Here is a 60948-nt window from a genome sequence, read left to right on the forward strand (position 1 = left end):
GTCAAAAAGTTTTTTCTAATATCTAATCTGTGTCTCCTCCCATTCAGTTTCATCCCATTGCTTCTAGTCTTTCCTTGCGCAAATGAGAATAAAGTTGATCCTTCTACAATGTGACAGCCCTTTAGATATTTGTAGACAGCTATTAAGTCTCCTCTCAGTCTTCTCTTTTGCAAACTAAACAATCCCAAATCCTGCAACCTTTCCTCATAAGACAGGGTTTGCAGACCGGTCACCATTCTGGTTGCTCTTTTCTGAACTTGTTCCAGTTTGTTGATGTCTTTTTTAAAATGTGGTGCCCAAAACTGGACACAATATTCCAGATGAGGTCTGACCAAAGAGGAATAGAGGGAAATAATGACTTCACGTGATCTAGACTGTATACTTCTGTTAATACATCCTAGAATTGCATTTGCCTTTTTTGCTGCTGCATCACACTGTTGACTCATATTCAGTCTGTGATCTGTTAGTATACCCAAGTCTTTTTCACATGTGCTGTTGCTTAGCCCTATTCCTCCCATTCTGTATATGCTTTTTTCATTTTTATTGCCCAGATGTAGTACTTTGCATTTCTCCCTGTTAAAAACCATTCTGTTAGTTGCTGCCCACTTCTCCAGTTTATTTATATCTTTTTGAATCCTCTCTCTCTTCTCGAGTATTAGCTATCCCTCCTAGCTTTGTGTCATCAGCAAATTTAATCAGTTTAGCCTCAATTCCTTCATCTAAATCGCTGATAAAGATGTTGAACAATACCGAGTACCAAGTACCGGTTAAGAGCATAGTCCCGTATACTGTCCTGTGCTCTCTGCTTACATCCAAAGAATCTCATCTTGAGCTCAGCTGCAGGACGGGTGTCAAAGGTGCTTCTTAGCTTAGCCAGGATCTTTTTAACAGTCTCTTTAGCAGTGTCCTGCCAGGCTTTTACTTCCCTCTGTGCTGCACCAGTTAGCTGCCCAATAAGGATGTTCACCTTCTGGCTTTCAGACAGAGGATACACCTCAAACAGACTGCACTCAGGGTATGTGACTCCCCTGAATACTGCGGTAGCCATGTTGCTCCCGGTATGTAGGGCATAGACAGCGGCATCATGGGGACCACTGCAGTGGGCGCTGCTTCTTGCGGTGCCGTGGAGGCAGCGCTGGCTGCTGGATTCAGCGGCGCTATGGGAGCCGCAGCTGCACTGGACCTTGCAGCTTGTGGCACTAGGGGGTCGGAGCGGGTGTCCATCGCCATGTCTGCGCGTGCCTTGGACATTCTCTCCCCCCAGTTAAGGATGGGCCAGGCACTGGGTTGCGCTGGCTTACCGGTTGGATGACTGGGGGATGCCGGGGCTGCAGGCCTCTGTTCCTCCCACTTCTCGCGCGCTGGCCTCTTCCCGCGTGGCACTTCACTTCTTTGTGCTCTTTGGCAGGCTCCACCCACGACGTCCTGCCTCTTTGGTTTCCCGCACGCGCCAAGCAGCAGGATAATGGTGGCAATGGTACAAACAGTCTGATGCACACAACACAGTCTCTGGCACACAGGACCCGGGGACACCGGGTTCCGTAAATCCTGCTCGTGACGCCAAAATGGGTCGCCCTGCCAGGGATGTGGGGTACTCGGTACCGGGCTGGTCCTTCAGAGGGGAATGTCACAGCAGCGGTGACCCGGTCCTTGGCCCTGGGGTACCCATGTAAAAGAGGATTGAGTGATGAAATAAAGTTTATGAGTGATTCGTGATGCCACCGGTGGTGTTCAGCAAGGGAAGTGTTAAGCCGACGCTGCAGACAGATCCTCTGGGACAGATGGGGGGGTGCAGCAGTGATGTTCTAGCCCTCCACAGGCAGGGCTGTAATCCCAGGGCAGAGTAGATGAAGAGGATAGGTGTTGAGGAAGAGGGTGCAGTGTCTGGCACAGAGATGTAGTAGTGCTGAAGAAGTTGCAGGAAATAGGCAAGGACACAGCAAAGTGTAGTTTCTTTACCTTTACTTTTTAAGTGCAGTCCAGGGTCCAGATTACAGATGGCACAGGAGCTGATTAGCCTCGAAGCAACTTAGGAATCTATCAGATGGGTTGTGTAGTCTCTTCTCTAGCGCTTACTTGAGGTACATGCAGTACTGTGTTACACTGACGTTCCTCCTTCTTCTTCCCTTTTGGATCTACCTCATATGGCAGACAACTGTAGCCTGCTATCTCCTTTGGCTCACACGTCGCTGTTGTGCCTCCGAGTCTTAGATGGGAATAGAGCATTTACAGCTTCCTATTCCTCTGGTTTCTGTTGCAGGACCGTCAGTATCCATACAACCTTGGAGACCAGGCTCCAGATCATGCGCTCCAGCTGAGAATGAACCTCAACTCTCTGCTCAATCTCCCAGCTCCTCTCTCCACGTCCACACACTTCGCACTCCTCACAGAACTGACTAATTTCCCCTCCTGGCCCCCATAGAGAAGCTCTTCCCCTAGTTTTGGTTCAGAGCTCCCTCTGCTGGCCTGGACTGGGAACAGTGTTGTGTGTATTGATTATCTGTCAGAGAGACCCTTCTTTGCTTCCAGGCATGACATCACACTTCCTAGGAGGAAGGTAATGCCATTGTGGCGACCATGCTCCTGGGGGGCGCCACACAAACATCCCTCATCCTTTTTTTCTCTCTTATTTTGCATGAAATGATGTTCTCCAATAGCTAAAATGTGCTATGATGTTCTGCAGCAGCTGGAGACATAGCACAGGGTGCTGGGAGATGCTGATGATGCCCCGTGAAGATTACACCAGTGACCAGAACAAAGAAGAGACCCAGCATAGGGGCTCTGCATGGCCAGGTGACACATGGGAGAGTATATAGACTGTATGTTTTTATTTATTTATTTTTAAAGTATGGCTATTATTCTCAAGGTTTGGGATCTGCAGAGATCTCAGAGCACAATAATTTATACTTCATGTCAAATTACAGCATATTTACTCATCACAAGTGATAAGAAGTTATCTGTGTACATATATAAAGTTGAGCGTATGTAGGTGTGTGTATGTATCAAGCCACGCCCACTCCACATAACCTCGCCCAATCGGCATAGCCACACTCACTCCACACGCAAAGCCCCATTCACACGGCCCACGTTGTTAGCGCACACGGGCAGAGACACTTTCACCTCGAAAGCCACCCTGCAAAACTCACCGGCTGCGACGTCCCAGCCTCTGCAAGCTACAATCAGGGTCACCGTCTTCAGAGTATCAGTGCTCGGCAGGCACAGGCCACATCTATCTCCGTCGTGTCTAGAATGGAGTTGCTCCTGTGAGGCATGACGTCAAGGGAAGGGGAGGAGCCTCATGAATTACACCGCTGTGATCTTAACAGGAAGTTGCTGTGCACATGTGAGTGGAAGAGAGGAGTGAGGGGAAAATAGTGAAGAGAGGGGAAAATAGTGGAGTGATTGGAAAATGAGAGGTGCGAGGGGGAAAATGAGAGGTGTGAGAGTGGAAAATGAGAGGTGTGAGGGGGAAAATGAGAGGAGTGAGGGGGGAAATGAGAGGAGTAAGGAGGAAAATGAGAGGAGTGAGGTATGCTGCAGTATGAGGCTGTGTATAGAGAAGAGTGAGGCGCTGCAGGTGGAGGCTGTGTATAAGACCACATTCACCATTCACACGTTCAGTATTTGGTCAGTATTTTACCTCAGTATTTTTAAGCCAAAACCACGAGTGGGAGAAAAATACAGAAGTGGTGATGTGTTTCTAATATACTTTTCCCCTGATTGTTTTACTCCAAGTTTTGGCTTACAAATACTGAGGTTAACGATACTGACCAAATAACGTGTGAACTAGGTCTAAAGTAGAATAGTGTGGTGCTGCAGAAGAAGTAGGCCGTGTATGCGATACGCTTTATTGCAATTTGTTATAACTAACCACAGTTAGTTAGTATGCCCGGGCAACGCTGGGCTCTTCAGCTAGTATATACAGTATATATATTTGTATTCATACACACAAGGAACCCAACAAACAAATAAATGCATTTATTTATAAATATTGTATCTTATGTGCTTTCTATACTTATAGGTGTGTTATACAGTGGGATCTTTGCAGAGGTGATTTTGCGCTGGAGCCACCCTATGATTAATGTGATAATTGTGGGATCGGTTCATCATTACTGAGTAATATCGACCAGTCATATACAGTATATGGCTGGGATGACTGACATGTTTGCGGTGGAGAAAACCGGCTTTAAAATTGTGGCTTAAATACTAAATTAGAAACTGTTTAACAACCTCTTATTGTAGAATAAATCCCTACTCCACCTTGTTTATGGGCGACTTCCCTCCGGAGACTTATAAAAGGACCAGTTCTTCCGATGATCTGCTTCATGCGTTGGATTTATGAAAAGAGGTCACCACAATGAACATCGTCACTGCAGCTCTGGTATCGGTGTCTGCGCTATGGAGCGTCCTGGTAGGTAAGTGTGAATGGAGATGGGACTCTCCGCTCTTGGGTCACGATGGATGTATTTGGTAATTTTAGCAGATAAAATATGCAGAATTATTGGCAATCACGTTACGGATGGCATCTCTATGTACAATGCACCATTCACAGATCAGAACATGGCCATTTTCCGTTTTTTGTTGTTTTTTTTTCCCTCCCCTTCTTCCAAGAGCCATAACTTTTTTATTTTTCCATCAACATTGTTTTTTTTTTTTGGCGGGACGAGTTGTATTTATGAATGACACCATTGATTTTACCATATAGTGTACCCGAAAACAAGAAAAAAAATTCCAAGTGCAGTAAAATTGCAAAAAAAAGTGCAATTCCACAATTGTTTTTTTTTCCCCCAAATCCACTGGTACAAATTGATCAAGTAATATGATTCCCCAGGTCAGTTCGAGTACTCAGATACCACATATGTATATTTTATTTTTTAATTTGTGTTGAGAAAAAAAATCTAAAATTTGCATGAAGAAAAGTTTTTGTGTTTTTCGCCATCTTCTGAGACCCTTAGAGTTTCTGAATGCAGTGATTCCAAATATGTGTATTTTATTTTTGTTATCTGCTTTATTTTCAATTGGGCAAAAAGGGCTGGTTTGAACTTCTGAGATTTTTTATTTTTTTCATATTTTTAAAAACTTTTTTTCACTTTTATACTTTATTTTACAGTCCCTTTAGCAGACTTGATGCTGCCATCGTCCGACCACTCAACTCTGTGTTTGACGGTCCTCTCTCTATGAAACTAAATACATACAGAGGACGCTGTCAATCACTAGGACCGCCCACTGGACTCTTAGTAATAAAAACAAGAGCAGGGATTTAAAGCATTTTTTTATTGTAGCACTGGAGTGATGGTACTAATCTGAGTTCCTGGCCCCAACTCTCCTACTTACCCGCCGCCATCTTTGTCTATTATCAGCCTTCCTGCCGGTCGTTCTTCAGCAGTTTGTGACCTACCGGATCGCTCCAGTGTTTGCTGGATCCAGAGGTCACTTTTCAATGCAAGTCTATGATATTGTCACTCTGTTGCTCATAAACTTGCATTGAGAGCTTGTGACTGCAGCTGTTGACTGACCGGAAGTCAGAGGTAGCGGTCACAAGCTCTCAAAGATGGCGCCGCAGGAGTAGTGCCACAAACAGCTAAAGACACCGGAGGATACATGTAAGACTATGGTGTGGGAACTTAGATTAGTGGCACCACTCCAACACTGAAATAAAAAAAAAAATGCTGATGTGCTACTTTAATGCCGAGCTGCCACCAAATTTCACAATACACACTGCCTACATCTCTAAATATGCCTGTGAGGCCAAGTTCACATGAGAGTAGAAAACCCAGATGATATTTTTCTCACTTTTCATCTGTATACAATCTGTTTTTTCCCAGTAGCCACTATTAACCATTTACTGTACAGTTTCCTAGGTTAAAGAACTGCAATGTTTCCATAAAATAAACCGATGCTATATCGTGGCTCCGTATGGCATCGGCACCGCCCTAATAAATAACATTGGTCCTAGTGCTGTCCATGTGTCATCCATTTTTTCACGGACTGAAAATACATTTGTAAGATCCGACTCTTAGGCTACGTTCCCACAATGAATCTTTGGTGAGATTAAGGCAACTTTTTTTTTACTTAAAGGGGTATTCCCATCTCCAAGATCCTATCCCAATATGTAGTAGGTGACATGGCAGACTATGGCAGTTTCAGTTCCAGTCACCAGGTACCGGTACCTGGACCCATTGAAGCATAGTGTGTACGTGAAATAGCCGTTTTAGGGGTAAAAAAGGGTTGTTTTATAAACTCCTGGTTTTGCTTTAAATCTAGACCTTAAAAATCCACCTCTGACTAATATTTCTACCTTCTCCTATTATAGTGCATTCTCTGCAGTGCTACTCCTGCACCGACATGAAAAACAACACAGAGTGCAACCAGCTCCCGACAGTCACCTGCAACTCCTCCAGCTTCTGCTTCACACAAGTCGAGAAAATATTTGGCAAGTGCAAATTCTTCACATAGCCTGCCTCATTATCTTATTAATTATGGTGTCTACCGTTTTACTGCCAGAGGCAACGCTTGAATCTTCCTCATCGTAATGGAAACCTTGTTATATGGAAAAGGTCATCAATATGAGCTGATACCTAGAACCGCATCGGACAGAACAGCACAGAGCTGTTTTACCTGAGAATGGCCACTACACAGTGTACAGCGCTGTGCTGTTCTGGCTTGTTATACAGGCAGTGTGACGTGACTGATCATTGAGGGTTCCAAGTGTCGGGGCCCTACCGAGCCATTCTGAAGGCTATGTCATTAATTTCATAGTCTTGGACAACTTTCATACACTTGAACATAAGCTTAATTGGATGAACCATCTTTCTAATCTTTCTAATAAAGGTCCCGTACCCCCAAAGGCAGAGGACAAAGGGATCAAATATGCTGGTCTTCAATATGCCAATTCTGTTACAGCGAGAGATAATATGATATCTTATGTGTTTGTCAGTGATTAATTAACCTGTCTCTGTTAAACACATTCAAATAGGCATTTGTTGGTTACGTTTCTTCTTCTGAAGAGTGCCATGTTGGTGTAAGGAGACTCACAGGCCATGCAATTCTCCCCTTGGAATCCCAGTGGAGAATTGCATGGCCTATAAGTCTCCCTACACTTACACAGAACTTTCCCCAATTAAAAAGCATTGATCCTTGTCTGAGGCTTCTCATCCAGCCAAACTAACTTTGGTATGATGAAGAACAAACACCCCAAAACACGTGTCTGCAAATGGAGTTTCTGGTTTGGCTTTTTATACTAAGTCATGAGGCAAGGCTCATTAAAGGGTCGATATTGACTTTAGGTGTTACTACATCCAAAAGTTGGCATTAGGGCTAATACTCACATGCAAAAAACTCGGACGAGTCTCGAACATCAATACCCGGCACTGCCGCAGGTACTCGGATCTGAGCGTTTAGCTGCATGTATTTCTATGCAGCTGAACGCTCCAATCCGAGTGCCAGCAGCAGTGCCAGGTATTGGCGTGCGTGACTCATCCGAATTTCTCGCATGTGAGTATGAGCCCTCAGAGTTAAAGTACTCTTCCTCTCTGAAGAGATCATTTGATTATTCAAATTTCCAAAGAAGCATTCCATGGCCTATAAGTCTCCTTACTTTGGCTTGGTGTTCTCCATAAGAAGAAATGTTTCCACTGAAAGGGAACCTGTCACCAGAAAAAACTCTACTAACCTGCAGCTATGGGGTTAATCTGCAGGTTAATAGCATTACTAACCTGTCCCATGCCTGCACTTAGCTGAAAGTTGTGCGGAGAAAATGAATTTTATTCCCCATGGCAGCATTCCCGTTTCAGTCAAAGGGGGAGGGGTCGAAGCAGGTTCAGTCACCGCTCTGAGAATACAGACTGGCGGCTGTAAACGCACCCCCGATCATGACTGACACTGGCTCTGCATCGGGGCCAGCTATCAATAAGGGCCAGAAGGCGGTTACAACCGCCGCTCTCTATACATAGGTGAAAGTGGGGTCCCCATAACTCAAACAGGAACGCTGCCGGGGGAATACAGTTAATTTTCTCCCCGCAGTGTTCAGCTAAGTGCGGGCACCGGGATGGTTTGTAACACTATTAACCTGCAGGTTAATAGCATATTTTTATGGTGACAGGTTCCCTTTAAACCTGCTGTCAGAGCCTTCCAAGCCAGCTAAATAAAACCTCCTGGTTTACACTGATGAGGGGCAAACACCCCAAAACACATGTCTGCCAATGAAGCATGGACATGTTAAAGGGTCGATATTAACTTTTAGAATTGCAACCCCCAGTATGTGGTACTAGAGTTTCTGTACTCTTCCATGCTAACAAAGCTTTTTGCATAGGTCTTAATGGCATATTTAGGGCATCTTGTGCTGTCCACGAGAAACAAACTTAAATTTTATTCAGATGAAAGCTGAGGTTGATTTTCACTACAATTTACACTGATTTATTGTGTAAATTATGTTAATTTCTTGTGTACATTATTATGTCAATCGATGCTTTGGTGTTACCTTCTGCTACACCTCGCCCACGTTTTAGAAAAGTGTCACGAGCAAAGTAAAATTGGAGAACGTTTGTGCAGAGGAGGTGTGCATCAAACGTAGCTTTTTTTTTTCACTAGAAATCTGACCCAAAGTATATATAAAAAAGTTTATATTGAAGTGAATCAAATGATGGGGCTCGTCTTAATTGTGTATTTTCTTTTTATTCAGTAAATAATCAGAAGATAACGAAGAGATGTGCACAAAGCTCCGAATGCAACTCGGGAAACTACAACGTGTGGGTGGCGTCCAAGCACACGTCCTGTTGTACCGGAAACCTGTGCAATGAATTCGCCAATGGCAAGACCAATTTAACGTGTAACGCGTTCCTAGTGATGGCGGCAGTCCTGGCTCTTATCGTCAAGAACATCTAGTCTGAAAAAATAAGCGATGATGGACTTTTCTAGAAATAATGCAAAAGAGGGTATAAAGGTGGCACCAACTCATAAAATGGTAACTGTATGTTCAGACAACCTGAACCTATTTGATAATGCGATAAAATAGGCAATATAAAAATCATCCAATTTATAAATTATGTTGCCTTACCCCCGAAAAATCCCTCCAAAGTGCCAGCCACTGGGTGTTTCCCTTCTCTGTCACTTCCTGTCTGCTGCCTGTTGTCAAGTGCAATCCACGTCTAGTAGCAGAGATGCGGAGATGAATTACAGGACATGTGGGATGATCTTTGTCTCATAAAAAAGTAGGGCAAGTCTTATATCTCTGCATTAAGTGAGGGTGGGTCTTTGTGTTTGTAAAGGAAAAGGGGTGAGCCTTTATCTCTCTATCTGTGAAATGGTTTGAGTTCTTTCTTTCTGCCTATAAAATTGTATAGGGTTATAACAGACAGGAAGATTTTTAGATCAGGGCAGACAATTCACTGGAGAATGTCAGGACTAATGCATGAAGGGAAGTCAGATAATGGAAGTCCTATCACCTATTGTGCTGGCACTGTTTTGTAGGAGAGCGGTATTGGCGGCACGTTGCCATAAATTGTTATGCATCACCACGTTCCCTTTTTGCTGAGCCCCACCAGTTTCCAAGCCCACATTTATTACCCCCTGAATGTGTTTCAAGACACTAGGGATCTGTTTTATGGCAAAGCCTCATTAAAATGAACCATTCAGCCAGTGCTGCTTTGCGGAAAGTTTGTTTGGCACTCAAAAGAACTGTTCCAGGATTCAAAGATGTCCCCATGTTACCAGCATATATTAGGGGGCAGTTGTGCTGCCTTTATACTTAAGGCTGATCCTGTCCACATGGCAGGGACCTGCCGTGAATTATGTAATATTTAGCCACGTGGCCAAGCCACATTATATCTGATAACATCATTGGGAATGGAGTGCATTCTAAATGGTAAATAATGATAATATAAAACATAGTATGGGATCTAATTCTTAGCATTTACTAAGAAAACACAAAAGTATCTTAACTGCAAAATATAATAATAAATTGATATGTTTCCTATATTTGAATCTAGTCATTCTTTTCTTGGCTCAATGCCTAAAAGTCTCCGGACGTCTCAAGACCCATGACCTGTGACTGAGACCAAGCTTTCTGACACTGGCAGGACATTTCTCTCTAGAATCCTGTAGCCCTCCATACAGGCCCACTCACTAATTCCAAGATTGTAGGCACCTGTGATGTTAATTAGTGGACACACCTTGATTTAACATGTCCCTTTTGTCACATTATTTTCAGGGGTACCATCATTTCTGTCCAGGCCTATTTCATGAATTTTATTTTTTTTTTAAATTCTGTGGAAGCATGGGTGAAAAGCAATGTCTGACTTTCATTTGTTCATTTTCATAGATTTTTTATTTATTATTTTTGTCAGATTCAAATTACTTCAGTGACCATTGTGGATTTTTCTGTCATTAAACGAGTGGTACCAACAATATTGACCACGTGTGTAGATAGATAAGAGATAGATAATAGATAGATGAATGATAGATAATTAGATAGATGTCTGACCACAGATTCTCATTTGGATTAAGATCTGGGCTTTGACTAGGTCACTCCAAAACATTTATACATTTCCCGTTAAACCACTGGAGTGTTGCTTTAGCAGTATGCTTTGGCTCATTGTCTTGTTGGAAGGTGAACCTCTGTCCCAATCTCAAATCACTGACAGACAGAAACAGGTTTAGATCAAGAAATCCCTGTATCGTATTTCACACTATACATCATCCCCTTAACTCGGACCATTTTCATTGTCCCTGCTGCCAAAAAACATACCCATAACGTGATGCTACCACCATCATGTTTTACTGTGGGGATAGTGTTCTTGGGGTGATGAGTTGTGTTGGTTTGGTGCCAGACATAGCGCTTACCTTGGTGGCCAAAACGTTCAATTTTGGTCTCATCTGATCACAGCACCTTCCTCCATACTTTTGAGGAGTCTTCCACATCTTTTGGCAAACTCAAAATGAGCCTTACATTTGCTGTGTGTAAGTAAAGGGGTTTTTTTGCCCACTCTTCCATAAAGGTCACCTCTATGGAGTGTACCGCTATTGTGGTCGTATGGACAGATATTCCAGTCTCTGCTTGGGAACTGTGCAGCTCCTTCAGGATTAGCTTTGGTCAGTGTGTTGCCTCTCTGATTATTGCCATCCTTGCCCGGTCTGAGTTTTGGTGGGCACGCTCTCTTGGCAGGTTTGTTTTGGTACCATGTTCTTTCCATTTGATGATAATGGATTTGATGGTGCTCCACTGTATCGTCAGAGATTGGGATTTTTTTTATAACCCAACCCTGACTTGTTTGGAGATCTCCTTGTACTTCATGGTGTTGTTTGGCTAGTGTTGGCTCCTAATAATGGTGCTGCAGTCTCTGTGGCCTGTCAAAAAAGATATAGTGTATATACTGACAGACCAGCAAAGGCCAAGCAGGCTAAGCAGATCGCTACAGGCTGATATTAATAGGCTGGAAAGGGCTGTGGATATTGGCCCCCTCCTAGACTAATAAAAAAGAAAAAATGCCAGCTTACCCGGTTGGTTCAAAAGATAAGCTGCTATACTGTATAGGCTCTAAGCAACGGATAAATGACAGGAGCTCTTGCCAACGATAATTGCAAAAAGGAGATACATCCAGCGAGCCAAGTTTGAAGTACATAAAAAATCTTTTTCTTTATTTCAAAGGTAGATTAAAAATATTTATCCATAGCAGCATATTATAGATATAGGCAGAAATAGGAAAAATTATTGCTGTAAAGCGCACGGCAAGACGCGTTTCGGCTAGACCTTTATCATTGGCAATGATAAAGGTCTAGCCGAAACGCGTCTTGCCGTGCGCTTTACAGCAGTAATTTTTCCTATTTCTGCCTATATCTATAATATGCTGCTATGGATAAATATTTTTAATCTACCTTTGAAATAAAGAAAAAGATTTTTTATGTACTTCAAACTTGGCTCGCTGGATTTATCTCCTTTTTGCTCCTAGACTAATAAGCCCAGTCCTTAGCCGCCCTAGAAATGGTGCATCCATTAGATGCACTAAGCCCCCGTCACACACAGCGATATCGCTAGCGAGATCGCTGCTGAGTCACAAGTTTTGTGACACAACAGCGATCTCACCAGTGAGATCGCTGTGTGTGACAGCTATCAGCGACTGGCCCCCCTGCCGGGTATCGCTGATCGTTCATGAAAGGTCAGGACTTTTTTTGGGTCGTTGGTCTCCCGCTGGCCAGCACGCATCGCTGCGAGTGGCAGGCGAAAGAGCAATGACCAGCGATCAGGTAGCTGGTAACCAAGGTAAACGTCAGGTTTCTAAGCAGCGCGCGGTGCTTAGAAACCCGATGTGTACCTTAGTTACCAGTGCGCTGATGCAGGAAGCTGGTAACCAAGGTGCACATCGGATTTCTAAGTGCCGCGCACCGGTTAGAAACCAGATGTGTACCTTGGTTACCAGCTCCCTGCACAACGACACGCCCGCTCGGCGTCGCTGGTGCTGATCGCTGGTGAAGCTGCCTGTTTGACAGCTCACCAACGATCATGTAGCGACACACCAGCGATCCTGAAAAGGTCATATCGTTGTCGGGATTGCTAGTGAGTCGCTATGTGTGACGGGGCCCTTAGCCTCCACTCTTCCTGATTGCCCTGGAGTGGTGGTAATCAAGATAATTGTTATGGGGTTGGTCAGCTGTGTAATGTATGCTAATATCAAGCTCAGGGTTCAGTAATGGAGAGGTGTCTGTCAGACACCTCCATTATTAACCCAGTAGTTAAAAGAAATAAAACTCACACACAAAAAAGTCCTTTAATTGCAAAAAGCACTCCCCGACAATTACCCTCTTTTACCCGTTCATTACCAAAAAATCCACACATCCATAATATGAAGGTCGCACGACGATCCCCAGAGAATGCAGCTCCATAGGCTAGAGCAGCAGTCACTGCCAGTTCTCACACTGTGCAGAACGAGAACATGGCTGCAGTGACGTATGTTTACCACAGTTCACCGGCTTTTGCTGCTATATAAGTGAGCGATTGTGCATTGGCAAGCCTCAAGAAAGATGGAGAGAGGTAGCCAGGGATAGAAGCCATTGCACATGTATTGGAGTTAGCTCTTCTGCTTCCCTGGCCAGACTGAGGGAATAAATGGAGATGTGCAAGCGCTGTTAGAGCAGGAGTGCTCACAACCCCTGACAATGAGCTAAAAACCACAAAGTCAGGAGGAATTGGTACATTTAGTGCTGCTCATTCGCGGCTCCTGTTGCTTGATTGCAGTGGTGGCTGTAGCTCCCTAACAAAAAGCTGCAAACAACAAAGCGAGTCAGGAGACATTATGAAGAGAATAGATCACTTTTGGAACACTATTCCAATGGGAGAGTTTGTTATTTTTATTATATGAACTTGCACGCTTCTGACGTGGCTACATAAGGCAGGCACTGAGCATGTCCAGGACCAGCGCTGTAGATCTTAACGAAGAAAGGGATAGCACCCAGCGCATGTGTTGGAATCTGTGTTTTTGGCTTTCGCAAACTCTACAAAGAATAGGTAGCGGTGCGCATGCATGGACAGGGCTGCTGGATTGCACGAAAAAGCTGCGGCGCGGGTCAGGAGATATAAGGAAGACTGCAAGGCACTTTTGGAACAGGATCGCAATGGGTGAGTTTTATTTTTGCACTATATCGCAGTACAAGGAGGGATTTATAAGACCCTGCAGGACCAAATTTTGGATACAGTGTCACAGATTCCGATGCAATCATGAAATTTGTGTGCTGATCTGAAAGAACGTATGACCCCGCTAATCATACATGTGATTAATTTATCATTTGTGTCACAGCATGGTGTGTACTTAGAAAAGTCTCAATGATAACGGGTAAGTTATGAGCGGTCCGAAACAACAAAAATGAAAAGTGAACCATACCGGCCTCCATTGTATTAGCATTGACAAAAGAAAGGCTCAGAACAGATTCCACAATCTTTGTGCAGAAAAAAAACAACTTGGTGTCTTTATATTTAGAGGGCACAGGATCTTAATTTTATATTCTGAGGCTTCATGTTATATTTGGGGACATTTTGTCTTTGAAAACATCAGGTCACAGAATCAAGTCTTATGCAAGAAGCAACCGCGGGTGTCGAAATCAAAAGGGACGTCTCATTTTTTTCAACGTCAAGGTAAAATGTTGACGTGGGCAGCGATTTTTTTTTTTTTACATATTGTGTTTTTAGTCATCTGTAAAAATATTCATTTGTCAGGTGTGACAAGGATTGGGAAACACTGACCGGACGAGATGCCGACTGTCTCTTATCACAAAGGTATTGTGTAAGGAGCTAGGTGACACGTCAATACAGGGTATTAAAGGCATTTGTTACTGACCTCGAGACTACGGAAACCAAGACCAGAAACAGACTGGTGAGATGCTGCATTGAGCTGCAGACAAGGACAACGTTTTGCTTGGGGACCATGAAGACCTTTTTGCATCTAGCAGCGTTTCTCTGCTTAGTTTTATTGGGGCAGATGAAAGGTAAGTGCACTCACTACGGAGCAGTATGACGTACAGTAAGTGAGGTGGAAAAGTGAGACTAATTATACTGGTTCCTTTTTTCTTTGGAAGCAATTGAGCTGGGACGTAGGTTGAGATGTGTTCACTCTTACTTTTGCACAAATTTTGTAGACTAAAATTTCTCATCGACACATACTTCCACAGACACATACAGCAAGAACGGCGCCCCACAGGGTAACAAATGTCATTTCCAAAGTTGGTCATCACCACTTTACATTGTAGGTTGAGCCAAGATGGAAGACGAGCAAGAACACATCTTTACAAATGTGATTTCACAACCACCATTGTTGACTGTACCATACATTGAGATGTGTCCTGTTTTCATTTTCGGCAAATTCGTAGACTCCAATTTCTAATCTAAATGTTCTTCCACAGTTACATATAGCACAAATAGCATACCACAGAGTAACACATTTCCAAAGTTGGTCATCACCACTTTACATTGCAGGTTTAGCCAAGATAGAAGAGCATGGACACATCTGTACAGATGTGATTTCACCACCACCATTGTTGACTGGACCGTACATTAAGATGTGTCCAGTTTTAATTTTCCGCAAATTTCGTAGTCTCCAATTTTACATCAAAACGTTCTTCCACAGTCACATATGGCACAAATAGCACCCCACAGGGTAACACATTTCCAAAGTTGGTCATCACCAATTTACATTGTAGGTTGAGCCAAGATAGAAGAGCAAGGACACCTCTGTACCAGTGTGATTTCACTACTACTACTGTTGGCTGGGACGTAGATTGAGAGGTGTCCACTTTTACTTTTCAGAAAATTTCATAGATATCCAACTTCTCATCGACACGTTCTTCCTTAGTCTCATATGGCACAAATTACGCACCACAGAGTAACAAGTTTAATTTCCAAAGTTGGGCATAAACAATTTATACTTCTTGGTCGAGCCAAGGTAGAAGGTGAGTAAGGACACCTCTGTATCAAAGAGGTCTTTGAGAAAGAAGGAGACCGATACATTAAGATCTTGTACCAATTTCATAAGGTTCATGAGAAGCCACACAGGGATGTAACCTTCATTTTGCAAAAAGGTAAAAGAGTTTATGCAAGTTTGCACTTTGGTAGGTTATATTTTGCTGGGATCCTCATCCATCACAAAAATGAGGCTTGTCTGAATGGAACAGAGATCAAACATGTGCATGTCACTAAACTCTGATGCAAATTGCCTCTTCAGAGAGAAAGAGGACTTGATCTCTATAGCGCCACCTGTTGGAAGTAGCGATCCTACAAGTCACAATCGACCCTTTAACGAGTCTTGTAATATGACTTAGGATTAAAGCCAAATCAGAATCTCAATTTGCAGACACGGTGTTTCAGGCTATTGGCCCTCGTCAGTGCAAAGTATGAGAACTGATTTGGCTAGGTGAGAGGCTCTGGACTGAGCTCTAAGGGGTAAGATTTCTCCTTGTGGAGAGCGACATACCAGCTCTGGCTTGTCAAGGTAAGGAAGGTTTATTCGCCGTGCAATGCTCCTCTGGGAAATTTAATATGCAAATTGCCTCTTCAGAGAGAAATCCAGACACTAAATGATAAAGTATTTAGCTCTGCTCACATCGCAGCCAAATGCGACAAGTACACAATCTGGAAAGGAGTCGTTTTGTCTAGCAGCGCACGTTTAAATCCGAAAATTGTTTCTTCCATATCATTAGGTTCACATTTTGCAAATTTGGCACAAATTTGTGTTTTCTTACCAAAAATAAAAGCTCATACAAGTAAATGCAACTAATATCTGTTGACAACCAAAGATCAGTGCAGACAATCTTTCGTACTTTGTCCAACAAAAAAGTCAGAATTTCCGTCTGTCGCACCGATTCTCTGTATTGTTCCCTGCTTGCCCCATTTATAGTATATGTATGCTTTATTAGCAGGACAGTGCCTTGTCTGCCACTCATGTAACAAGTTCAGCAATGTCACAGAGTGTGACCTGCAGCCGCCAGAAAACTGCACCGCAGAAAAGCCGTTATGTAAGATAACACAGGAGAAAACCGGCATCCCCGGCATGGAGATGTGTGAGTATAGACGCTGCGTGTGAGCGGGTCACTGAATGCTCAAAATATATATATATGTACATATAATGCAAGGAGTGGAGCTGCACGTAGCAACCACTGTATGGAAATGCAATACAAACACAGCTGTAGTAGTGCAGAGGAGTGAGACGGATGCTGCGTGCCTGATGGAGAAATGTGTTTTTTCTGCATCAAGTGACCCCAGACTATGACCGTCTAGTGCAAGATCAGAGAATTCTGCCTTTGAGCAATAAACTGTCCTATGTGAACAGGAGCAATAACATTGCTTCTGACCATTATGACTTGTATTCTGCATGTTCACTAGTTTTCCCCTCTGCAGGCTCTATGTGTAATTTACAGTTGTCTATGAGTTAGTGGGGATAGTAGCTATGATGTCTCCCATACACAGCAATGAGGGATTCCTGCTCTACTGTCTTTATGTAACATGTTCAGAAGATGCAACAGCTGCATGGAGGATATTATACAGCAGTACTGAGCAGTGTAGCCATGAATCCAGCACTGGGATTGACAAAAAAAAAACACTACAAAAAAGCAGCATGGAGAACATTATACAGCCGTACTGAGCAGTGTAGATGTGAATCCAACACTGGGGTTCTAGCACTTGCTAGAAAAAAAGCAGCATGGGTGATATATAGAAGTACTGAGCAATGTGTGAATCAGTGTATGAGATAAAACTTACTAGAAAGAAGCAGCTAGGATTATATTATGCATTAGTACTGAGCAGTGCAATTGTGAATCAGGCATTGTAAAAGACAAAACACTTAAAGCAGAAAGAAGCAGCATGGCGGACAGTATACATCAGTACTAAGCAGTGTAGCTGTGAATTCAGCACTGGGGTTAAAAAACACCACTTACTAAAAAGAGCAGTATGGATGAAAATATATAGCTGTACTGAGCAGTGTAAATGTGAATCAATCACTGTATGAGGTAAAACACTTGGCAGAAAGCAGGGGGTTATTTCTGTCTATCACTCTTTTCCTACCCTCTCCATAGACTTCAACAGCTTGAAGCCGCATTGCCTCACAGATTTTGGCAGTTGTTGAGAGTAAAGGAGGCTAGTCAAGCTATGCTTTCTCTGAAATGCCAAAGCTTTTCAGGGCAAAAAACATACCTTCCTGCAATGGTACAGCCAGTTACTGATTTATGTCGCCGGTTGTTTTGGGCAGCATAAATCTAGTCACAGGGTCCATTTAAAATCCCATACACAGAGCTAATAATGTAAAATGATGCCAAAAATCCCAGGGGGATTAACCAGCACCTCTGACTTCCAAACCTGCTGAGGTTTCGGCCATATCTAGTGCAAGTGTCCAATACTAATTATGGGACAGATGCATACCTTTTAGGCATCAGACCTTGCAAGCAGCCTACAGTCACATCAGCAGCAGCACTTCTCACTCTCAACTCCGGAAGTGAGAGGCGCTGGATAGCCCCCGTTAACTGTATGCAGTACTCACGTGTTGCATCTTTTGCAGCAAGCTTTCCAAAATTGTGGCAACATGCAGGGGTTTTGCAGCAATTTTAGTAAAGTGACGTGAATTTGCCCCAACAAGTGCCGACTTTTGCTGCAAACCCTAAGAACATAGAATCCCCACCCTATATTCATGTCTTACATAAACCTACTTGTTCTTCACCGTTTCAGTTTCCAAAGTCACAACCACCAAAGGATGTGCCAGCGCGGCAGAATGCAACGGAGCGGTCAGCGTATGGGAATCGAAAAAGTACATATGGTGCTGCCAAAACGACTTATGCAACATATTTCAGAATATGGGCAAGGCCGGGATGGAATTCTTTACGTCACATGCTCCGAAGAGCGACCCAATACCGTTCCTGTACACCGCTGCCATGGTTCTGTATATTATATATTGTGCTTAGAGACAATAAATTACATTATACATCGCTGTCCTTTATTATGTCAGTACGGGTACAGGGAACGTGGGCACAAAGCAACAAAACCGCTGCAAAATCTGCTGTAAAAATTAATATAAAATCCTGGCCGCCAGTCGACTTTCTCTGCAGCGCACGCAGGAGACGGTGCCATTTCGAGACGATTAGCGGGTGATTAATGCCAGAAGTGAAGTTACAATAACCCGGCATGACTGACGATTATAAAATAAGTTTAGTTCACAGTATTAATGGTGGCAATGATTAGTGTTACACAGGATCAGGCACTTTCCAGGTTTCCTTTTCTCCATATTTTAGGTCCTGTGAGGCACAAAGATGCCATGAAAACCGTATGGGATCTGTATCGGCGCCTCCGCTCGGGCAATTTCTGTAAAATCTTTGGCATCCAAAATTAGGAGGAAGATATTTCTATCCTTAAAAGAAAAAGGAAAGAAAAATTGAAAAAGGGATTTTTTGGTTCTGGAAAACCCTGGCAAAACCAGTGCTTTACCCCCTCCCCAGGTCCAGTGCCGAGCTTCCGACACTGCTCCCAGTGTCTGTTATTGACTGCAGCGCTGACGTTATGTTGACAGCACTGCAGCCAATCACTGAGCCCAGTGGACTGTTCCCAAGTTGACAGCATGATCTGCTGAGCTGTAAATGTGATGTAAGTGCTGCAGACAATAAAGATACAAGGGACGGTGGTGGAGTCTCAGCACTGAACCCGGAGAGGGAGAGTAAAGAACAGTTTGGTTGTCGAAACTAAAAAAAAAACAAAAAAAACTTTATTTCATTTATAATATAAGACTATAAAAACAAAAAAAAACTGTGCACTACATCCAATATATAGTAGATTTACCTGCTGCACCGCTGCCAGTATTTATTTTCCAGGCTGTGGTGGTGACTTCTCATCTCCAACAACATCCAGTCACTGACCTCCGCAGTCTTGTGCCATCTACCTCTGCATCACTTCTAAAACCAGTGACTGGCTGCAGCGGTAACACTTTGGAGATGGGACGTCACCATTGCAGCCCTTTATATAAAGACTTGTGAAGCAGAGGCAGGAGAGAGGCTGCGCTACATCACTGTCCCGTACCTGATGAGGTGTAAGAACTGCAGAAAGAATGACGCCATCATCCTCCTCAACAGAATTTGGATAAGGCACGAATATCGGCTCAGAAGGATAATATCCATCTTCCTTCCACACCTGCAAAATTCAATACATAAAAAAGATGAAAAGGTTTATTATGAAGTGATAGACAGTCATATGTGAATGACAGTAAATGGACAGCAACAACAATGAATGAGTACAACTACAGACAGAACTCAAGATTCCAAGGGTATTTAGTCCACCCTCACCTGGCCTGACTGCTGCAACATGTACTGAGCAGTGTGAGATCTCAGCAGGGAGGAGGAACACTGAGGAGCTGACAGTAAGGCTAGGCGAGTGGAGATTCCTTGGTACACAAGAAGAATGCTGATTATCTGTCAATCAGGTTAGGTGGGCAACAATTAAGTAACAGCTGGAAGTTGGCACACTGAGGAGATGTCAATCAGGTTAGGTGGGAAGTGACTTAGCAGCAGCAGGGAGGAGAGATGCCGAGGAGCTGCGGCAGAGACAAGGGACACCGAGGAGCTGCGGAAGAGACAAGGGACACCAAGGAGCTACAGCAGGGAAGAGGGGCACAGAGAAGCTGCAGCAGGGAGGAGGGACAACGAGGAGGTGCGGTAGGGAGGAGGGACGAGGAGTTGCGCAGGTAGAAGGGACAACAAAGAACTGCAGCAGGGAGGAGGGACAACGAGGAACTGTGGCAGGGAGGAGGGACGAGGAACTGTGGCAGGGAGGAGGGACACCGAGGAGCTGCAGCAAGGAGGGACACCGAGAAGCTGCAGCAGGGAGGAGGGACAACGAGGAGGTGCGGTAGGGAGGAGGGATGAGGAGTTGCGCAGGTAGAAGGGACAACAAGGAACTGCAGCAGGGAGGAGGGACGAGGAACTGTGGCAGGGAGGAGGGACGAGGAACTGTGGCAGGGAGGAGGGACGAGGAACTGCGGCAGGGAGGAGGGACAAAGAGGAGCTACAGCAGGGAGGAGGAACATGGAGATGCGGCAGGGAGGAGGGACACACTGTAAGTACACCAGACTCATGAGGTCTAAGAAATTTATTTAATAATTATGCAGCTTGTACTATGTAAACCTGGAGACAGATCCACTGTCTGGGGCTTCTCCGACAAAAGTTGGGATAAATGTCTGTGACTTTATCCCAATTACTAGAACAGAGTGGCATTCCAGCATGTGCAGAGCCACTCTATGAAAAGTTTGAGTACAGCTCGTACATCAGCCATATTGCCCATGAATGAAGCTTCACCAGGATTGCACAACCGCTGCTCCACCAAGGAGAAACATGGAGGGCTCAGGACCCCCAGAGGTCTGCTCATTTCCACAAGGCAGGTGATAACGGTCTATTAAAGAAACATGGGTCATATATGCCCAGTTCAGGAATGAACCACCCAATACAACTTTGTAGCATCCGAACCATGCCTGGCATATAGATAGGATACACCCTAGATGCACGGACCATTTATTTTGAGAATGGGAGCAAATACTTGTTATCAGGAATGGCGAGGTCTCTGCACATCCGAGGCTTTCTCCATCCACCTCTACGGAAGCTCTCAGGTTATTGGGAGGCGCGGAAGTGCACAGCGTCTCCTCTCCTGACAGCGCATGTCTGGCCCATTCTCAGAATACACGCAAGTCCCAGCGGCATTCAATAATGTCAGGTGGGAGCATCTGCAGAAAAGATTCTGTCATCAAACCCGGGAGAGAGCAGCCATGCAGGAGCCACATCCAACTCATTGTCACCTTTGCTTTCTTCGTCTCCACATCCACTTTAAGCAAGGAATCCCCCACGAGGTGCTGGAAGCCACAGCCGAAGAAGAATCGATATTTCTTTGTGTTGTATTTAGCGTAATTTATCTGTGGGAATTCGATTCCACACGAGTCCAGTGTGTGGTCATGGAGGTTCTCATGGGTGCACCATATCTGCAAATAAAAAATAAATCGGTGTCAATATCTGTGGATTTCCCTGCAACTGTGCCACCAAACGATGAAATTTAAAGATTTTCTTTCCGGCAGATCTCATCCACTGCTACCGTTAGGATTCATCCCCACGGGGAACATCTGCTGCAAAAAACAATGCAGACTTGCAGAAACCCTTGCTGCAATGTGCAGTAAAATCTGCAGCGATGGTTTCCTTTCTGGATTTTCTCCAGGAGAATAAACTAAAGCCATGGTTGTGAACGACTGTCGCTTTCGTCCCCGCATTTGTAGTTGTGTCCTGCGGTGACATTCATCAATCGTGTGACCGCTGCTACCATCATGCGCCATGATAAAAAGGTGCATCCGGCGGATGGTGCAACATCCCCGACGACTCACTCACCTTCCCTTCGCTTTTCTTCGCGGCCGTAGCAGATGAGTAGTTTAAGGGCTTGATGGCCAAATCGTCTTTGACGCAGTTGTCCAGAGGGAGGACAAACCTACGCGGGAAAGGCTTCGCCATCTGTCTTAACAGCTGCAAAGAAAAAATAAACTATAACGATTCTCCTACATAAAATGTAACAATGGCCGCACACACAACACTGGCCTCCGCAGGACCTCCTTCCTTCCAGGAAGGGGAATAACGTCTCATCCATTAGTCAGCTGTCTTTGTAGACAAGTGGTGCCCTCATATTAATGGACGTCGTTAATTCTGGTCCCTGATGAATTTTTAAGGGGTTGGACTATAAAAACAAGTTATCATCTATCCATGGGATCATTCTGACCTCCAAAATCCTGAAAAAGGGGTTCTGGAGTTCTCTGAACGTTCCTCCATTCAAAGAACTGAGCCCTGATCTTGAGATTAGTGAAGGTCTTAGTTCTGGGACCCCCAGTGATGCCTTTATGATCCCATAGCTTTTCTAAGTTTTCATGCTCGAGATACGACATGTTTCCCTCTCGATATTCACTAGATGAGGAATCATCAATCTGCGATACCACAGGTGGTGTACAATCACCACTCCCAGCATGTTGGTTGTCCAGACTGCAGGTTACAAACTACTAATCTGGATGGTATTTTCTGTACATTTCTCCCCAGTGAGAGGGATTTATCTCGGCCTGAGAGATATCATTCCAATATAAAATAATGTCAGCTGCTTCTTCTCCGCAATGTCCCGTATGGTCAGACCGCACCATCCCAGGTGCCCCTCTGCTCCATCTTTACCTTATTAAGATCGTCCCCAGACTTGCGCAGATTTTCCAGCTGGTAGGTGGCCATGGCTGCGCCGTCATCCTGGCAGCAGAGGTCGAGCACAATGCAGCCCTGGTCCTCGTAGGCATTGATTTGATGAAATGTTGCAAAGGCTTTGGTGTGGAAAGTGGCTGAATGTTTCTGAAGAAAAGGTAAAAAGATGGTGGGTCAATGACCGGTGACACAGCCATCAAACGTGAAATAAAGAAATGACTGTGAAATAAAATCAAATTCCTGGAGGAGGAACAATAAACCTTCCCAGGACGACATTATGGAGCTGAACTGCATTGGACGTGGTGTCGTCAAATATCAACTAAAGAGGGGTCTCATCTTGTTAAATGGATAAAACGGCAAAGTTCTGCTAAAAACAAATTTACTGCTCATTGTGTAGGTTACCGGCCAGCTCGGAAGTCTATCGGGAGTCAGATTATGCTCCTGTGGACGGGAGTTGTACCTAATGTAGACAATTGTAGATAGGCGATTAATTTCTGATTGTTTAGAAAGTCTAGACCCCGAGAGTGAAGGTTGAGCATATGCACCCCCCTGATCCCTTCCTTGTCTATGAGGCAGTCAGAGATCTCAGAGAGCAGTGCTCACCTGGTCCCATAGAGAAGACATGGAGCAGAGGTGTGTTGGGTCAGTAGAGCTATATTTTTGGGAATGATGGAAGCCCCCATATTAGGAGCCTCAGTGATCAGTAAATGATCCCTTATCCTATGGGTAGGGCATAAATGCTATACTTGGTAGAGTCGTATATCTCACATAGACCCTCGGACATGGTGTTATCCGAGCATGCTTGTGTGCTAACCGATGGTCTTTAGCATACTCGAATACTATGTTCGAGTCCCTGCGGCTGCATGACTTGTGGCTGTTCGACTGTTGCAACACAAACAGAGATTGCCTGTATTGAGGGGGGACTCGAACATATTATTCGAGCACGCCGAAGTCACCGGGTTAGCACCCGAGCATGCTCAGGTATCATCTTTTCCCAACACGTTTGCTAATAACTAGTGGTGATCCGATGTACACATCCACTTCCCACCACAGATGGTTTCTGCTCTCCTCTGTAGCCATCACTGCTGCCTCATCCAGTGACTTATATACCCGTATATCCACATGGACGAAACCGGAGCGTCCCCAGGCAGGGACCAGATGCTCTCCGATTCCCCATGTTCTGTTCTGGCTGCAACTGCTTTTGGGGACAAGTGACCCATGGGAAACCAGAACCAGGATAGCGAGAAGGCGCCGTCTGCCAGGGATAGGACGTCCTGCTCTGGACTGAGGGCAACGAGCAAAAGACCGTTCTGCTCTACTAGGGACCATCAACCCTTTTGGGAAAAGTGATGTGTAGTAACCAACCAACTCTTCACCCCCAGAAACCTACAGCAATGTAAATATGTATAAAGAAAACTGGAGTCACCCACAGACACGTGTATAGCGGAGGCCATTGTGGGAAACACACGTGATGTGTACAGGGTCTTATCTGTGGAGGGAGCAGTACAATTGTGCGTTACACGTATGGACAGACCACGGATTTCTGTGATGCTTTCCTCCTCCTGTGCTATCGCTTTGGGAAGTCAACTCCTGCAGGTGGAATCCCCAGCACAGAACCACTAATGGTCCAGGATCATTGCAGGAAGGTGTTAGCTCTTCTGTCCAAAAAGGGTAATCCAACATCCCCCGCAAGGTCTTCATTAGTATTGGCATTGATACATGTGAAGCCCCCATGGGTGATGATTTCTTCGCACCTCTCCGCTGTGTTTACTGATCACGTGGAACACAGTGTTTAGCTGCGGCTCCCAGCTCATGCTCTGTGACATGGCCTTCCCTCGTATCTGGCCCATCAATATCTTCATTATGTTCAGTCTCAGGGGCTGCTCCACAAACACCACGTAATTCTCACTCATGCCTGGGGAAAAGAGAAAAATGGGATAAATATCTGTTATATGGCGGTAACACTGTGCAAGATCCAGGCGGCGCAAGGTCCGAGCGGCTGTGAGAAAGTGCACAGGAAAGATGGCGCTGGAAATCCCAGGACTCTTCTCTGGATAATAAACAGAATGAAACTTCGGATTCCACATTGCAGTACCATCCGTGAGGATGATGGGGCGTTTCTTACCGAAGCTGTGGTAGTACGCAGGTTTCATTTTCTCCTCCGGTTCGATAGAGCAAATAATCTGTGCCCCTTCTAGTGTCTCTGCTGCATTCGACTTTTGAGGAGGAACCCGAATAATGTTGTAACGAGTTCCTGCAATAAAAAAATAAAAAAAAACTGTGCAGATTTCATTGTGTAACAGAAGGAGGCAGATACTGGCACATATGTCACACACCCAGGACGATCCCCAGATGTCTGCTCTACACTGCGGCCGTGCAGCGCTGCCGGCATATCCTGCCAAGGGCACCATCTGTACAGAGACTGGATGTTCTTCTGAGTTCGGGTACAATGAAATACGTTTTGTAGCACAAAGGCCCCTTTAAAAAGGAAAATCAGCAAGAGGTCAAAAGTTAGACCCCTCCTCTAATATTCACGGCCTTTCCTCAATTTAAAGAGCTGAACCTCTTTAGGATTCAAAGTAACAGCAGGACTATCCATTCTCCCCACCAGGATGGGCAGCAGACTGCAGACACCATCATGAATGGTCCACTGCACGACCGTCCTCACAACAGAGGCCAAGTCACACAACCATATAACGGCCAAATGCTTATCTGTTCAGGCCCCAATGCTGCGACCCCAAATAATATCATACATGTCTATAATACAGCTGACAGGACAATGAGAAAATAGGGTCAAGATTGATAAATCCTGACTCCAGCAATACAGCGTGGGGACAGGATCAGCACAGAAGGATGAGTGCGTATATATACAATGTATATATGTAATGTGTTGGCACCCTTGAAATTGTCCCAGAAAAATGATTGCATTACACATGTTTATTTCCTTTGTGTTTATTGGACCAACAGAAAAAAACAAGGAAAAAAAGGGCAAATTGGACAAAATTTTCAAACAAAACCCCTAAAATGGGCCGGACAAAATTGTTGGCCCCCTCAACTTAATATTTGGTTGCACACCCTTTGGAATACATAACTGCAATCAATCACTTCCTATAACCATTGACAATCTTCTTACACCTCTCAGCTGGAATTTTGGACCACTCTTCTTTTGCAAACTGCTCCAGGTCTCTCATATGTGAAGGCGCCTTCTCCCAGCAGCAATTTTAAGATCTCTCCACAGGTGATCAATGGGATTTAGATCTGGACTCATTTCTGCCACTTTAGAACTCTCCAGCATTATTTCCATCCATTTATGGGGGATTCTTGAAGTATATTTGGGGTCATTATCGTGCTGGAAGACCCATATCCTTGGACACAAACCCAGCATCTGACACTAGACACTACACTGCGACCCAAAATCCTTTGGTAATCTTCAGATTTCATGATGCCTTGCACACAGTCAAGGCACCCAGTGCCAGAGGCAGTAAGACAACCCCAAAACATCTTTGGACCTCCACCATATTTCACTGTAGGTACTGTGTTCTTTTCTTTGTAGTCCTCATTCTGTTTTCATCAAACATTAGAATGATGTTAATTACCAAAAAAGCTCTATCTTGGTCTCATCTGTCCACAAGATGCTTTCGCAGAAGGATTTTGGCTCACATACATTTTGGCAAACTGCAGTCTAGCTTTTTTATGTCTCTGTGTCAGCAGTAGGGTCCTCTTGGGTCTCCTGCCATAGCATTTCATTTCATTCAAATATCGACGGACAGTTTGCGCTGACACTGACGCCCCCTGAGCCTGCAGGACAGCTTGAATTTCTTTGGGACTTAACTGGGGCTGCTTATCCACCATCCGGCACTATCCTGCATTTCAACTTTTCATCAATTTTTCTCTGCTGTCCACGTCCAGGAAGATTAGCTACAGTGCCATGGGTTGTAACCTTCTTGATTATGTTGGACACCGTGGACAAAGAAACATCAAAATCCCTGGAGATGGACTTGTAACTTTGAGAAAATTGATATTTTTCAACAATTTTGGATCTCAAGTCCTCAGACAGTTCTCTTCTTCTTCTGTTCTCCACGCTTAGTGTGGCACACACAATGCCAGGATTGAGTCAACTTCTCCCCTTTAAATCTAGTTTCAGGTATGATTTTCATATTGCCCACACCTGTTATTTGAAATCAGTTGAGCTTGAAGGAGCATCATAGGCTTGAAACAAAGATGTTTACCCACAATTTTGGAAAGGTGGCAATAATTTTGCCAAGCCCATTTTGGGGGTGTTGTGTGAGAAATTATGTCCAATTTGCCTTTTTTGCCTCTTTTTTTGTGTTGTTTCAATTCACACAAAGGGAATAAACATGTGTAATAACAAAACATGTGTAATTGCATTAATTTTCTTGGAAAAATACCGTATATACTCATGTATAAGCCGACCCACCTAATTTTGCCACAAAAAACTGGGAAAACTTAGTGACTCGCGTATAAGCCTAGGGTGGAAAATGCAGCAGCTACTGGTAAATTAAAAAAAAAATAGCCAATAAAAGTAAAATTAATTGGGACATCAGTAGGTTAAATGTTTTTGAATATCCATATTGAATCAGGAGCCCCATATAATGCTCCATACAGTTCATGCTGGGCCCCATAAGATGCTCCATACAAAATACACCCCATATACAGTCATATGTAAAAGTTTGGGCACCCCTATTAATGTTAACCTTTTTTCTTTATAACAATTTTGTTTTTTGCAACAGCTATTTCAGTTTCTTATATCTAATAACTGATGGACTCAGTTATATTTCTGGATTCAAATGAGGTTTATTGTACTAACAGAAAATGTGCAATCTGCATTTAAGCAAGATTTGACCAGTGCAAAAGTATGGGCACCCTTAACATTTTCTTGATTTGAACACTCCTAACTACTTTACTGACTTCCTGAAGCACTAAACTGGTTTTATAACCTCATTGAGCTTTGAACTTCATAGCCAGGTGTATCAAATCATGAGAAAAGGTATTTAAGGTGGCCACTCCTATGAAGAGTGGCATCATGGGCTCCTCAAAACAACTCTCAAATGATCTGAAAACAAAGATTATTCAACATAGCTTTTCAGGGGAAGGATACAAAAAGTTGTCTCAGAGATTTAACCTGTCAGTTTCCACTGTGAGGAACATAGTAAGGAAATGGAAGAACACAGGTACAGTTCTTGTTAAGCCCAGAAGTGGCAGGCCAAGAAAAATATCAGAAAGGCAGAGAAGAAGAATGGTGAGAACAGTCAAGGACAATCCACAGACCATCTCCAAAGACCTGCAGCATCATCTTGCTGCAGATGGTGTCACTGTGCATCGGTCAACAATACAGCGCACTTTGCACAAGGAGAAGCTGTATGGGAGAGTGATGCGAAAGAAGCCGTTTCTGCAAGCACGCCACAAACAGAGTCGCCTGAGGTATGCAAAAGCACATTTGGACAAGTCAGTTACATTTTGGAAGAAGGTACTGTGGACTGATGAAACAAAGATTGAGTTGTTTGGTCATACAAAAAGGCGTTATGCATGGAGGCTAAAAAACACAGCATTCCAAGAAAACACTTGCTACCCACAGTAAAATTTGGTGGAGGTTCTATCATGCTTTGGGGCTGTGTGGCCAATGACGGCACCGGGAATCTTGTTAAAGTTGAGAGTCGCATGGATTCAACTCAGTATCAGCAGATTCTTGACAATAATGTGCAAGAATCAGTGACGAAGTTGAAGTTACACAGGGGATGGATATTTCAGCAAGACAATGATCCAAAACACCGCTCCAAATCTACTCAGGCATTCCTGCAGAGGAACAATTACAATGTTCTGTAATGGCCATCTCAGTCCCCAGACCTGAATATAATTGAACATCTGTGGGATGATTTGAAGCGGGCTGTCCATGCTCGGCGACCATCAAACTTAACTGAACTGGAATTGTTTTGTAAACAGGAATGGTCACAAATACCTTCATCCAGGATCCAGGAACTCATTAATAGCTACAGGAAGCGACTAGAGGCTGTTATTTTTGCAAAAGGAGGATCTACGAAATATTAATGTCACTTTTATGTTGAGGTGCCCATACTTTTGCACCGGTCAAATTTTATTAAAATGCAGATTGCACATTTTCTGTTAGTACAATAAACCTCATTTGAATCCAGAAATATAACTGAGTCCATCAGTTATTAGATATACGAAACTGAAATTGCTGTTGCAAAAACCAAAATTGTTATAAAGAAAAAAGGTTAACATTAATAGGGGTGCCCAAACTTTTACATATGACTGTAATGCTGCACAAAGGTTAATAATGCCTCCATAAGATGCTCCATAGAATAATATGCCCCATATAGTGCTCCATAAAGGTTATGGCCCCATAAAATGCTCCACAGATTATGCCCCCATAAAATGCTCCATAGATTATGCCCCCATAAGATGCTCCATAGATGATGCCCCCATAAAATGCTCCATAGATTATTCCCCCATAAGATGCTTCATAGATTATGCCCCCATAAGATGCTCCATAGATTATGCCCCCATAAAATGCTCCATAGATTATGCCCCATATGATGTCCATAGATTATGCCCTCATATGCTGCTCCAGAGATTATGCCCCCATATGCTGCCCCATAGAATATGCCCCCATATGCTGCTCCATAGACTATGCCCCCATATGCTGCTCCATAGATTATGCCCTCATATGCTGCTCCATAGATTATGCCCTCATATGCTGCTCCATAGAATATGCCCCCATATGCTGCTCCATAGATTATGCCCCCATATGCTGCCCCATAGAATATGCCCCCATATGCTGCTCCATAGAATATGCCCCCATATGCTGCTCTACAGAATATACCCCCATATGCTGCCCCATAGAATATTCCCCCATATGCTGCCCCATAGAATATGCCTCCATATGCTGCTCCATAGATTATGTCCCCATATGCTGCTCTATAGAATATGCCCCAATATGCTGCCCCATAGAATATGCCCCATATGCTGCTCCATAGACTATGCCCCCATTTGCTGCCCCATAGAATATGCCCCCATATGGTGCTCCATAGAATATGCCCCTCCATAGAATATGCCCCCATATGCTGCTCCATAGAATATACCCCCATATGCTGCTCCATAAAATATGCCCCCATATGCTGCTCCATAGATTATGCCCCCATATGCTGCTCCACAGAATATGCCCCCATATGCTGCCCCATAGAATATGCCCCCATATGCTGCCCCCATATGCTGCTCCATAGAATATGCCTCCACATGATGCTCCATAGAATATACCCCATAAGCTGCTCCATAGAATATGCTCCCATATGCTGCTCCATAGACTATGCCCCCATATGATGCTCCATAGTTTATGCCCCCATATTCTGTCCCATAGAATATGCCCCCATATGCTGCTCCATAGAATATGCCCCCATATGCTGCTCCATAGAATATGCCCTGTTGTGAATTCGCTTTCTGGCCTCCCTCTGGTTATTACTGAAGGTAGTGGAGCTGGTCTGATTGACAGAAGGGTTGCGAGTTCTCTTTCTGGGCTCCCTCTGGTGGTTACTGGAGGTAATGGAGCTGATCTGATTGACAAAGGCTTGCCACCTGATAATGAGGATGACTATTGGAGATCTGGGGTTTCAGATTGGTATTTAAGACAGCCGACTCTCTCTATCCCTGCTGATGATTTTCTTCCAGTGCCTCCTGAGGTCTGATGTCTCCAGCTCTGTCCCTGCATGTTCAGCTAAGTGGTTCATTTGTTATTCTGTTTGCATTTGATCTGGTTTTGTCTATCTCTGCTTGGTGCAGGTCAGCCAGCTCCAGCTGGGGCTGTGCTAAATCACCGCCATAAGTTACTGCTTGTGCCAGTTTGTTTTGTCCCATTAGATTGGTCTCTTTTTGCTCTGCTTTCAGAATATACCAGAGTGCTGATATAGTAGGGGGCGAAGTCGTGTGACTTCAGTGTTTTTTGCAGGGTTTTTTGCGTGATTGCAGACAGTGTCTTTCCTTTCCTGTCCAGTCAGTGTTGGCCCCATCGTTTGCTCAGTCTATTTTCCTGCCTGCGTTTGTGTTTTCATCTTGTCTCACCGGCAATACATGTTTGGGGGCTATCTATTCCTTTGGGGCAGTTTAGATTTCCTCTTTCTTGCTTTAGGCTTAGTTAGCTCTCCGGCTGTGCCGAGGCGTCTAGGATCATCGTAGGTACGCTCCACGGCTACTGATAGTTGTGTGGATAGGATCAGGGGTCTGCAATCCGCTTAGTTACCAACCTCTCTGGTTTTCTGTGGCTTAGCCTGGGCCTGCTCTCCTCCTCGGTGACCTTTTCATAACAATGCCCCCATATGCTGCTCCATAGAATATGCCCCCATATGCTGCCCCCATAAGATGCTCTATATATTATGCTCCCATATGCTGCTGCAAAAAAAGGCCATACTCACCTCTCCTGCTCAGGACCCGGCACCTGAGATGTTCACCTGTCCATGGTCCATCGCTGCTCACCGCTGTCTGCCACGTCGTCTGTCAGTGACGTTCAGGCAGCAGAGGGCACAGCGTGCACTAACCACGCCAGCACGCCCTCTTCTGGCTAAATGTCACTGACACAGGACGCAGCAGACAGCGGTAAGCAGCATGGACCGGGGACAGGTGAATATCGCAATACTTACCCCCTCCTGGCGCGGTTTCTGCTGCCCCGCTTCTCCACGGTCTCCCTTCCTGCCTTCAGCGGTCACGTGGTACCGCTCATTACACTCATTACTATGCGCATATTCATGAGTTTAATGAGCGATACCACGTAACCGCTGAAGGCAGGAAGGGAGACCATGGAGAAGCGGGGGGCTGCAGAGATATACACCGATCAACACTCAAGCTCGCTTTTTTTTCCTTAGCCCCCTTTGCGCCACTTCCGTACACACATCCCGCAGCCGCAAAAGTTGGATAAGTGACACACGTCACTTATCCAAGCTTGTGCCTGCCGTTTTTCATTTTTTTCACCCCCTCATCTTCCTCCTTGGGTCCTGCGGAACCGCCACGCAGACGCTCCAGGACAGAAGATGAGGCAGCGCTCATCATGCCCGCAGCTGACCCAGTGCTCCCCGTATGGACCTCGCCCCCCGAAAATTACGAGCCACTGATTACTGATTTTGTGGCAGAATCAGGAATCAAGTTTGACACCACCGGCCTCACAGAAATTGACTTTTTCAAAGTCTTTTTCTCTGAGGATTTTGTTAACCTCATGGTGGAGCAAACTAATTTGTACGCTCGTCAATTTTTGGAGCAAAACCCGCGTTCAACATTTTCAAACTGGTCTCCTGTAGACGCAGTTGAAATGACGCAGTTTTGGGGCCTGGTCCTCCATATGGGGATACTGAAGCAGCCGGAAATTCGGCAATATTGGAGTGTTGATATTTTATACAACACTCCAGTGTTCCGAATGGTCATGGCCCGGACGCGTTTTGAGGCCATCCACAAGTTTCTGCATTATACTGATAATGCACAGTGTCCTGCACGAGATGACCCCAACTTTGACCATCTTTTCAAAATTCGGCCGGTCATCGAACACTTCAACAAAAAGTTTGCTGAAGTGTACGTGCCCCAAAGGGACATCTGCGTGGATGAGTCCTTGGTTTACTTCAAGGGAAGGCTGCGATTCCGTCAATACCTGCCCAGTAAGAGGGCCAGGTACGGAATCAAACTCTATAAGTTGTGTGAGAGTACCTCAGGGTACACCCACAAGTTTAGAGTTTACGAAGGGAAGGACACCCGGATTGAACCCCCTGAGTGTCCTCCTTTCCTGGCAGTGAGTGGGAAAATTGTGTGGGATTTGGTGCACCCACTGCTGGATAAAGGTTATCACCTCTACACTGATAATTTTTATACCAGCATCCCACTCTACAAATCCTTCTCTGAGTGACGTACCGCAGCCTGCGGTACTGTCCGCAAAAATCAGAGAGGCCTCCCGAAGACGCTACTTGGGCAGATGCTCCGAAAAGGTGAGAGCAGAGCCCAATGTAGCGACCACCTGCTGGTGGTCAAGTACAAGGACAAGAGAGATGTCCATCTCTTGACCACCATACACGGTGATGGCAGTACCCTCTACACTGTACGGGGTACCTCTACACAGGTCCGCAAACCGACATGTGTAGTGGGGTACAACAAAAACATGGGGGGAGTTGATCTCTCCGATCAGCTCCTCCAACCGTACAATGCATAGAGGAAGGCCAAGGCGTGATACAAAAAGCTGGCCGTGCACATCGTCCAAATGGCAATGCTCAACGCATTCCTGCTGTCACAATGTGCATGCCCCAGCGATACGACGTACCTTCAGTTCCAGGAGGTAGTGGTTAAGGCCCTGATGTTTGGCGCTCAGGAAGGAGCGGGCCCCAGTACTTCAGGAACTGAAGGTGTTCGTATTGTCCCAGGTCAGCATTTTCCGGGGGTGGTCCCACCAACCCCAAGAAAAGGTAAGCCGCAAAAAAGGTGTCGAGTGTGTTACAAAAAGGAATATGCAGGGACACCACTTATCAATGCGACACCTGCCCCGAAAAACCTGGCCTGTGCATGAAGGATTGCTTCAAATTGTACCACACCTCCATGCACTACTAATTTATATTAGATTAGTTGGGGGCACATCTAGATTTGTTCTTTGTGGGTCTAGTATCCAAAATGATGTCATATGTGGGTTTTTTTCCTGTTTAGGCACATCAGGGACTCTGCAAATGGAACATGACGCCAGCAGACCATCAAAGTCTGCATTCCAAAGCAACACTACTTCCCTTTCGAGCCCCGACGTGTGCCTAAACAGTTTTTTCCCTCATGTGGGGTACCAGAGTACCCAGGACAAATTGGACAACGACTTTTGGGGTCCAATTTCTCCTGTTACTCTTGGGAAAATTAAAAATTGGGGACTAAATGATCATTTATTGGGAACAAAACAGGATTTTATATTTTCACGCCTGGGCATTATAATCTTTAGTGAAACACTTGGGGGTTCAAAGTGCTCACCACACATCTAGATAAGTTCCTTAGGGGGTCTAGCTTCCAAAATGGGGTCACTTGTGGGGGGTTTCCACTGTTTAGGCACATCAGACGCTCGTCAAACGCGACATGGCGTCCGATCTCAATTCCAGCCAATTTTAGGTTGAAAAAGTCAAACGGGGCGCCTTCCCTTCTGAGCAATGCCATGTGCCCAAACAGTGGTTCCCCCCCACATATTGGGTATCAGCGTACTCAGGACAAATTTGACAACAACCTTTGGGGTCCAATTTCTCCTGTTACCCTTGGGAAAACAAAATATTGGGGACTAAATGATCATGTTTGTGGAAAAAATATGATTTTTTATTTTCACGCCCGGGTGTTATAATCTTCTGTGAAGCCCTTGGGGGTTCAAAGTAGTCACCACGCATCTAGATAAGATCCTTAGGTGGTCTAGTTTCCAAAATGGGGTCACTTGTGGGGGGTTTCCACTGTTTAGACACATCAGACGCTCATCAAACGCGACATGGCGTCCGATCTCAATTCCAGCCAATTTTAGGTTGAAAAAGTCAAACGGGGCTCCTTCCCTTCTGAGCAATGCCATGTGCCCAAACAGTGGTTCCCCCCCACATGTGGGGTATCAGGGTACTCAGGACAAATTTGACAACAACCTTTGGGGTCCAATTTCTCCTGTTACTCTTGGGAAAATTAAAAATTGGGGACTAAATGATCATTTATGTGGGAACAAAACAGGATTTTATATTTTCACGCCCGGGCATTATAATCTTTAGTGAAACACTTGGGGGTTCAAAGTGCTCAACACACATCTAGATAAGTTCCTTAGGGGGTCTAGTTTCCAAAATGGGGTCACTTGTGGGGGTTTCCACTGTTTAGGCACATCAGACGCTCGTCAAACGCGACATGGCGTCCGATCTCAATTCCAGCCAATTTTAGGTTGAAAAAGTCAAACGGGGCTCCTTCCCTTCTGAGCAATGCCATGTGCCCAAACAGTGGTTCCCCCCCACATATTGGGTATCAGCGTACTCAGGACAAATTTGACAACAACCTTTGGGGTCCAATTTCTCCTGTTACCCTTGGGAAAACAAAATATTGGGGACTAAATGATCATGTTTGTGGAAAAAATATGATTTTTTATTTTCACGCCCGGGTGTTATAATCTTCTGTGAAGCCCTTGGGGGTTCAAAGTGGTCACCACACATCTAGATAAGTTCCTTAGGTGGTCTAGTTTCCAAAATGGGGTCACTTGTGGGGGGTTTCCACTGTTTAGGCACATCAGACGCTCGTCAAACGCGACATGGCGTCCGATCTCAATTCCAGCCAATTTTAGGTTGAAAAAGTCAAACGGGGCGCCTTCCCTTCTGAGCAATGCCATGTGCCCAAACAGTGGTTCCCCCCCACATATTGGGTATCAGCATACTCAGGACAAATTTGACAACAACCTTTGGGGTCCAATTTCTCCTGTTACCCTTGGGAAAACAAAATATTGGGGACTAAATGATCATGTTTGTGGAAAAAATATGATTTTTTATTTTCACGCCCGGGTGTTATAATCTTCTGTGAAGCCCTTGGGGGTTCAAAGTAGTCACCACGCATCTAGATAAGATCCTTAGGTGGTCTAGTTTCCAAAATGGGGTCACTTGTGGGGGGTTTCCACTGTTTAGGCACATCAGACGCTCATCAAACGCGACATGGCGTCCGATCTCAATTCCAGCCAATTTTAGGTTGAAAAAGTCAAACGGGGCTCCTTCCCTTCTGAGCAATGCCATGTGCCCAAACAGTGGTTCCCCCCCACATGTGGGGTATCAGGGTACTCAGGACAAATTTGACAACAACCTTTGGGGTCCAATTTCTCCTGTTACTCTTGGGAAAATTAAAAATTGGGGACTAAATGATCATTTATGTGGGAACAAAACAGGATTTTATATTTTCACGCCCGGGCATTATAATCTTTAGTGAAACACTTTGGGGTTCAAAGTGCTCAACACACATCTAGATAAGTTCCTTAGGGGGTCTAGTTTCCAAAATGGGGTCACTTGTGGGGGTTTCCACTGTTTAGGCACATCAGACGCTCGTCAAACGCGACATGGCGTCCGATCTCAATTCCAGCCAATTTTAGGTTGAAAAAGTCAAACGGGGCTCCTTCCCTTCTGAGCAATGCCATGTGCCCAAACAGTGGTTCCCCCCACATATTGGGTATCAGCGTACTCAGGACAAATTTGACAACAACCTTTGGGGTCCAATTTCTCCTGTTACCCTTGGGAAAACAAAATATTGGGGACTAAATGATCATGTTTGTGGAAAAAATATGATTTTTTATTTTCACGCCCGGGTGTTATAATCTTCTGTGAAGCCCTTGGGGGTTCAAAGTAGTCACCACGCATCTAGATAAGATCCTTAGGTGGTCTAGTTTCCAAAATGGGGTCACTTGTGGGGGGTTTCCACTGTTTAGGCACATCAGACGCTCATCAAACGCGACATGGCGTCCGATCTCAATTCCAGCCAATTTTAGGTTGAAAAAGTCAAACGGGGCTCCTTCCCTTCTGAGCAATGCCATGTGCCCAAACAGTGGTTCCCCCCCACATGTGGGGTATCAGGGTACTCAGGACAAATTTGACAACAACCTTTGGGGTCCAATTTCTCCTGTTACTCTTGGGAAAATTAAAAATTGGGGACTAAATGATCATTTATGTGGGAACAAAACAGGATTTTATATTTTCACGCCCGGGCATTATAATCTTTAGTGAAACACTTGGGGGTTCAAAGTGCTCAACACACATCTAGATAAGTTCCTTAGGGGGTCTAGTTTCCAAAATGGGGTCACTTGTGGGGGTTTCCACTGTTTAGGCACATCAGACGCTCGTCAAACGCGACATGGCGTCCGATCTCAATTCCAGCCAATTTTAGGTTGAAAAAGTCAAACGGGGCTCCTTCCCTTCTGAGCAATGCCATGTGCCCAAACAGTAGTTCCCCCCCACATATTGGGTATCAGCGTACTCAGGACAAATTTGACAACAACCTTTGGGGTCCAATTTCTCCTGTTACCCTTGGGAAAACAAAATATTGGGGACTAAATGATCATGTTTGTGGAAAAAATATGATTTTTTATTTTCACGCCCGGGTGTTATAATCTTCTGTGAAGCCCTTGGGGGTTCAAAGTGGTCACCACACATCTAGATAAGTTCCTTAGGTGGTCTAGTTTCCAAAATGGGGTCACTTGTGGGGGGTTTCCACTGTTTAGGCACATCAGACGCTCGTCAAACGCGACATGGCGTCCGATCTCAATTCCAGCCAATTTTAGGTTGAAAAAGTCAAACGGGGCGCCTTCCCTTCTGAGCAATGCCATGTGCCCAAACAGTGGTTCCCCCCCACATATTGGGTATCAGCGTACCTAGGACAAATTTGACAACAACCTTTGGGGTCCAATTTCTCCTGTTACCCTTGGGAAAACAAAATATTGGGGACTAAATGATCATGTTTGTGGAAAAAATATGATTTTTTATTTTCACTCCCGGGTGTTATAAACTTCTGTGAAGCCCTTGGGGGTTCAAAGTGGTCACCACACATCTAGATAAGTTCCTTAGGGGGTCTAGTTTCCAAAATGGGGTCACTTGTGGGGGGTTTCCACTGTTTAGGCACATCAGACACTCGTCAAATGCGACATGGCGTTCGATCTCAATTCCATCCAATTTTAGGTTGAAAAAGTCAAACGGGGCTCCTTCCCTTCTGAGCCCTGCCATGTGCCCAAACAGTGGTTCCCCCCCACATATTGGGTATCAGCGTACTCAGGACAAATTTGACAACAACTTTTGGGGTCCAATTTCTCCTGTTACCCTTGGGAAAATAAAAAAATTGTTGCTAAAATATTATTTTTGTGACTAAAAAGTTAAATTTTAATTTTTTCCTTCCACGTTGCTTCTGCTCCTGTGAAGCACCTGAAGGGTTAATAATCTTCTTGAATGTAGTTTTGAGTAGCTTCAGGGGTGCAGTTTTTAGAATGGTGTCACTTTTGGGTATTTTCTGCCATATAGACCCCTCAAAGTGACTTCAAATGTGAGGTGGTCCCTAAAAAAAATGGTTTTGTAAGTTTTGTTGTAAAAATTAGAAATCGCTGGTCAAATTTTAACCCTTATAACTTCCTAACAAAAAAAATGTTGTTTCCCAAATTGTGCTGATGTAAAGTAGACATTTGGGAAATGTTATTTAGTAACTATTTTGTGTCACATATTTCTCTGTTTTAAGGGCATACAAATTCAAAGTTTGAAAATTGCAAAATTTTCGCCATATTTCAATTTTTTTCATAAATAAATGCAAGTTATAGCGAAAAATTTTTACCACTAAAGTGAAGTACAATATGTCACGAGAAAACAATCTCAGAATTGCCTAGATCCGTTGAAGCGTTCCAGAGTTATAACCTCATAAAGAGACAGTGGTCAGAATTGTAAAAATTGGCTCGGTCATGAACGTGCAAACCACCCTTGGGGGTGAAGGGGTTAAAACAGAAAACCAAATATTAAATGGTCATAAGTATTCAGACCCTTTGCCCAGTATTGAGTAGAAGCACCCTTTTGAGCTAGTACAGCCATGAGTCTTTCACACCTGGATTTGGGGATCCTCTGCCATTCTTCCTTCCAGATCCTTTACAGCTCCGTCAAGTTGGATGGAGAATGTTGGTAGACAGCCATTTTCAGGTCTCTTCAGAGATGCTCAATTGGGTTTAGGTCAGGGCTCTGGCTGGGCCAGTCAAGAATGGTCACAGAGTTGTTCTGAAGCCACTCTGTTATGAATGGGTCACCGAGGAGGATGGCAGGAACAGGCTTAACCACCAGGAAACCAGAGAGGTTGGTATCGAAGCGGATTGCAGACCCCTGATCCTATCAACACAACTAGAAGTAGCCGTGGAGCGTTTCTACGATGCCCTAGACGCTTCGTCACATTAGGAGAACTAACTAAGCCTAAAGCCAGAAAGGTGAAATCTAAACTGCCCTGGAGCAGATCCCCAAAGGAATAGACAGCCCCCAAACATATATTGTCGGTGAGGCAAGATGAAACACAATCACAGGCAGAAAACAGACTGCGCAAACGGTGGGGCCAAAGCTGTCTAGACAAGACAGGACAGAAAAGATACTGTCTGCAATCACGCACAAAACCCTAAAAAAATACAACACTTCTGATATACAAAAAGCCTGAGGCCACAAAACCTCTCTCCCGCTAGACTAGCACTCTGGTATAAACTGGAAGCAAAACAAAAGATACTAACATAACAGGGGACTGAACAAACTGACACAAGCTGTAACATATGGAGCCGGGTCCAGCGCTGCCCCCAGCAGGGAGTACGCTGAACCCTAGCAACAAAGCAGAAAGCAAAAAAAAAGGCACACCCAGATTAGATGCAAAGGATTAGCAAAATAATCACTGAACCATGCAGATCAGGCAGGGGACAAAAGAACTCCAAATGCACATGGAGTAAATCTCCAGCAACCACCAAGAGCAGCCAGCCAGTAATCCCAGGTTCTCAATTATCGTCGTCAGGTGGAGAACTTCCATCAACCTGGCCAGCTCTACTACTCTCAGTAACCACCACAGGGAGCAGAGGGAGTCTTGGCTCAGAAGTTCGAGCAAGGGACTTCACAACACCACTCCTGGGATGATTTAGCGAATCCTGCTTTGAGCAGGGGGTTGGACCAGATGGCCCAGGAGGTCCCTTCCAACTCTACGATTCTATGATTCTATTCCTTTGTAATTTTAGCTGTGTGCTTAGGGTCATTGTCTGGTTGGAAGGTGAATCTTTGGCGAAGTCTGAGGTCCAGATAACTCTGAAAGAGGTTTTTATCCAGGATATCTCTGTATTTGGCCCCATTCATGTTTCCTTCAATTGCAACCAGTCATCCTGTCTCTGCAGCTGTAAAAAACCTATGCTGCCATCACTATGTTTCACTGTTGGGATTGTATTGGGCAGATGATGAGCAGTGCCTGGTTTTCTCCACACATACCACTTGAACATTTTGGTGATAATTCTATCTTCTCATCAGATCAGAGAATATTGTAGTCATAGTCTGAGTCCTTCATGTGTTTTTTTAGCAAACTCTATGCAAACTTTCATATGTCTGGCACCGATGAGAGGCTTCCATCGTATCACTCTGCCATAAAGGCCCAACTGGTGGAGGGCTGCAGTGATTGTTGACTTTGTGGAACTTTCTCCCATCTCCCTACTGCATCTGTGTAGCTCAGTCACAGTGATCTTGGGGTTCTTCTTTACCTCTCTCACCAAGGCTGAACTCCCACGACTGCTCAGTTTGGCTAGATGGCCAAATCCAGGAAGACTTCTGGCGGTCCAAAACTTCTTCTATTTAAGGATTATGGATGCCACTGTGCTCTAAGGAACCGTGAGTACTGCAGAAATTCTTTTGTAACCTTGGCAAAATCTGTGCCTTGAAAACACCTAAGCATATCCCTCATATAAGGCCATAAAGCAAGAGCATATCAGAAAACCAACAAGAAAGCTTCACACAGGGCCATATCATAATAAACAACATGATCTTTATTAACCCCTTAGCGACCGCCGATACGCCTTTTAATGGCGGTATTTAACTGTACTAAGTACTAAGTGAATAGCGCCCCCCCAGTGTCGGATTTTCTCTGGGGTTTCGGCTGCTGGGGGTATCCGAGACCCCAGAGAACATGAATCGGTCGGTTTTTACCGACCCCGTTTTTGCAATCGCCGTTATTAGCCCTATAATGGCGACCGCAAATAAAAAAAAAAGCCGAGATTGTGCATTAAATTTCTCTTTCCTCTGATGTGATCGCACATCAGAGGAGAGAGAAAGAGGGTCCCCGATCCCCCCCCCCGGTACCTCTCCGTGGTCCTCTGTCCCCTCCCGGTGGTCCTGCGTCCCGCCGACGTCCTCCGGTGGGCGCCGCCATCTTGGATCCGGAGAAAATGGTGGGCGCATGCGCAGTGCGCCCGCCGGGGATCTGCAGGCTCCGGCTGGCAGATTCCATTCATTCATTTTGATCACGATGATAAACTATCATCGTGATCAAAATAAACAAAATAGTACATAATCCCCCCGTTTATCACCCCGTTAGCTAGGCCAACATAACGAAATAAAGAAAATATATTTTTTTTCAGTTTTCCATTAGGGTTAGGGCTAGGGTTAGGGTTGGGCTAGGGATAGGGTTGGGCTAGGGTTAGGACTAGGGTTAGGGTTAGAATTAGGGTTAGGGCGAACTAGGATTAGGGTTAGAATTAGGATTAGGGTTGAGATTAAGGTTTGGGTTGGGATTAGAGTTAGGGGTGTGTTGGGGTTAGGGTTGGTGCAAGAATTGAGGGGTTTCCACTATTTACCAACTTTGGGGGTCTAAAAATTGGGTCTAAAAAAAAAATCACTTTTATGGAAATAAAAGACTTTTTATTTTCACGGCTCTGCGTTTATAAACTTCTGTGAAGCGCTTGGGGGTTCAAAGTGCTCACCACACATCTAGATAAGTTCCTTAGGGGGTCTAATTTCCAAAATGGGGTCACTTGTGGGGGGTTTCCACTGTTTAGGCCCATCAGGGGCTCTGCAAACGCAACATGACGCCCGCAGACCATTCCATCAAAGTCTGCATTCCAAAATGGCACTCCTTCCCTTCCGAGCTCTCTCATGCGCCCAAACAGTGGTTCCCCCGACATATGGGGTATCGGCGTACTCAGGACAAATCGCACAACAACTGTGGGGGTATGATTTCACCTGTTACCCTTGGAAAAATAAAAATTTTGGGGCAAAAAGATCATTTTTGTGGAAAAAAAATGGATTTTTTATTTTCACGGTTCTACGTTATAAGCTTCTGTGAAGCACTTGAAGGTTCAAAGTGCTCACCACACATCTAGATAAGTTCCTTAATGGGTCTAGTTTCCAAAATGGTGACACTTGTTGGAGGTTTCCACTGTTTAGGCACATTAAGGGCTCTCCGAACGCAACATGGCATCCGATCTCAATTCCAGCCAATTCTGTGTTGAAAAAGTCAAACGGTGCTCCATCCCTTGTGAGCTCTGCCGTGTACTGAAAAAGTGGTTTACCCCCACATATGGGGTATCGGCGTATTCAGGAGAAATTGTACAACAAATTTTGTGGTTGATTTTCTCTTTTAACACTTGTGAAAATAAAAAAAATTGGTTCTAAAGTAAATTTTTTGCAAAAAAAAGTGAAATGTTAATTTTTTCCTTCCACATTGCTTTAGTTCCTGTGAAGCACTTAAAGGGTTAATAAACTTCTTGAATGTGGTTTTGAGCACCTTTAGGGGTCTAGTTTTTAGAATGGTGCCACTTTTGGGTATTTTCTGTCATGTACACCCCTCAAAATGACTTTAAATATGATGTGGTCCCTAAAAAAAATGTTTTTGTAAATTTTGCTGAAAAATGAGAAATCGCTGGTCAACTTTTAACCCTTAGAACTTCCTAACGAAAAAAATTTTGCTTCCAAAATTGTGGTGATGTAAAGTAGACATGTGGGAAGTGTTATTTATTAAGACATTTTTGTGACACATCTGTCTGATTTTAGGGCATAAAAATTTAAAGTTTTAAAATTGCAAAATTTTCACGATATTTCCGTTTTTTCATAAATAAACACAAGACTTATCGAAGAAATTTTACCACTAACATGAAGTACAATATGTCACGAAAAAACAGTCTCAGAATCAGCTGGATCCATTAAAGCATTCCAGAGTTATAACTTCATAAAGGGACAATGGTCAGAATTGTAAAAATTGGCCTGGTCATTAAGCTGCAAACTGGCTCTGTCGCTAAGGGGTTAAAGAAACAATAAGACAATAAAAACATAAGGAAGATACCACAAGGTACAGGAAAAAGAAGGTGGGTATGCCCAGGTAATGACCCTCAAGACAAAATATACAAGAAATATCCACAAAAATGGTTTTATACTATTATGCTCAAACAGAATTCACACTAAGTATCATAATAATGATTATATACATAATAGTTCACTTGTTACATGCAACAAGGGGCACATAGTAAATAAAATAGTAGGTTGCAAAAGCACAAGTTGCTGAAATCACACAGATAGCAATATATAGAAAAAATGTGCTCCCAGTTGCAAGGAACAATAGAAATACCGAAAAATACACAATATTGATTTACATAATAGTGCCAAACAGAAAAAATATATATATTATTACCAATCAAATATACATAGATAATAGATATAAAGAGGTTAAGGGCTAGGGATCTGGTGTGCAGTACCAGATGTCCCATGTGGGTAAAGGGCATGTCACACTAAGAGATATCGCTAGCAATATCGCTATAACTTGTGACGTTATAGCGATATTGCTAGCGATATCGCTATGTGTGATACTTACCTACAACCCGCTCCCCCGCTGGTTATCGCTGATCGCGCGAGAACGTCCTGGACTGTTTCTCGTCATCAGCTTCCTGCGGAGCTTCCTGCTGTGACGACGAGCGACGCGTGGAGCCGGGCGGGAGGACGCAGTATCGCCTGGTGTGACAGGTAAGTAGCGATCCCCGTCCCCAGTGATGTCACTAGTGAGATCTGCCTGTGTGGCAGCTCACTAGCGACCACTTAGCGATGCACCAGCGATCCTGACCGCGTCATATCGCTGGTCGGGATCGCTGGTACATCGCTAAGTGTGGCAGTACCTTTAGCGTGAGGCTATTAACATTTGACTCCTTTGCACTTAGCAATTTAACTCTTTGTCATACATATTGGTTCCAGCTGTTTCTGACTGACCATGCACCAGTGACTATTTTGAATTGATTCCGGGCATTTCCCGGCTAGTATCTTGTATCATGACAGGATAAAACAGATAGGTCACAGTGGGTATATTCTATATGTATATGGGAGTTCATTTGTTTTATGCTCATTTAGCTTGATACATTACTGCTATCCGTGTTCTGCGTGTCATCACTATCCTATGATCAACATTACTGAATTTTTTTATAATGTCACATTACGTGTCTTGTATTTAAAAAGGGATTGATAATTTTTATAATATTTTGTACTCAAGAATTTTTCCTTTGGACATTATACTTCATTTTTCTCTGTAGGATTATGTATAATGGGAGTTGTCCTGGTGTTCCCATGTAATTTGGCATCTCTCACTGGATAGTGTGGATTGATGCTTATAAAAATGTTGGATTGTGTTAAATACATATAAAGAAATATAGTTACCTAGAGGACACACCCGGGGAACCCACCACACCCGACGCGTTTCGCTATGAAATGCTTCGTCCAAGGGTGGTTGGGTACTGGCCAGATAGGGTATTTATACAGAGAGGAATCAATTGTAAAAGATCACTAAATTACTCTCCTTCCATTCACCTGTGACAAAATAGGCTGATTGGACAATAAACACCATGATGCTGACAAAGGTATGAATCTTTATTTAAATGCCAGGAAGTTGTTACTGTTAACCCGGTAATAAACAAATAAAAAGCGTCACCGGGAGAACACATCCGGCGCTAGCGCATATAGGCCATGCCCACAGGAAGTTCCCACATCAAAATCCGTTGGAACATCTAGCATTGGGCATCAATATCATCTAACAATGATGAGGGATATCACTTGAGATTTAATCAAAGAAGAAAGGATGATCGTTTCCAGAGATACAACACTAGGAGACGAATAAATATCAATTCGAATTGTGAGGAGGAACCTCAAAATAATTCTATGAAGGTAAATAATCTATCTGATGTTGAATTATCACAGGCCCAAATATCCGGTCTTACTTTCTCTCCATCCTCTGCCCCTGATCAATTTGCTATTCTTAAAGATATGCAATTATTTGCTAGGAAATTGATCTATAAAAAAATGTATTATCATCAATCAAATGATCATCTATTTCCAAAAGAAGCAGAGGCGGAAGCACTCCAGATTTTGGAAGAATTGGCTGAAGAAGCAGGGGTGCAAAGCAATAAGTACCCAAAATATCTTCTCCCTAGATCTAAGAAATTTCCCCAGATAAATACTGTCCCTGAAGTTGATTTATTTGTGCGACTGGTGATGTAGGAGGTACAGGATAATCCAGAATCAATCAAGAATGACAATCTTAACCAGGACGAAAGATGTACCTTAAAAGAACTACAAAATCTTAAAGAGGTAATTATTAAACCATCTGACAAAGGTGGCAACGTGGTGGTGTCATCTGTGGTAGCATATGAAAAGGAAATGATGAGGCAGTGTAAAAATTCTTTATGCACAAAATTTAACTTTCAATCCAAATATAGGAATGAACTCCACGATCTACTACAAGAGGCTGTAGTGGGTGGCATTTTGACATCAAAACAGATGGATGATCTGTGGAATGAGGATCGTACGATAGCAAGTATCTATCTTTTACCAAAAATACACAAGGATCCAAGAACACCACCAAGTAGGCCTATAGTGTCAGGGATAAACAACATCTCTGATCCCATCTCGAGACTAATTGATTTCTATTTGAAACCATTGGTGGAAACTCCGCCATCATTTCTTAAGGATACAACTTTGGTCACCTGTGATATCGAGTCGTTATACACCTCGACTTGGCATCATGATGGAATAGAAGCAACCACGTTTTTTCTTGGCAATAGAGGACTTAATGAGAATTTATGTGTTTTTCTCATTAAAGCATTAGGATTTGTCCGTACACATAATTTTTTTATGTACCGTCAATCTTTCTACCTCCAGATACAGGGCACGGCAATGGGGGTGTCTCGTGTGCCCTCATATGCAAATTTGTTTTTTAGGTTAATGGGAACGAGAAATCTTTCAAACTGTGCCACACAAATTGAGTCATAAGGTCGTCACCTGGTGGAGGTATATAGACGATATTTTAATGATTTGGCATGGGACCCAGGAGGAACTGGGTGTTTTTTAGTGACTTAAATGCTAATACTAGAAATACCAAACTTACATACAAGAGTGATGCCAAGAAAATTGATTTTCTAGATATGTCCATCAATGTTCACGAAAAAGGCTTTATACAAACGGACTTGTTTCGTAAGAGCACGTCCATCAATTCATTATTACATGTCTCTTAACAGCACCCTCAACATTTAATTATGAACATCCCAACTGGACAGTTCCTACGTTCAAGAAGGATTTGTTCAAATAATGATTTTTTGAAAAAACAGGCCCTGGATTTATGCAAGCGTTTCAAAGATTGAGGCTATGGTAGAAAAACAATCTGTAGGTCCTATCAGACAGCATATTGGAGTGATAGAACTAAATTGCTAAAAAAATGGAACAGATCAGGTACGGTGGTACTCTTGACTTCAACTCTTGGAGCAATGAGATTAGGAATGCCATTACTAAACATTGGCCTATCTTATTGATGGATGGTACATTTTCTAAATTTATTGGGAAGACCCCCACAATCACTTTTAGGAAATCAAAAAATCTTAGGGACCAATTAGTCCATAGTTACCATAAAGGTGATGGTCCGAATTTTATTTTTGGGTCCAAAGGTCCAAAATGGGGATGCACTAAGTGTGGAAAATGTGTGGCATGCAAAAATATTTCTTAATTCAAAAAATGATAAAGTGTACAATATTACACATACCATCACTTGTACTACTAAGGCAGTCGTATATCATGCGACATGCCCATGCGGATTAATCTACATTGGTTTGACTACATGTGAACTCCATAGGAGAGTGCGTGAGCACGTTTTAGACATACAAGGAGCAACTTCTGAAAATGATCTTCAGAAACTCAAACCAATTCCACGGCATTTCAAGGCCACCCATGGCTGTGACCCAAAAGCGTTGATCGTTAAAGCATTGATAGGGTCGTCATTGGATCTAGGGGTGGCAACTGGAAAAGACTTCTGGCCCAAAAAGAGGCCAAGTGGATTTACAGATTGGATACCATTACACCATTTGGCCTCAATGATCACAATAGTTATGTCTCATTTCTGCCTGTTTAAGGGATCATTAATTCTTTGGCCTACGTGTATCATTTTTTATAAATATATATATATATAAGGATGTCTGTTTCAATGCTGTCAACTATTTGTACCGTCTTTGAATCTGGCTTTCTTTGTCTTTTATTGTTTTTATTTTTTAATTTTATATTTGTAGGGTTATTGTTACAATTCACCTGTTGGCTGGTTTCTCTTCCTGGTATCTCTATTATGACTGTGTGGTTTTCCACAGTTGATTGGACTACTGTTTGAATTTTGGAAGTGGATATTATGAAGAGACTGCTAGGGATATATGATTATTTATTTTTTGTCTACTTGATTGTTTCACATATAAAAATAAAAGGACATATATATTTTTATTTTTGTGATATGCTATATATTAATGATGGTATAATTTGATTTTATCACTATTATGCACTTTATTAATATTTGTCCTTAATTATATTGCAATATTTGTTGAGAATTATATTCTCTTTTAATGTATTTTTCTCTATGTGTGTGTATATGTATGTGTTCATTGCTGTCCTCATGCATGTAAGCATATATGTATGTATTTAATATATAAATAACTTTTCCTTGCACTTGTCACTTTATAATTATTAATGATTTTTTTTATGGATTATTGTCACCTTATTATCGTCTCTCATATTGAATGACGTTAGCCATATATTGTGTGTATATTTTTCATAAGTGATATCCCTTACATCCTGGATCTAACTTCTTTTTTCTTTTTGCAGTACATTAAGTGCTTACGGCGTTTTTTTTTCTTTGTTATTCACTTGGTATCGCACTGCGGGTGTTAGTTATTTGTTGCTGTGGTGATGGGTTGCGTTTTTACCGGATGTGACATTTTCAGCCCCGTCGCTGGCATGTCCACATACACACACACAGCACCCGGAAGTGACGTCTACCTGGTGACGTATCACCGGACGTGACGCTCTGGACTCCGTTGCTGGTATGGCAACACATACACAGATAGCCTCCGGAAATGACGTTTATCAGGTGATGTATCACCACCGGATGTGTACCGCAATGCAGGCATGTCCTATATGCGCTAGCTCCGGATGTGTTCTCCCGGTAGCGCTTTGTATTGGTTTATTACCTGGTTAACAGTGACAACTTCCTGGCATTTAAATAAAGATTCATACCTTCATCAGCATCATGGTTTTTATTGTCCAATCAGCCTATTTCGGCACAGGTTAATGGGAGGAGAGTAATTTAGTGATCTTTTACAATTGGTTCCCCTCTGTATAAATACCCTATCTGGACAATACCCAACCACCCTTGGACGAAGCATTTCATAGCAAAACGCGCGTCGGGTGTGGTGGGTTCCCCGGGTGTGTCCTCTAGGTAACTATACCTCCTTATATGTATGTACTGTATATTTGATTGGCAATAATATTTTTTTTTTCTGTTTGGCACTATTATGTAAATCAATATTGTGTATTTTTCGGTATTTCTATTGTTCCTTGCAACTGGGAGCACATTTTTTTCTATATATTGCTATCTATGTGATTTCAGCAACTTGTGCTTCTACAACCTACTATTTTATTTACTATGTGCCCCTTGTTGCATGTAACAAGTGAATTATTATGTATATAATCATCAATATGGTACTTAGTGCCGAATTCTGTTTTTGCATAATAGTATAAAAACATTTTTGTTGATATTTCTTGTATATTTTGTCTTGAGGGTCATTACCTGGGCATACCCACCTTCTTTTTCCTGTACCTTGCGGTATCTACTTCTGTTTTTATTGTCTTATTGTTTCTTTAATACAGATCATGTTTTTTATTACGATATGGCCCTGTGTGAAGCTTTCTTGATGGTTTTCAGATCTGTGCCTTGCCACAATTTTGTCTCTGAGCTCCTTGGCCTGTTTCTTTGACCTCATGATTTTCATTTGGTCTGACATGCACTGTGAGCTGTGAGGTCTTATGTAGACAGGTGTGCGCCTCTACAAATCAAGTCCTATCAGCTTAATTATACACAGCTGGACCCCAATGAAGGAGTAGAACCATCTCAAGGAGGATCACAAGGAAATGGACAGCATGTGACTTAAATATGAGTGTCTGAGCAAAGGGACTGAATACTTATGACCATGTGATATTTCAGTTTTTCTTTTTTTAATAAATTTGCAAAAATTTCTACATTTCTGTTCTTTTTTCAGTCAAGATGGGGTGCAGGGTGTACATTAATGAGAAAAAAAAATGAACTTTTTTGTATTTACCAAATGGCTGCAATGAAACAGAGTGAAAAATGTAAAGGTGTCTGAATACTTTCCGTACCCACTGTATGTATGTATATATACACACACATATATATATACATATACACACAATATAATGTGTGTATATATGCAGCATAAATATAATGTATATACGTGTGTAATACATGATATATTTGTGAGCACATACACAGTAAATAAACACACATACTGTATGTACGGCGTCATATGAAGATCTGGAACGCTCACCCTCTTTTCCATACGAGTTCCCCATGTTGTACGTGGTGCCATCCGGGTCATAGTGGGGGTGCGCTGTGGCGCCATTCACCGCAATGAACTTGCTCCAGTTGACCTGTGCACAGCGACAATCACATGGAGAAAGGGTTAAATGACAATTTATCTTTTCTTTGCCGCCACCTGCTGGTGTTATGGTGGTACTGCATGTAACAGCAGATCTTGGGGGTGGGGGGGTCGCTGCAGTGGCAGCAGGACGGTGTTTGGCTACGGAGGACCAATCCGACACATTACTGTAACCTGAATCGCCGACCTTAACTCCGCCGCAGGGCTGTGCGCTTCTTTCTCTGATCTTTCATTCTGTCTTCAGTGAAGACAGATCTTCCCATTCCTGAATTAGTAGAGGATAGTTGGTACTTACGAGGCGCTTTGAAATCTCACGGCTTTTGCTTGTACTGTAAAAAGCAACTTAATTTGCTTTAAAAAAAATGCTGCAAAAAATGTAACATGTGAACACGGCCTTAGTTATGGAAAAACAAAAATGGCGGTTTCTTTTTAAAGGTATAAGGAAGGGTTTACTGTCAGCGATCATCACCTTCTCCTGCGTGTCCAAGGTCTCGGGATCCACCTTCCTCATGTAATTTGTTTCAGTGCTGACGTAGAAATCCCCTTTGTACAGGACGTAGTTCACACTGCAGTTATCCGTTGAGGCTGAGGTAGAGATAAAGGACGAATGGGAATAACGCTGGTGAGAAGAAACATACAGGGTGCATGAAACGTATCACAGGATTAAAGGGGGATTCCTAAAATAGTGACTTATCCCTTATCCTAAACTTACTGAGCACTGGGACCCCCGGCGATACAGACATAGGGGCAGCGCAACCCGGGTCCCAGGCTCCACAGTCCCCATTTACCGAGTAATTCCACAAGCCAAAGGTCCGCCCCCTGTGACTGAAGCTGGGGTTGGGTTTAAAGGGAATGTGTCACCCCATTTTATCCCTATCAGCTGGCGGCACCGCCATCAGGGGCTTATGTAATGTGTAATGCTGTAGATAAGCCCCCGATGTAACCTGAAAGATAAGAAAAACGAGTTAGATTATACTCACCCGGGTGTTCAGTCCGGTCCAATGGGTGTCGCGGTCCGGTGCCTCCCATCTTCATACGTTGACGTCCTCCTCCTTACTTATTCCGCGGCTCCTGCACAGGCGTACTTTATCGGCCCTGTTGAGGGCAGAGTAAAGTACTGCAGTGCGCAGGCACCAGACCTCTCTGACCTTTACCGGTGCCTGCGCACTGCAGTACTCTGCTCTGCCTTCAACAGGGCAGATATAGTACGCCTCCACAGGAGCCGCGGCAGAAGTAAGAAGGAGGACGGCATCGTATGAAGATGGGAGGCGCCAGACCAGACTGCGACACGCATTGGACCGGACCCCAGGGTGAGTATAATCTAACTAGTTTTTCTTATCTTTCAGGTTACAACGGGGGATTATCTACAGCATTAGAGAATGCTGTAGATAATCCCCTGATGGCAGTGGCTGCAGCTTATAGGGCAAAAAATAGTTGACAGATTCCCTTTAATGACACCTTGATGGGTTTTATGTCAGTGATCGCCGCCACTAAATGCCGCTGCACTTTCCCATCTTCAGTTGAAGAATGGAAGCACTAGTGACTTTAATGTATCACTATAGTTGCAGGTGATCTTGAGAAAGGTCGGATTTATCCCCAACATTCTGTAAAATGCTATTTCTAACAGTAACTCCATCATTTTGCTGTAAATAATTGGCTTGGATTCCTGTCATTATTGCCAGCATGGCTGCCGCTTCCAAGCTTATTCTGCTCCTGGCGATATTTTGTGTCCTCCGTCTTGTCCGCAGCAAAGATACGTAATGAACTTACCGACCTTGAACTTAGACATAAACCGATCGTACAGGGACTTGCAGGGGTCGGGTGCTGCCAAAGTGCCAAACTCGGAGAGGACGATGCGATTGGCGCTCTTATTCTTGGTGTACGAGTCGCTTTGCAGGAACTTGCTCATGTAGGTGACTGATCCGTTCTCAATCTTAAAGTTGTGCATCAGAGCCATGCCGTCAAACCAGTGATTGTACCTAGAACACAAGGACATGGAGCCTGCAGTTCTCTGAAGGAAGGAGTAATGAAGGGTTAAAGGAGTCGTCCTGCTTGAGCTTAATATATCTGTTGTTTCAGGTGACAGCTCAGAATAAGCTTTCCTGTATAGACATGAGTAATAACACTTTCTGACCATTATATGACTTTTATCCTGCATTTTTCCCCACTTCAGGCTCTATCTATAATATTCAATTGTTTCTGTGCTAGTGGGTGGAGACTCCCTGCTATGAGGTTTCCCATACACAGAACACACACAGACACAAAGGATTCCTGCTTTGCTGTCTGTATATGTTCAAAAGCAGCATGGAGGACATTATACAGCAGCACTGAGCATTGCAGCTGTGAATCCAGCAGAGTTCAGATAAACTCTTACCAAAAAGCTGCAGCATTGAAGACATGATACATCTGTACTGAGCAGTGTAGTTGTGAATCCAGTATGGGGGTGGTGATGCAAAACTCTTACTAGAAAGCAGCAGTAGTGATTAGTGTAGATGCAAATCCAGCACAGAGTCAAGATAAACTCTTACTAAAAAGCTTAAGTATTAAAGACATTACACATCAATACTGAGCATTGTAAATGTGAATCCTACACTGGGTCGAGCTAAACTCTTACTATAAAGCAGCAGCATGGAGGACATTATCTCATCCCAGTATTGGATTCACAGCTACACTTTCAAGAGAAAAGCTGCATGAAGAACAATCAGTACTGAGAAGTGTAGCTGCGAATCTAGGACTAGTATCGGATAAAACACCAGAAAGCAGTACCATGATCTGACTCACTGCCTTTTTTTTTATTTTACTGTGCTCCTCCATCTACATAGACTTCTGTAACGCGATCCCTCAGTGACCTGACAGGCCATCTTGTGTGACCCATATGTATTTTAGCTGTTATTCAGAGGATGAGCAGCGGCTCACTGTAAAAGGACTATACTGCCCGATTTACGCTATGTCTATTGTTTTGGACCAATAGAGATGCACAAAATTACTGTTCAGACCAAGCACAGGCGCCCGATGCACTCGTGATGTGGCCGAACAGTTCAGTGCAACTTCACATTTACCAGTCTTGGTTTTCTCTTATCTATCTCTGCTCTTATTTTCCTTGATTAACATCTCTGGTCCCATAGGAGACAAAGCTGTACAGAGATAAATGGAAAAGAAGTCGGTGGGAAGATCATCTGAACTGTTTGGCCACGCCAAAGGTGCACCATATTGGAAGAGAGAGAGATCGAGCTGATGCTGCCTCAGGAAAGAGCGAGCGGAGCAATTAGAACGCTGATAGAAAAGTTGACAACTACATTCTTACTTGTCAGCGCCAAACTCGAACCTGCCGGGACCGTTCCGCAGAAGACTTCCTCTGACCCACGCCGGGATGGTCCCCGAAACTTTGGTTGGCACGGGCTGTGGGGTTTCTTGCACAGTTTGGAATAAGGGAGCGATACATTCCACCTCGGCCTGAGAGGAGACGCTCCTCCATCTTGGGTAGAACTTGTGTAGGACTGTAATAATGGAGAATGATTTATTGTTAGGATATGAAACTTACTCCTAACTTTAACCCCTTCCCGGCCGGGCGTTTTTCTTTTTTTTGCTTGCTCCTTTTTGCCTCCCCTTTTTTTGAAGACCCACAATGGTTTGTTTTTTTGCTAGAATTTTTCCATCCACAGCCGTTCGAGATTTTTTTCTTTTGCGGGACGGATTGTAGTTCCAGTTCTGAACAACTTTGTGCAGGAACAAAAAAAAAATTTCAAGTGTTGAAAAATGGCGGAAAAAAAAATTAAAAATGTTATCACGCCAATTTTTTTTAAGGGAGTTCGTTGCACGGTAAAAAATAATGATTCTCCTGGACGGTACGATCCAACTTGTACAATACAGAACATTTTAGAGACTGAAAAAATGAAACGTAACTTTGAAAAAAAAAAAATTTGATGCATCGGACTTATTTTTTTGTATGGTGGGCTGTAGTTTTTTAATAGTCGTATTTTCAGTGTGCGCAGTCATTTTTTGACAGATTTTGATTTAATTTTTTCGGGAATGATGTGCGTTGATACAAACAAAAACATCAATTCTGTTTTGTTTCAATTTTTTTCCCCCCTCATAGGTTCAATAATTTAATCGCAACCAAACTGGACCCTGCGATCGCAGTGCAGGGACGATAGGTGCCGGAACAACCATCACTTGGGAGACATTGACAGGAAACCTGTCACCCTGCTTCTTTCTGACAGAACCAAAAAGAAAAAAAGGGGAAAATCCACCAAAAATCCGCCTGCTGATATTGCTACAGAATTTTTAAAATTCGTATCACAGGTCAATTTAGTTGGGGAAATATAGTTCAGTCCCAAGGCCCTATTCAGACACACACGTGCTCTAGTCAGGTTTTTCTCAGGGATGACACATACCCATTATAGTCCATGAAGGGTGGGGCTCACATGTCCGGGTTACATAAAAACATGACAGGTTTGCAGTGTGCTACATACCCGATACAGCGACATCGGCCGGAAAATGAGCCCCCATACAGTGACACCGGCCGGAAAATGAGCCTCCCCATACAGCGACATTGGCAGGAAAATGAGCCCCCCATACAGCGACACCGGCCAGAAAATGAGCCCCCGATGCAACGACATCGGCCGGAAAATGAGCACCCAATGCAGTGACACCAGACGGAAAATGAGCCCCCGATGCAGCGACACCGGATGGAAAATGAGCCTCCGATGCAGCGACACCGACAGGAAAATGAGTCCCCGATACAGCGACACCGACCGGAAAATAAATCCCCGATACAGCGACACTGGATGGAAAATGAGCCACCGATGCAGCAACACCAGACAGAAAATGGGCACCCGATGCAGCGACACCGGACAGAAAATGAGCCTCTGATGCAGCGACACCGACCAGAAAATGAGTCCCCGATACAGCGACACCCACCAGAAAATGAGTCCCCAATACTGCAACACCGGACGGAAAATGAGCCCCCGATACAGCGACACCAGACGGAAAATGAGTCCCCGATACAGCGACACTGTCCAGATGAGTCCCCGATACAGCGACACGGCCGGAAAATGAGCCCTCAATGCCGTGACACTGGCTGGAAAATAAGCATCCAATGACCCCTGATTTAGAAGCTGAGGTAGCTCTCATGGCGTTAGATGGGAAAGCCCAGAATTCAGTAATGTTGAGACCCCCAGGACACCGCAACACCTTTGCTAGGGTCTTGCGGATTCTGGAAGAAACCCATGGGGAGCCAACAAACGTGGGAGAGTTGAGGACCCGGTTGTTCAGTCGAATGCAGGGAGAGGGGGAGACCATCACCCAATATACGAATGTCCTCCAGGAGTTATACATAGCCATCGAGCAAAAGGACGGAGTAGGGGTAGGACCTATCGACATTACCCTATGTGACCTGTTAGTGACTGGACTCCGGGACCCATTAATAAAGTAGGCATTGCGGGAGCAGATCCGAGTGAACCCACGTATAGCTTTCTCTGAGGTGGGGAGTCAGGCCCGGGTACGAGAGCAGGAGCAGGGGATGACGGTCCCTGTGGGGAAGGCCCGGGGCATGGAGGCCTCCGTGAACGCTGTCGGAGAGCCCCAGTGGATTGAGGAAGTGAGACAGGAGCTGAAGAGTATCCGAGGCGAGCTGGCCGAAGTAAAGAAGAGAACTGAGCCCACGCCTGGGCGGCCTGGGTTCAATGCCCGGGGTGGCCGGGCCTCGCAGCCGTGAAAATGAGCCCCCAATGCCGTGACACCGGCTGGAAAATAAGCACCCGATACAGAGACACTGGCCAGAAAATGAGCCCCCGCTACAGCGACACCGGACGGAAAATAAGCCCCCGATGCAGCGACACCGGACGGAAAATGAGTCCCCGATACAGCGACACCGGCCGGAAAATAAGCCCCCGATGCAGCGACACCAGCCGGAAAATGAGCCACCGATACAGCGACACTGGCTGGAAAATGAGCCCCCGCTACAGCGACTCCGGACGGAAAATGAGTCCCCGATACAGCGACACCGGCAGGAAAATAAGCCCCCGATTGAGCGACACCAAACGGAAAATGAGCCACCAATACAGCGACACCAGCCGGAAAATGAACCGCCGATACAGCGACACTATCCAGATGAGTCCCCGATACAGTGACACGGTCGGAAAATGAGCCCCCAATGCCATGACACCGGCTGGAAAATAAGCCCCCGCTACGGCGACACCGGCCGGAAAATAAGCCCATGTGGGATAGAGGATCCCCGCCGAGTATCCGGGTCGGAACCAAGGGGACCGTCACCTAGGTTCCGGGGGAAACTGTTTCCGGGGGACAGAATTCAGGGACGGACCGGTGAGACTGACAGATGGGCTGGGGGAGGAGCCGGTATAAAAGGGGCGGGGAATGAGTCACAGTGAGTCAGCAGAACGGGACAGAAGGAGCAGGAGACCGTGGGAGCGACTGAGAGCCAAAGCAACTTACCGGAGCCAGAAAGGAGGACAGAGACAGGAGAGACACTCAACCTGGACATCAGTGGGACGGCACCGAGACGACCGTCCGAGAACCGCTGCTCCGCGTCGACCAGCGGCTGCCTCGCTCTATCCCGCGGCTGCGGCCTGCCCGTGGTCACCAGCGGCTGCGGCCTGCCTGCAGTCACCAGCAGCCGCCGCCGCCTCACTCCAGCCCGCGGCTGCGACCTGCCCGCGGTCACCAGCGGCTATTGCTGCCTCACTCCATTCCGCGGCTGCTGCTGCCTCACTCCATTCCGCGGCTGCGGCCTGCCCGCGGTCACTCGCGGCCGTTGCCGCCTCGCTTCTGCCCGCGGGTCCCAGCGGCCGTTGCCGCCTTGCTCCTGCCCGCGGCCTTCCCGCGGGTCCCAGTGGCCGTTGACGCCTCGCTCCAGCCCGCGGCTGCGGCCTGTCTTCTGCCGCCGCCCCGCTTCCAACCGTGGCCGCGGCTAGTTCAGCGCCGTCGGCGGCCACCACTGTCCCCTCTCCAGTCTGCGGCAAGGGCCGGGCAGTTGCTAGCCGCGGAACCCGCATTGCAGCCGCTGGCTGCGCAGGTGGCCTGCCATCCGCTACCCCGCATCGCCGCTGCGGCCCATCTGTCCAAGAACTCCTCCGGGGCCTGTTGTGCCCCTGCTTCACCAGAGTGTCGGAACGCTCGAAGACTACGACAGATCTTCAGCGGCTGGGCCGAAGAACCATCGTCCAGGACGCCGAAGAACATTGGGACGGTTAAGTGACACTATATAGCTAAAGACCCGTAGTCGGCCATAACGCGGCCCTATAGTGACCGTCTTTTGCCGGACGTAGTCGTGTTCTTATATTTCCGTGTTTGTGTGTATTGAGTCCCTGCGAGGACAATTCCTGTTATTTGTTCGGTTGCTTAGACTACCCCTGCGGATAGTTACCTATAAAAGTCATTACCAAAAACACAAAAGCGTCTCGTCACTGCATCCCGCGTGCCTGAGCCCCCGATGCAGCGACACCATCCGGTAAGTAAGGGGAGTGACGAGGGGCAGTGACATAAACCTGCTAGTAAGTAATGTGCTGTGTGAACAAGGGTCAGTACAATACTGCTATTTGGGAACAATGCGACTTATACAGGGCACTGATCCCACAGCTAAAGGCATGGAGCTAAAGCAATGACACGGGAGCTGCACCTGTCGGGACTTGGGGATATGTACAACACTCAGGGCAGGACTTCCACCTTCCGCACTATGGAGAGCACTTCAAGGCATTGTTTATGACCCCGAAGGATGAGCGTAGGACCAGAGAAGGCGGGTGTATAAAGCAGGAGGAATGTTCTGGCTGCACAAGTTACCTGTCACCCGCAGCGCCCGATTATTACTGTACAACACCCGCATGGTCAGCTGCGTTGGAGTCTGGAGGCAGAAATGCAAAGCGCGCTTCTCATTGGCTCCTGCCTCTGTCAATCAACTCTGCCTCCTGATTGGCGGATGAACTGGGAGTGCTTTTGCTAGACACGCCCCTCACAGTCACAGGAGCAGAAGGTGAGGTGAGAGAACGCGCCGAACGCTTCGGAGGGCAGCACGTGGGCTGTAACGCTGCCGTCCGTCTATTCTCAGTTTCTATTATATATAGTTGTTTTTTTTCTAGATTGTGAATTATAGCAAGTGAAGTGTCTATATAGCAGCAGGATATATCTATATATATATGAGGTATCGTGATTACTTGCTAATCCCGCCCCCTGCGCAGTAGCTCCGCCCCCACCACATTACCACACAATCCCGCCCCCACCACATTACCACACACAATCCGGCCCCCCCACCACATCACCACACATAATCCGGCCCCCCACCACATCACCACACATAATCCGGCCCCCCACCACATCACCACACATAATCCGGCCCCCCACCACATCAACACACACAATCCCACCCCCACCACATTACCGCACACAATCCGGCCCCCCCAGCACATCACCACACATAATCCGGCCCCCCCACCACATCAACACACACAATCCCACCCCCACCACATTACCACACACAATCCCACTCCCCACCACATTACCACACACAATCCCGCCCCCCCACCACATTACCACACATAATCCCACCCACCACCACATCACCACATACAGTATTCCGCCCCCCACCACATCACCACACAGAATCCCGCCCCCACCACATTACCACACACAATCCCACTCCCCACCACATTACCACACACAATCCCACTCCCCACCACATTACCACACACAATCCCACTCCCCACCACATTACCACACACAATCCAGCCCCCCCACCACATTACCACACAGAATCCCGCCCCCCCACCACATTACCACACAATCCCACCCACCACCACATTACCACACACATTCCCACTCCCCACCACATTACCACACACAATCCGGCCCCCCACCACATCACCGCACACAATCCCGCCCCTCACCACATCACCGTACACAATCCCGCCCCCCACCACATCACCACACAGAATCCCGCCAACCCAACACATCACCGCACACAATCCCGCCCCCCCACATCACCATACACAATCCAGCCCCCCCACCACATTACCACACACAATCCCGCCCCCCCACCACATTACCACACACAGTCCCGCCCCCCCACCACATTACCACACTTAATCCCGCCCCCCACCACATCACCGCATACAATCCCGCCCCCCACCACATCACCACACACAATCCCGCCCCCCCACCACATCACCACACATAATCCCGCCCCCCCACCACATCACCACACACAATCCTGCCCCCCCACCACATTACTGCTCATAATCCCGCCCATTTAATTTAATTTACCACCTGTGTAAGCGCTATTGAATGTTGTCATTATTTACTTTAGTTTAATCACCAGCAGCGTTAATTAGATAGCAATGAGCGTGCCGAGCGTTAGCTGGCTGGAAACAGCTAGTATTTATATATACATACAAATATTGCGTTAAAATCCTCAATAAACAATGCCCCGTGTGATTTTACACTTTGGCTGTGTGTTCACTGTTTTTTTTAGTATATACTCATCAGTTTCTGCCTGAAGCAAAAATGAACTACAGATTTGTCCAGACTCAAAAAAAAAAACAGAAAAAAAAACCTTCATCCATCCATCGTCGGCGCCTAATAATTTGTTTTGTGCGACTCAGTGAATGCTGGGAGAAATTAAAGGGGCATCGGACCAAGCACTGCAGCCCCCTGGGAAATTGCCAACAGGCCAGAAGCTCCCACCCTGCTTTAGGCCGTCTTCACACTTATCCTTTAAAAAACGTACTCATTGACAGGGCGTTTTTACTATCCACGTGGGTTCCTGGTAGCCGTCCATGTAACAGGTACCAGAATGGAATGCAGAATAAAAATGAGGTTTTTATGTGTTAAAGATGTGCTAAGGAAAAGGTAGATATCGGTGAGATATATAACTAGTGCAGAGCGTGTGTAGTTTACTGTATGTGGATTAACATAATGAAGAAAAACAATGGGGGGCCTTATTTTTGATAACAAGTGCAGGTAAGGGTACCGTTACACTTAGCGATGCACCAGCGATCCCGACCACGATATGATCCGGTCAGGATCGCTGGTGCATCGCTAAACAGTCGCTAGTGAGCTGCCACACGGGCAGATCTCACCAGCGACATAGCAGTGGTCGCTACTTACCTGTCAGACGCGGCGATCCTGACGTCCTCCCGCCTCCACAAGTCGCTTGTCGTCGCCACAGGAAGCCCAGCAGGAAGTGGCCGACGAGAAACGGCCCAGGACATTCTCGCGCGATCAACGATAACCAGCGGGGAGCCGGTCGGAGGTAAGTATCACACATAGCAATATCGCTATAACGTCAAAAAACCAGTGACGTTATAGCGATATTGCTAGCGATATCGCTATGTGTAACGGGCCCTTAAAGCAGACAACTGTGGGCTTAGATTGTCAGTCTGGGACTATCCCTGATTATTGGCTCTTTGTTCGGCTCTTCCTGATTGCCCTGGTGCGGTGACCATCAGGGTAATAGTTTTTGGGGTTGACGACAGCTGTGAATTGTCCAAAACCAGCTGAGAGCAAGCCCTGGTATTAGTAGTGGAGAGGCATTTTATCAGACACCCCCGTTACTGACCCAGTAATAAAAAATAAAACTCTCACATAGAAAACTACTTTAATGAAATAAGCACCCCCTGCACTATCTCTCGTTCACTACTTTATTATAAAATTAAAAAATCCCACACAGGTCTGACGTAATGCGGGGAATATGCCGAGCAAAGGCTAAGAAGCCCGATTCAGACGCTCCATATGGGTCGCCCTCCCAGGGCTGTGGGGTACTCGGTACCGGGCCGGTGTCAGCGGGATGTGTCACAGCAGCGGTGACCCGGTCCGTGGCCCTGGGCGCCCAAGTAATGGTGGAATGTAGTTAGTTCGTGACGCCACCTGTGGTGCTCGGCAAGGGAGGTCCGACGCTGCATGCAGATCCGCTGGGACTGGTGGTATGGCGCAGCAGAGATGTAAAAGCTCCCCACATGTGAAGCTGTAGTCCCAGGGCAGTGTAGATGTGATTGGCACGGGGATGCAGCAGTGCCGGAAAGGTAGGAAGCAGACAAGACACAGCGGGGTGCAATTTCTGTACCTTTACTTGATAACTGCAGTCCAGGTTCCTGATTACAGATGGTAACGGAGCATGCTGGCCTGGAAGCAACTCAGGGATTCTCTCTCAGCAGATAAGCGCTAGGAAGGAGACTGCACAGCCTATTTGAATGAAGTACTCCTAGTACTGAGTTACACTGAAGTTCCTCTCAGTTCTCTTCTACTCTCACTCCTCGTATGGCAGACAGCTGTAGCCGCTATTCCTCTCCTGGCTCACTGCGTGCTGTTGTTCCTCCGAGTCTTAGATGGGGGTAGGGCATTTACAACTTCCTACTCCTCTGGTATCTGCTGTAGGACCATCAGTGTCCATACAGCCGTGGAGACCAGGCTCCAGATCATGCGCTCTCACTGTGAGGGAGCTCTCTTTCCTCAGCTCAACCTCCAGCTTCTCTCTACATGTCTGTACACTTCACCCTCCGCAGACTAACTAACCACTCCTTCCTCTTGGCCCTCAGAGAGCACTCCTCCCCTTAATTTCAGTTCAGAGTTCCCCTTGCTGGCCTGGAGTGGAACTGTGTTGCATGCTTAGGTAAACTGCGAGAGAGAGACCCTTCACTGCCTCCAAGCCTGGCATTACCCTCCCCTGGAGGAAGGCAAAGCCAGTGTGGCGACCTTACTCCTGGGGGCGCCACACATATATT

General features: G+C 45.0%; 2 protein-coding genes and 1 long non-coding RNA gene across 4 annotated transcripts; 2 read left to right on the forward strand and 1 right to left on the reverse strand.

Moving 5' to 3' along the window:
- The first annotated feature begins 4357 nt into the window (after positions 1-4357).
- On the forward strand, positions 4358-8883 carry LOC141098048 (lymphocyte antigen 6E-like). Its single transcript, XM_073585637.1, has 3 exons — positions 4358-4415; positions 6314-6433; positions 8681-8883. Exons 1-3 carry the CDS (start codon positions 4358-4360, stop codon positions 8881-8883), a joined length of 381 nt encoding a protein of 126 aa, XP_073441738.1.
- A 5304-nt stretch (positions 8884-14187) lies between these two features.
- On the forward strand, positions 14188-18453 carry LOC141097729 (uncharacterized). The gene is made up of 3 exons (XR_012234031.1): positions 14188-14472; positions 16396-16539; positions 18197-18453. It is a non-coding gene; the product is annotated as an uncharacterized lncRNA (long non-coding RNA).
- On the reverse strand, positions 18440-57107 carry BCO2 (beta-carotene oxygenase 2). Of its 2 annotated transcripts, none has more exons than XM_073585101.1 (12): positions 57017-57107; positions 52524-52716; positions 50990-51198; positions 49689-49804; positions 49109-49211; positions 24842-24970; positions 24471-24631; positions 22696-22863; positions 21877-22008; positions 21300-21479; positions 19535-19645; positions 18440-18872 (listed from the first exon to the last, which is right to left on the reverse strand). In XM_073585101.1, exons 1-12 carry the CDS (start codon positions 57057-57059, stop codon positions 18753-18755), a joined length of 1665 nt encoding a protein of 554 aa, XP_073441202.1. In that variant the 5' UTR covers positions 57060-57107; the 3' UTR covers positions 18440-18752. The 2 variants fall into 2 exon arrangements, 1 of the variants encoding a protein (XP_073441202.1); XR_012234030.1 differs by lacking the exon at positions 18440-18872 and adding an exon at positions 19798-19895 and having other exon boundaries at positions 19540-19645.
- Positions 57108-60948: the final 3841 nt, after the last annotated feature.

This window comes from Dendrobates tinctorius, unplaced genomic scaffold, assembly GCF_039654945.1.
Source record: "Dendrobates tinctorius isolate UK_male_01 unplaced genomic scaffold, ASM3965494v1 ptg000086l, whole genome shotgun sequence".
NCBI lineage: Eukaryota > Metazoa > Chordata > Amphibia > Anura > Dendrobatidae > Dendrobates > Dendrobates tinctorius.

Bases quoted from the DNA above. Each gene is read 5' to 3' on its own strand.
- LOC141098048 (XM_073585637.1), top strand. From the start codon at position 4,358: ATGAACATCGTCACTGCAGCTCTGGTATCGGTGTCTGCGCTATGGAGC. The intron at 4,416-6,313 runs GTAAGTGTGAAT...CTCCTATTATAG, and splicing joins GCTATGGAGCGTCCTGGTAG to TGCATTCTCTGCAGTGCTAC. The intron at 6,434-8,680 runs GCAAGTGCAAAT...CTTTTTATTCAG, and splicing joins ACAAGTCGAGAAAATATTTG to TAAATAATCAGAAGATAACG.
- BCO2 (XM_073585101.1), bottom strand. From the start codon at position 57,059: ATGCGGGTGTTGTACAGTAATAATCGGGCGCTGCGGGTGACAG. The intron at 49,212-49,688 runs GTGATGATCGCT...CGCTGTGCACAG, and splicing joins CCTTGGACACGCAGGAGAAG to GTCAACTGGAGCAAGTTCAT. The intron at 19,646-21,299 runs GTGACAATGAGT...TGAATTTTGCAG, and splicing joins TGGAGACGAAGAAAGCAAAG to GTGTGGAAGGAAGATGGATA.